The following is a 55,071-nucleotide window of genomic DNA, read 5'->3' as shown; positions in this document are numbered from 1 at the left end:
TCCTTAACTTTATTTCAATCTATGTTATAATAGTAATAACTATAAATAACAAAAGGGAAAAAAATCCTCAACCATATATTGCATTTATTAATGATACTTTTGTGCATTCCATTGCATAAGCTTCTCTGGAAAATTTATAGCAGCCCTAAAAGTTACTTTGATGCAAAGTAATATTTTCAAACAAATACACTTAAACATATTAACATAAGTCACAGACTTTACAAGCCAATTTATTTATTTATTTATTTATTAAAACATGAAATTCCTCCTGGAAGGAATTAAAGATATAGGTAGGTTACAGTAAAGACAAACTTAAGATGAAAATTTATCTGTGCTCAAATCTGATTCTGGATGCACCTTTCTATTTTAGCATTATTTTGGAAATCAAATACATCTTTAAATTTTTGGGAAAACGTTTTATTTTGTTTGGATATTTCATATTGCTATCAATTGTTATGAAAAATGTTGATTGGATCTCACTTTGGTCATCTTTAGATTAGACTAATTGATATCAGTGGGACTTAAAACTATTTCCCATGCTTTATGGGGAGATGCAGTTTGCAGGACTTGGGGTGTTTTATGAGATGATACAAAGGCTAAATTATTCATGCAGATCTGGGCATAATTTATTCATTTTTTTCTGGCAGAACAGTCAAGGATAGCTAGGTACACAACCTACATTGCAAAAGGCTACATATTTATTACATCTTGCTCTATTTTTTAGTGCAACATAATGAGCATTTGATTTCAGTAAGATCCAAAATCCTTGGCATAACCAGTTCCTTACAATATGCAATCTAAGTTTGAGTTTGGTACAAGTGAGGTCAAGCCTCTCTCACCCCCTAGACAAAATGGGCAGCATATAAATCGAATAATAAAAATTATAATTAAAAAAAACTCTTTCTACTCTAGCCAATGCAACTTTCATTGTCTTCTATCCAAGTACTAAAAACTATGCTCCTGATCCAGAGTTTCTTGAACATTCTCCGGGGATGTTTAGAAGGGTGATCTTCTAATATGCCTAATTAAAGTATTGTTTGAGATGCAATTTCTGCATTGGCTTGATTCCAATCCCCACCCACTTTATAGTAACAGTATGGGGCAAGGCAAGAAGTGGGAAGAACCTGGTAACTTGCACCAAAGTCTGCAAAAAATTCTGGACGACAAAACACTTTTCACATTTTTTTAAAATTTTCTCTTAATCTTTGATTTCAGGACTCCCAAATTAAATGGATGCTTTTTTCCACGGGGCAGGTTAGGATGAACGAGGAATCCTATTGAAACCTGGAACCATTACTCGACAACCTTCTGTTCTCTGTCGGACCTAACACCGCGATGCTCTCTCTTTTGACAGACGGCTAGGTCCCGCCCTCCCCTGGCCACACCATTGGCTGCTTCGGACGCCTCCGGCGCCTTTATTGGCTGGCGAAATTAATCCGGACGGCTCGCGGGCGCGCAGGTGGAGGGGCGGGGGGAAGGAGTCGGACGTCGGCCGGCCGGGAAACACTCGGTAACTATGGAAACGCGGCCTAGTGGGTGCCCCCGGGCCTTGGCTCCCCGAACCGGAGGGCGTTTTTGTTCCTCCAGACCCTGTTTTTTCAGCTAGGGAGGTCTCGAGCGGGGACCTTTCTTCGGTCCCGCCTGGTCGGTGTGCGGACGCTGCACGAAAGGGCGAGGCGCCGAGGAAGGAGCGACTCAGATGATGGACGGGGGCCCTCTCTGGCCGGGTGGGCTTTCAGCTACGCGGAGCCCCGGCTTTGGCCGAGCTGGTGGCGATTAGTGGAACCCAAGTTCAGCTAAATTCTGGAGGCCTCCGGGTCGGGCAAAGGTGCTTTGTTTTTCTCAGGAGGGGCAAAAAAAAGGGCAACAGCAATGGATAAAAACGCGAAGGGAGATTATTATTGTATATTGTTTTATATAATATTGACAGCTTTCTGTATGTAGATAGCGTAAAATATAATATGTTATGTTAAATAGCATGTATATTTGTGTATTTATAGTAATATGCACTTTATAATTTAATTCGTATAATTTGGTATGTCTGCCTGCTCCAGAAGACTTTGGACATAAAAACCACAAAAATGGTAAAACTGAATTTACATGTTCTCCCTTTTTTCATCTCCTTCTGTATCTATCTATCCATCTTTATCTATCTATATCTATCTATCTATCTATCTATCTATCTATCTATCTATCTATCTATCTATCTATCTATCTATCTATCTATCTATCTATCTATCTATCTATCTATCTATCTATCTATCTATCTATCTATCTATCTATCTATCTATCTATCTATCTATCTATCTATCTATCCATCCATCCATCCATATACATATGTATAAAATCACACACATACATGTATATAGTATTGTGTGTGTGTGTAAATATTGTCTAAACTATACATAGTATGTCTATAGAATGTATAACTATATGTAATATATATGTAGCATCATATAGCATAAGATGCAATATATTGTAATATGCACATCAGCATTTACGTATACTTTTTCTCCTTGCTTGCCTGCCCTGTCCTTTGGACCGAAGGAAGGCCGTTGTGGTTTTGCTAGAAATTCATTGCAGTCGGCTTGCCTGAAGCGCTTCCTCACAGCGAATCCTTGGAATTGCAGAATTGGATGAGGATGCTTCTCTAAAGACTGTAAAATCCACAGGATAATTGGGAGTCGGGAGGTGCGTTGGGCAGAATTCTAGCTCTTCCCATCAACCCCTTTCCGAGGCTGGAGGGAAAGTGACAGAAGACCTCCTTCGGGATGTGTCTGTGTGTGTGTGAGAGAGACACACACACACACCTTTTCTCTGATTGCCCTGCAGGGTTGTGGCCATGCCTCCTGGGAAGACGGGGGAAAAAGAGACTTTGGTCCTGCAGTGTGAATGGGAAATCTGCAGCTTTGTGGCCTCGAAGATGGAAGAATTTTGCGAACACGTCTCAAAGCACCTGCAGCAGCATCTCCAGGGAAAGGAGGAGGACAACGAGATGGATTCTCTTGGTGAGAAGCATGACGGGCAGGTTTGGTTCTCAGTTTAGCAGAATCTTCTAGGAGGGTTTGCAGGACATCGAGCTGTGATGCAGACAAAAGGGCGTTGGGGCTTTGATCGCCTGGTTGGGGCTATCGCCCTGACTTTTTTTGGGACCTCCTTGGACATCACAGTGACTCTTATTTGCTTTTAATATGAGCTGTGTGGCATTCCTCTTTGAAAATTGGCACAATGCTTCTCTGCATTCCCTTCCTCCTCTTGTTAAAAGAATGGATTGATTTCATTAGAAACCCTTATACTCCTCTAAATTACCTTTCTGGTTCAATGCCAGGCAGCAGCCAGCCTATTGGTCTTTCTTATTGCAGATAGTCCTGCTAGCCATGGGGGTTTGCCCAAAGCTCCCACTGGAATTGCAAGGGAGAAATGGCAGCTCCTTCGCTACTATAGTTAACTTATGTCAGTGCAAAATTGAAGCAGGCCAATTGCTGTAGGCAAGGGACATGTAGAGAAGGCAGGATTAAGCTAAACTGGGTTTGAAAAGGTAGTGAGAGCGTGAATCGGCGAAAGAAAGAAGTAAAGAAAAGAAAGGAAAGGAAAAAGAGAAAGAAAGGAAAGAAAGAAAGAGGGAGTTAGTTGAGAAAAGTTGAGAAAGTTACTTTCTCTGGCTTCTTTTTTAATTGCAAGCTTCAGTGTTAAATCAGAATTGTTTCTGTTTTATAAACCACATCCAGAAATGGGAGGGTGATCAAGACCAATTATTAAGTGGAAATGTGTGATGTAAGTCTGTCTTTTGCAGGTATGAGCTTCCTGCTTGCTCTATAAACTCTTCTCTTTTCCCTCCCCAGAAGAATACTCTTGCCTCTGGCAGGAATGTGGCTTCTGTTCTCCCGAGAGCCCTGCAGAGCTCGTCCGCCATGTTTACTTCCACTGTTACCACACCAAGCTGAAGCAATGGGGACTGCATGCCTTACAGAGCCAGTCTGACTTGACTCCCTGCCAGCTGGATTTTCAGAGCCGGAACATCATCCCTGAGATCCAAGAGAACTTCCTCTGCCTTTGGGAATACTGTGAGGTGAGAGATGGGATGGGAAAACGGGCGGTCTTTCCCAGTGACATTGTCATACCTGCCCCAACTTGGATCCTTAAGAAAGAAAGACTCACGACTCCATTTGTGTGAACAGTATTACTTTTACTAAAAACCGAGTGGTTACAGTACACAAAGCCAGAGCTAAACTTTGTGCAGAAAGAATTCCTAGTTAACCTTCCCTTTCACCATTCCTCCCCCTTGTTATCAGTCTGTTGTCCAATTACATTCAAACGATTTATTTTGGTAACTGTCCCTGCTCTGATAGGCTAGATCAGTGGTCGCCAACCAGTGGGCTGGGGACCGCTAGTGGTCCGTGAGAAAATTTTGGTGATCCACAGGGAAATGTCCCCCCCCCCAAAGCACTCCCCCAAAAGCAATTAATCCAGGCTGTGCAGGAACACAAGGCTGCACCGCCCACATGGCCTGCCCACCCACTGGCCCCCACCCTTTGGCCGAGTACAAACCTTACCTTGAGTAGAGCCACGTGAGCTGGAACTGGGAGGTAAGACCAACGGTGGGGGAGGGAAATTCGCCCCGGGGTGGCTTGCTGACGTCGGTGGGAAAGTTGGTCCCATATTCCAGAGCTGCAGGAGTTACAAGACTGGCCCTTTGGTCATCCCGGAGCAGCTCCTCCAGTCCATGGCAGACCGGTGCACCCAGGCGGAGGAGCAGCTGCTCCAAGATGACCAAAGGGCCAGTCCTGGGACTCCTGCAGCTCTGGAATATGGGACCGTCATTCCCACCGACGTCAGCAAGCCACCGTCAGTCAAAATTCATTTCAGTGGTCTGCAGGATTTAAAATTACGAATTTGGTGGCCCCTGAGGTCCAAAAGGTTGGCGACCCCTGGGCTAGATGATAAGCTGTGATATTTCCCCTCCCAGACCTCTGGCCTTGGCGCGATGAGCTGATGTCTCAGGATGGCACGATGAGTAATTTTGGTTTCCTCCTTTCCCTGGAATTCCACCAATTCTTTCCCCTCCATAGTTTATGGCAGGGTTGGCATCTAGCAAAGCGAGATTGAAGCCGATGCTCAAGGTGGCAGTTCTGCCACAGGTATTGTGTTGAGTGTGTCCACTGCACAGTGAAAGGATGCACGTCCAACTTCTGAGCTTCAGACAGATTCTTGGCGCGCTGCGATGACTGCGGGATGGATCTAAGTACATTGCTTTATCAGACCAACACGAATTGCATAAATTATTGAAGAGATTATGCAAACATGTCCACTTCTCCCTCCAATCATCCTGCAAACAATGCAGGGATGTTTTCAGAGCCCTCCACACCCAGTTTAAATTTGAACTTACAGAAGCATCATTCTGGATGTATAAAATAGTTTGCCCGTGGAAGATACTTGGAATATTTTTTGCTATTTAATAAACTATATCCCTAGGGCTAATCTCTGGAAATCCCATAGCATGTATGTATGACATTCCTGAACTTAGGTTCCCTTTATACAGCCGGTCCTCAACTTAAGACTACAATTGAGCCCAATTGCTAAGCGAGACAGTTATTAAGTGAGCTTTGCCCCATTTTGCGACCTTAAGTGAACCACTGCAGCTGTTAAGTAAGTAACAAGGTTGTTAAGCGAATCTGGCTTCTCTATGGACTTCGCTGGTCAAAAGGGCGCAAAAGGGAATCACGTGACACCCACGGGACACTGCAACCATCATCATGTGACTCAGCTGCCAAGCATCTGAATTTTGTTCACGTAACCACGGGGGTGCTGCAACAGTCATAAGTGTGAAAAACTCTCATAAGTCATTTTTTTCTCCGTACCGTTGTAACTTCTGCCACTAAATGAACTGTTGTAAGTCAAGGACAACCTGTATTCACTTTGGAAACTGACCTCTGAAATTATAGCCACCGCCCTTTTCCTCCTGTTCTGGGTCTCTGGTTGAAGCCTCCAGGGAAGTGTAAAATTGTGTACCAGCAGGAAAATGCTTGGATGCCTTGACATGATCTCACAAGAAATTTAGTGAACGGAGCCATGTTAAGGATGACACAGATTATTATTAGCCAGTTTTTAAAGATTAAGCCTCCCCCAGGGTGAAGTGAATAGAATGGAATGGGAATAGGGAGTTGGAAGGGACCTTGAAGGTCTTCTAGTCCAACCCCTGCTTAGGCAAGAAACCCTACATCATTTCAGACAAATGGTTATCCCATCTCTTCTTAAAAACGTGTCCAGTGTTGGCAAGTTGTTCCACTGATTGTTTTTAACTGTCAGGAAATTCCTCCTTAGTTCTCGGTTGCTTCTCTCCTTGGTTAGTTTCCATCCGTTGCTTCTTATCCTGTCCTCTGGTGCTTTGGAGAATAGCTTGACTCCCTCTTCTTTGGGGCAGCCCCTGAGACAAAGAAGAAGGAGTGGGGTGTGTGTGTGTAAATGTCCACGTGTATGCAGAGCTGCTGAATGACTCCTGGACGGGCTTTATTAAGCTTTCAGAAAGTGTAATATTGATTTATGGGAATAACATCCTTTAATGGGTCTACTTATTTGCTGGTAGACTCGGTGCATGCTCAGAATATATCCTTCCTTTTCTTGTCTTCCCCACCAGCGAGCTTTTGATAACCCTGAGTGGTTCTACAGGCACGTGGAGGATCACAGTTTCTGCGCAGAGTACAAGGCGATTGGAAAAGAGAACCACATGGTCTTCTGTGGGTGGAAAGGTAAGGATTGATTCTGAAATGTCAAACCTTGGCTGGCTTATTTCTTTTGTTAACTGCTCAATCTTTTCCTGTTGTTTTGAGGCAAAATTAAAGAAGAAAAATGCTCTTATATAGGACACTATAGAATAATACCCCAAGTAGCCCTCAACACTATTATTTAATGTCCATTTGAAGATACAACAGCATTGAAAAGTTACTTAACAACTGGTCCTCACACTTACGGCCGTTGTACTGTCCTCGCAGTAACCTGATCAAGCACCTTCCTTAGCAACGGAAATTCTCTTCCCAATAGTGGCCATAAGTTGAGGACTGCCTGTATACATAGACAACATTGCATTGGAAAAGCACTGTGCATTTTTTTTTAATACCATCTATAAATACTGTTTCTATGATTCACACATTTTATCATCCCTGTTTGTTTTTCCCCAGTGAAATGTTACTTACCTCAGTGCAAATAAATAAATACACTCAAACATTTCATCTTGTGACTGTTAGGCCATTTATGAGAGGAGAATCCTCCCCCTACTTTTCATGCAGATAAAAAACATTGAACAGTTCCTCAAAATCCATAATAATAATAATAAAAAAACCCTCGTGTAGAATCCCAGAGTTTCTAAGGGAATCATCCTTGCCAAACCAAAACGTGCCGGACAAGTTCTGGCTGGCACCACCTTGGAATGCGCAAGCATTGTCCTCTTTTGTTCCAGAGTGTGATTGCACCTTCAAAGGCCGATGTAAGTTGCGGGAACATCTGCGCAGCCACACCCAGGAGAAGGTGGTGGCATGTCCCACTTGTGGTGGCATGTTCTCCAACAACACCAAGTTCTTTGATCACATCCGCCGTCAGACGGCTTTAGAACGTGAGTACCTAAAGCTCCATCGTCACGTTTAGCCTGGTACAAGGGGTCAGGCTTGCTAACCAACATGAGTTTAGGACTGGTTAAGGTTTGAGCTATAAGCTCTAGAAGGGAGTAGACATCTGGAAGAGAGGACATTGTGGGCTCCTCGGTGCTCACTGACCTTGGCTGTTTTCTTGCAGACATTTCATTACCCAACAAGGTTACATCATCAGTGCTAAAAGGGAGGCGGCTTTGCTCTCTGTTTATTTACAAGTTGCTTGTCCTGTCAGTGTTGGTGGGAGTGTTGTTCTCTTCTTGGTAGTTCCTTGTTTGGCCCGTTGTTTCCTGCTTGATTGTTGGCCTGGTATTAATCTTGATATTCATCTCTGCTCACCTGAGTGTTAACTGCTGGTGAGGAAGTATTTTAAGTCTGTCTGTTTCCTTTTTTAGATTTTTTTTTTTATTATCTCTCTTAAATGGGACGTGAAGTTGTTTATCTCTGTGTGCCTGTTGATGGCTAATTCGTCTGAGTTCCTGGCTTCCAGGAATTCTCCAGCATTTTTGGACTCGGCTTGGTCTAGGATGCTGGTTCCTAGTTAAAACGATGAGGAAGTCTGTCCATGTGTTGTAGAATCAAGGAGAAATGGTTCCTTCTCTCCAAACGAGACGTGTCCTTTAGTTTCTGCCTCTGCTTTTCACAGAACAGCGATTCCAATGTTCTCACTGCTCCAAAAGGTTTGCCACAGAGAGACTGTTGAGAGATCATATGAGGAACCATGGTAAGATATGATGAGAAAGCTTTCCCCCCTCCCTTCCTTTCCTCTCCTCTTGGTGAGCTTTCCCTTCGGGAATGACCTCTTTTACATGGGCATGTTTCCGTTTTTCCTGAGCAGTCAACCACTACAAGTGCCCCCTCTGTGACATGACGTGTCCTCTGCCCTCCTCCCTACGCAACCACATCCGTTTCAGGCATAGCGAGGAGCGGCCTTACAAGTGCAACTATTGTGACCACAGGTAAGCCCCGAGGCCAGGTGGGACGTGGCACCGGGCTGGGAAGGAGAGCGTTCTCCACAGCCAAATCCTTCGGCTGATTCTCCGCCACTGAAATGGGTGGCTTAAGCAGCTGCCTTAAGAGTTTACAAATTGTGGCGACTTGATTGTAGCCGGTGCCTAGCTCCCAATTACAAAAGTAATTTTGTAGATTTAGAAATTTAGAAAGCCTCTCTCCTGCTGGCCAAGGAAATGTGGAATTATTGGGCAAACCACCAGTTTAGTTCAAAGGATGTTTGGGTTAAATAGCTACCGTTTCTAGCACTTTGGGGTTTTTTTTAGACCCAATGTGGCCTTTTTATCAAGGCCTTGCTCAGGGTGACATATATTACAGCGGTGAAATCAATAGGTCAGCACTCCAGCGGCTACCCCCCATGAATCTTGAGCCAGACTTCCAAAACTTCAAAAGGATTTATTGGGAGTTAACATGTCCGGCACTACCTGGGTGTAGCCAACTCTGAGACACGTAATTCATTGTCATCCTTGATCCTCGTTTCCCACCCCACCGCCTGGGTGTATCCTAAGTCATATTCTCCAACGGGACACCTCCATAGCCAAGAATCATCAGTCATTTTCTCCAGTTAGAATTTTGCCTGGCAGAAACTTCAGTCACCTAGTTAACTATCTTTAAAAACATTTATGGAATGCGGTTTCGGTTTTGCAAGCTGCCGCACTGCTCCCCCTGCCCTCCCTTTCTGTTGGCACCTCTAAAAAGACCGGAGAAATATTTTAGGAGTTGACGCAGTGTATATGAAAGGAAGCACCAGTGTTTCTCAACCGTGGCAACTTTAAGAAGTTCACCTCCCAGAGTTCTCCAACTCCGAATGGTCTACCTGTCGGATCCAGCAGGATAGGTAACATTATGGTGAGGTTGGCTGTTGGGACTCTTGTCCCACTTGGAGGTTCCCCGAGGGTTTGTGGAGGATTTGTCGTGAAGTCAAACGGGGGTCATTGTGATAGGAAGAGACAACTATGGCCTGTTTTGGGTAACAGCCAGAATGTTAGGACGAAGGACGCAAAGAAGGGAGTGTGCATTTTATGACCTCGGATTGCTGCCATCTTACAGGCAGCTGCATCTTCTGGTTTGTGCCAGGATTTAAAATACTTTCCTTGGCATGCTCCGTCCACAGCTGTAAGAATCTGATCGATCTACGGAAGCATTTGGATACCCACAGCAAGGAGCCAGCCTATCGCTGCGAATTTGAAGCCTGCGACTTCAGCGCCCGATCCCTCTGCTCCATCAAACTGCACTACAAAAAGGTTCACGAGGTGAGGAGGAGGCGGGCGGGCATCCCAGGGGCAGGGCGGGGCAGGGCGGGGCGGGGCGTCTTGAGTTGGAGGAGAGAAGCGAGGCAGTTACAGAAGCTTTGCAGAACGACTCTGGAGACCCGGCTTGGACTAGCAGATGAGACTCTGCCAAAGCAGCAAGGAGGAAGCGAAGTGACATCCGCTCGTTTGTCTGAGTCGCCTCCATACAGTGTCAGAGGGTTCCCACAATTTTCCTGCTTCTGGGAGTTCTGAGTTCCTCCAGGACTCAAACTTATTTTTTTTGTCTTTTTCTTCTTCTTCTTCTTCTTCTTCTTCTTCTTCTTCTTCTTCTTCTTCTTCTTCTTCTTCTTCTTCTTCTTCTTCTTCTTCCTCTTCCTCTTCCTCTTCCTCTTCCTCTTCTTCCTCCTCCTCCTCCTCCTCCTCCTCCTCCTCCTCCTCCTCCTCCTCTTCTTCCTCCTCCTCCTCCTCCTCCTCCTCTCCTTCTCCTTCTTCTTCTCCTTCTCCTCCTCCTCCTCCTCCTTCTCCTTCTGCTTCTCCTCTTCATCGTCTTCTCCTCCTCCCCCCGCTGTTATGGTTATGGTTGTACAGTTAGCAAAATGTTTAGACTGGATTTGGCATTTGACCACTTACTTCACAAGAACTTGGGGTAGGCAGATGTTGCTGTTTAATAACACGAAAGGTATGTTATTATTACTATCCTTATTTTCATAGTTAGAAATCCAATTTATTGTTTAGAGGATCTACAGACTTGCTTTACAAACAGAACACCAAAAACTTGATTCCTTCAAGTGCGGGAGTTTCACCCGTGGGTAGAGAAAACGCCTCTCTAACCATTCCTCTCTCTCCTTGCTCCATCCTCCCTCAGGGTGATTCAGAGCCCCGATATAAGTGCCACGTCTGTGACAAGTGTTTCACACGAGGGAACAACCTGACAGTCCACCTCAGGAAGAAGCACCAGTTCAAGTGGCCGTCAGGTCATCCTCGTTTCAGGTAACACCAGGGTCGGGCGGTGCTGACATAGGCTTGATGGTTTTGTGGCCCTGTTGAGAGAGCGTGAACTTCAGTTTACAGCAGGGGTCTCCAACCTTGGCAATTTGAAGACTTGTGGACTTCAACCCCCAGAATTCCTCCGCTCTGCTGGCTGAGGAATTCTGGGAATTGAAGTCCAAACAAGTCTCAAAGTTGCCAAGTTTGGGGACTCTTGGTTTACAGGGAGAAACTGACTTGTTGTTAAGCTGCTAGCAGAAGACTTCTTTGCCCAAAGGGCTTCTGCAGGTCACTTTCACTTTCCCACTTCAGCCCCTCTCCTCAAAAGGAAAAGGAGAGGAGGAGATTTCCTAGTCTTCTCATTACATTCCTCCAAAGAATTGGATTAAACTTCAGGACAGCTGGAAGTTTTAGCTCAAAATCTGACTGGTTTGCAAATGGGTATTTTTGGAGAAGCAGATTGTCTGAACACCCCTGAAGCAAACTGTGCTGTCCTCAAATCAGAAGCGGAGTTAAGAAGGAAAATGTTTGTGGTTGATTAAATCTAGGAGGTTTTGGATAGGCTGGTTAATTCTGGCACGCGTTGGGCATGTACCTTATTATCTCTTGGTGGCTTGTCTGATCTAATGGGGTCAAAAGGAAGCAATTTGTGGCACATTCCCAGCGAGGCCAGTTTGAAACTTTGCAAGCTCTTCCAAGTTATGGCCTAGAAGTGTAGCCTGCAGCAATTGGAAGAAGGGTGAGTAAGAAGATAGCTGGCACCCTTTCTGGAATCCTCTAGAAGCGTCAGATGAGGCTGCTGGCATTATTTCTCTTTCACTAGGGTTGAGCCCTTTTTTTAAAAAAATAAATAAATGCCAGGCAAGGTGGAGAAAACAATGTAGATCCTTCTCACCTTGCTCGAGATTTCTGGACAAATCAAGTATTTGCCAAAGAAGTGGCATAATAGCAGCTTTGAAGTGTGTGTCGCTGTTCACCAGATTTTTGTAATCGATGGTTCTGGGACGCCAAGGACTAGCCCCCCCTGCCTGGCATGGTTCCCTGCTAATCTCAGCCTCTGCCACCCCCAACTAGGTACAAAGAACATGAGGACGGGTACATGCGCCTTCAGCTGGTGCGGTACGAAAGCGTGGAACTAACCGAGCAGCTCCTGAAGGACCGCGAGAAGCAGGGAGAATCTCTGGAGGACGCGGCCCAGTGCGTGGTGCTGGCCGGGTCAGAAGGCGGCTTACAGGGCATCATCCTGGACTCACCGACAGAGGAGCCAGCGGAGACAGACTTGCCCGCTGCCCTGCCAACCGAGAGCTCTGCGCCACCGCGGGCCAGCGAGACTCCGGACTGTGAGCCGAGTGCCCCTCCCAGCCCCATCATCCGGGTGGTGAACAGGACCAACGAGCACGGAGAGAACGAGACGGTTTACTACGTGATGGCAAACGCCCCTCCTGAGAGCCGGGCAGTTGTGCCCAGCGGGCTTGTCCCTGAGCCAGAGGAGAACGTGATGGACAGGCTGCAGAGGACGGCCGAGGAACTGGGCATTCAGATTCTCTGAGGCTGCTCCTGGGGTCTCCCCCGCCCCTCCCCTCCCCTCCCCCTGGTTGGACCTTCCGAATTTGCCGGCGCTTGGCTTGGGCTCCTTGCCAAAATGGACTTTCTCGAATGGAGGTGGGAGCAGGAGGGAAGGATTCCCGCAAGAGAGAAAAATACTACCTTCGTGGGCTCCCTTCAACCAGGGCGGGGTGTGGGGGGGCGGTGTCTGGCTACTACACCTCCCAGTAAAGGGTAGTCTGGGAAGCTGGGAATCCAGCTTGAAGGCAGTTCCTGGAAAAAGGGACCGACTTGCGATGGAAAGGAAGGTTACTTCGAAGCCTCCTGACCTCTCTGCCTCTTCCTGGCCATATTGGAAGAGCTGGCCATTCCAAGTAGCTGGCCGCACACCTTGGAAGTCTCGCTGTCTTGACCTCACCCCTGGTCAGCCTGACTCCGTGCCGGGCGGACTCTGAAAATATACGTCTCTTTCTGTTGGGTTTGCCCGTCGCCCTGTTCTTCGTAGCCCCACAAAGCCCCGGTCGGGGCCACCCCCTCCTCAGTTCCTTTCCAGGGGGGGATTCTGCCCCGGAGCATTTCCCCCCACCCCCAGGGTGGCTCAGGGCCCTTCCCTTGTCACCCCTCTTCCCCGGGGCGTGTCTGTGTGTGATGAGCCCATTTATTCGTACTGTTGCTCCATCGCCCACAAGCTGTTTTGCAGAGATCCTCCTTTTGTTGTCTCCGGGACAGAGAAGTCGTAAGAGTGCCCTTTTTTGCTTCCCGCAGTCGTCCCAAAGCGAGCGGGAGGCTGTGTGGCGATCCCCTCCTTGCATCACGAGGAAGGAGGGCCTGAACAAGGGAGTTGATTTTTTTTGCCGGGGGGCCTCTCCCATATTGGGGTTCCAGCTCCTTGGCTCACAAGGTTTACGTTGTGTTGACGTTCAGAAATAAAGCCACACTGACAAAACCAGTGCTTTTGTGTCCTTGTACGGCTTGCCCTCAACTTACAGCGGTTCATTTAGTGACCGTCTGAAGTTGCAGCAGCACTAAAAGTGACTGACAAGCGTTTTCCACACCCGTGTTTATGATGGTTGTGTTGTCCCACGGTCATGTAATCCAGGGGTGGGATTCAATTTTTTTAACAACCGGTTCTATGAGCATGGCTTAGTTGGTGGGTGTGGCTTGGTCATGTGACTGGCTGGGTGTCACAATATCGTTCACATCGAGGCACGCATCTCCTCGCCTGGCCTCAAGACACGGGATGCTACAAAAGTCATAAGTGTGAAAAGGGGTCATAAGTCACTTTTTTCAGTGCCACTGTAACTTTGAATGGTCCCTCCACACAAGCAAAGTACCAGCAAAGGAGGGGGAAAAAACTCCAGAGAAGTTCCAGAGACAGGAAGTCTAGTCCTGCCAAGAATGTAATAAGGGTTAATGGAGAGGCAGTCTCTGTAAGCAACACCAGAATGTTTCCTTCCTGCCTTCCTTACAGGATTAGCCCAGTAATTTCTTCTAACAACCGGTTCTCCGAACTGCTTAGAATGTTAACAACCGGTTCTAGCGAATAGGTGCGAACCAGTAGAATCCCACCCCTGATGTAATCCCCACGGGGAAGCCGGACCCACTCAACAACCTTGTTACTAACTTCACAAGTTGCAGGGATCCGCTTAACAACCGTGGCAAGACAAGTCGTAGGCCGGGGAGGCCAACTTAACCAAACACCTCGCTTAAACCACAGACAGGTTGGGCCCAATTGAGGTTGTTAAGACGAAGGAGCAGCATCCAAATAGAATTTATTTTGGGGGAAACCGGGGAGGACGGTTTGGACCGACGCTCAGCTTGTGAAGCAGGGATGTTTTTGGAGCTGGCAAAGGGGTCAGTGAACCTGGCTAGTCGAGATGGAAAACAACGTTGGGATACCTGAACTCTGTTGAACTTTGCTTTATTATGCAGGGGTAGTGAGCTTCCTTGTCATGTCGGGGCCAGGTATTTCATAATTCCTGAGCCCTAGTCCGTGCGTCAGCAGTTAAGATCCCTTCCTTCCTAATGTCCTTCAAAATGACCATCGTTCCTGGCAGCTACGCCGATAAAACCTCCCACTTCTCTTGCTTGAGGGTGTTCCCTGAGTTTGGTTGTTTTCTTTGCAGACGTTTCGTGATCCAAAACTAGGTAACCTCGGGATATCGGTGCCAGATAATCTCGTTCCTGAAATTGCTTATGCCAAACTCCTTTCTGGAATCCGAGTGTAGTACCTGTGTTGCCTGAAAAAATGCGGGTTTGTATTGGCTGTGGGTTGTTTGGGCCAAAGCTTATTGCAAAACTCGCAGCTGTTTGGACTTGCACGGATGCCGTTTCCAGAAACTGGGAGCTGCCTTGTGAACTGTGGTCCACTATAACTCAGGGCTTATATTCCCCCCACCTCCCCTTTTCCTTGACATTCTTTTCAAGGGGATGAAGAAATAACTCGTGGTTGCTGAAGAACCAGGATTAGTAGAGTACTCCTCACGTGAACTTGCTCCGAACTTGCTCAATCGTGTGAATATCCGTTATACAGTGTGGATTCCAGGCAGATGTTAGTTTAATTGGGGCCCACACTGTGATGAAAGGACCGTTTGCAACTCCAGGACGTTGCCCTCCGCCCAAAATCTTGGGTTCAAGGTTAGCCCGTTCAAATAGCCTGTGAAGCCATCTTGGGACGGAGCTTGGAGCGTGAGATCCAAGCCAACGCATGGTTTACTACAGTGGGTTCTCAACTGGTGGTCCCCAGGCCCTTGGGGTGGGGCGTCCCGTGATGTCACAGGGGGTCAGCAAAGTCTTGAAGAAACGTTATGTTTTAAATCTCAAGCCTTGGGGAATCTGTCGTGAAGCCGCTGAGAACTACTGGTTTTATTGTATTGCCTCCCTTAACCTAAATCCTGGTTTTTCCAGCAACTGTTAAGAGAATGGGAAACTTTAAATGGGAACTTTAAAAGAATGGGAATAAACAGAAAAGGGGGGTGGGTGGATAAACCAAGCAAAACACAAAAGATGATGAGAGAAATGCATAGATTGTCAAAGAAAAAAAAAAGGGGTGAGAGGGGGGGAAACTATTTAGAAAGTTCTTTTTAAAAAAGGCAAGGTCATAACACAGACTTGAATTGAATTTCAACCAGAACAAACCACCCAGCCCTCCTTCCTTGCCGGCTGAAAGAACCAGATTGGAGTTCCTTGAAAGAGCATTGTTTTAAAAAATGGATCCCACTAAATCCATCCCTTTGGGCCACTAAGTGCTACTCTGGTCTAGGAAATCCCACCAGCGGCCACCAAAGGAAACAGAAAGCCTGTTTGAATGGTCAGAGCAGCTTCCTGGCATGTATTCCTCCTGTTTCCTTCCACCCTTTCTCTCCCTCTTCTTCCTCTCTTCCTCTCTCCCTCCCTCCCTCTCTCTCTTCTTCCTCTCTCTCTCCCTCCCTCCCTCTCTTCTTCCTCTCTCTCTCTTCCTCCCTCTCTCCCTCCCTCCCTCTCTTCTTCCTCTCTCTCTTCTCCCTCTCTCTTCTTACTCTCTCTTCTTCCTCTCTCTCTTCTCCCTCCCCTCTCTTCTTCCTCTCTCTCTTCCTCCCTCTCTCCCTCCCTCCCTCTCTTCTTCCCCTCTCTTCTTCCTCTCTCTTTCTTCCTCCCTCCCTCCCCTCTTCTTCCTCTCTCTCCTCTTCCTCTCTCTCTCTCTCTCTTCTTCCTCTCTCTCTTCTTCCTCTCTCCCTCCCTCCCTCCCTCCCTCTCTCCCTCCCTCTCTTCTTCCTCTCCCTCCCTCCCTCCCTCTCTCTCTCCCTCCCTCCCTTCTTCCTCTCTCTCTCTTCTTCTCTCTCTCTCTCTTTCTCTCTCTCTTTCTCCCCCCTCATCTTGCTGGGTATCTTCCTTTTCCTCCCCCGCCCTCCACCTCCCTGTCCACCAGAACCCGGATTCAAAAGGGCTCCCACTAACAAGCCGAGGGAGCCGCTTTCTCCCCGCCCCCAACTCACCTAGAATCAGGGCTGCCAGCCCCAGTTCGACACAGGTGCCCACAGGTATGGCCCAAAGAATGGAAATGGGGACTGCGAGAGAGCCCCGCTTGTCCTCCGGGTGTCCCAGTTGGGGCTGCTCGGTCCTGGCCTTGACTCTCCTTCACCCCGGCCTCTTCAAGCACACCTCCCCCCGCCCGCCCCCTCATTGGGAAACACCTGGGTTAAAGGCAGGATCCACAGCTTGTTTCCCTGTTGGCCCCGTTTTGCTCGCCTGGGGCAAATTGGCTTTTGTCCTTCTCCCCTACAGGGGGAGCCACCGTCCCGCGGAACCGGCGGCCCAGATTCAAAGCCGAACCTATAATTACAGGGTGCCAAGAGCTGGAGATCGACCCAGGCGCGCGGAACGGGTCTAGTAGGAGCATCCGCACCTTTTTTTGTCAACCGATGACTTCATGATACGGTGACAGCCGGGAGAGAAAGGTAGGCACGACACTCCGCCCCCCAACCCTTCTCCCGGGGAAAAGGGCGGGGGGCTTGAGGGAATTCACGACCCCTCCCCGACCCTAGAAGTCCCCCCCAAACGGCCCCTTGAGCTCGGATACCCGATACCCAAGCTCTGCAAGCAGAAGCAAACCTTCTCCAGGACTAGGACTTTGCTGGCCTTTTTTTGGGTGGGGGTCGTTGTCTCGGTGGGTTTCCTCCTCCTTCCTCCGGCAGGGTCTCTTTCCTGGCAGGCAGCACCCCTCCCCCCTCCATCCCCTCCCTCGAGAGCAGCAACGGATCTAGGACCTTTGCGCCTCGCTTGAGCCCCCGGAGGAAGGAACCGGCTGCAGAGCCCGGGCAGGGGCGTCCGCTAGCAGGGAGGGCTGGGCAGGGTTGCTCTGCAAGGCGGCGGGCGGGCTCTCTTCGCCCTTCCCCCTCCACCCCCCCTTCCCTCCCCACCTGCTCCAGCCCGGCGCCTGCAAGGATGGGGACCGAGAAGGAGGCGGCGGCGGCGGGCGCTGAATCCACCTCGTGCGCCCGGCTCGGGGGTCCCTGCAGGAGGAGAGCCGCTGCTTAGCCTCGCCCGCTCTCAGACCCCCCCCCCCCACCCCAGTGCTGGTGCCGATGCCGGCGGAGAGGAGCTAGAGGTCGGCTGCAGGGAGAGCGGCGGCAAGGCGCCCCCAGCCCCGCCACCCCCCACCCCCAGGCCGGCGGCCGAGCAGCAGGGAAGGCGCCGACGTCCCAGAGGTGAGCTCGCCCCGGCAGCAAGGAGGGACCCGGCTCTCCAGGGCCGGAGGGACGCCCCGAGAAGCCCCCCTCCTCCTCCTCCTTGGAATGGGGGGGGCAGGGAAGGGAGGGGAAGGCGCCCCGCGCGGGGAGGGGTCCGCAAACTTTTGGGGCATCCTTCCTGACCCTCCCAGGTGGGCCTTGGGGGTGGGGGAAGGAAGGGGCGTCTGCGCCATTTGCGGACAGGGCTTTTTCCCGCGGAGGCAGCCGGGTCTCTCAGCCCATCGGGGTGGGTTGGTGCAAAGAAAGGGGCTTGGGGAGATCTTGGGGGGTGGGGCACGCCAAGTTGTTTCCGACGGCGCCCCCAGTTTGCTAGAGGTCCGGGCATGGCAGGAGGCAGAAAGGCCCCGAGGGTTTCCCTCCCCCACCCCAATCTTAGACTAATTGGGGCAGGTTTGATACCTTCAGAAATTCCTCTGCTTTGTTTTCAAGGAAGCCATCTTTTGAATCTATCTATCTATCTATCTATCTATCTATCTATCTATCTATCTATCTATCTATCTATCTATCGCCTCTTTATCTATCCCTTTATCCCTCTCCCCGCCCTCTCATCTATCTATCCATCGGTCATCCTCTCCTTCCTTCCTTCCCTCCGTCTCCCTCTCTCATCTAGTCTTGCCCTTCTGGTACCTTTGAGGCAGGTGGGGGGGATTTCAATTGCTCCCCCCCCAAGAGGTCCAGGGGGTCTCTTGTCAAGTTTGGGTATGCTGAAACTCCTCCCACCCTCTCCCACCCCCTTGGCATAGCTGGGGTCTTACCCTTGAGATCCCAAAGGGTATTAAGGCTGCAAATACTCTTAAGGGGGAGGGGAGTTGGGTTGGGGAGGGGGCAGAATAGAAGATAGCTGTTCCCAGAGGGGCAGTTGACTTCGGCTCCAGCTTGAGAGAAGGAGGGAAGGAGGGAGGGAAGGAGGGAGAGAGAAAGAGAGGAAGAAGATTCGTAAATGACACCAAGATCCAGATTCCTGGGAAAATCTGCTTGCAAACTAGCCTGGCCTTTCACTGTGGCCTTCGTTGGCTAGCCGGGAATGAAAGCCCTTCCGAAAGGAGGAGGTCACGTGTGCTTTGGAGACGGGGTGGGGAGGGGGCTTCCAGAGATGCCTTCCAGCCAGGGGACCCCCCCCCCTTCTCCCTTGGCTAAGTGGAGGTGCCTCATTGTGTTAGATGGGGGGGTGGGAGGGAGAGAAAGGCCCTCTCTTGGAAAGGCACATCCGGGGGGCTGGTGGAGGGAGATCCGGGGATGGGATAAAGCGGCCCGGAATTGGCATTTCGGCTCATGGAAGGCAACCGTCTGCTGCGCCTGACAGCAGCCCCAGAAGCTGCAGCTAGTCAGGCTTAGCAAGGGAGGGAAGGAGGAGGAGAGCCTGCGCAGAAGGGCATTTCCTGCGCTTTCCTCTCCCCTCCTTTGGGCCGGCTCTGGGTCAGAAATCCATCAGCCAGCTTCCCTCCTTTCCTTCCTTCCTTCCTTCCTTCCCTCCTTTCCTTCCTTCCTCCTTCCTCTCTTGACTTTCCTTCCTCACCTACCTATGTCTTTTCCTTCCTTCCCTCTTTTCCTTCCCTTCCTTCCCTCTTTTCCTTCTTCCCTCCCTCCTCTCTTGTCCTTCCTTCCTCACCTACCTATGTCTTTTCCTTCCTTCCCTCCTTTCCTTCCTTACTTCCCTCCCTTCCTTCCTTCCCTCCCTCCCTCCTCTCTTTTCCTTCCTTCCTTCCTTCCTTCCTTCCTTCCTTCCTTCCTTCCCTCCCTCCCTCCCTCCTCCCTCTCTTTTCCTTCCTCCTTCCCTTCCCTCCCTCCCTCCCTCCCTCTCTCCCTCCCTCTCTCCCTCCCTCCCTTCCCTCCCTCCCTCCTCTCTTTTCCTTCCTTCCTTCCTTCCTTCCTTCCTTCCTTCCTTCCTTCCTTCCTTCCTTCCTTCCTTCCTTCCTTCCCTCTTTTCCTTCCTTCCTTCCTTCCTTCCTCCCTCCCTCCTCCCTCTCTTTTCCTTCCTCCCTTTCCTCCCTTCCCTTCCCTTCCCTCCCTCCCTCCCTCTCTCCCTCCCTCTCTCCCTCCCTTCCTTCCTTCCTTTCCTCCTTCCTTCCCTCCCTCTTTCCTCCCTCCCTCCCTCCCTCCCTCCCTCCCTCCCCTCCTCTCTTTACCTTCCTTCTTCTACTAGTCTGGGACCCTTGGACTACCATATCCATCACCCCCCACCCCCAAACCTGGAGACACTGGTTTGATGGCCATTGTAATCCAACTGTCAGCTTCAAGGTTGACACCAACAATCGGGAGACAGAAGGTGTCCTGATAATGGACTCCTTGGGAGAGAGAGAGTCCCTCCATTCCACCCACGGGGGGGTGAGGGGGGGGCAGATGGGGGGGAAACCAGCAGCGAGGAGGGGGGTGTCTACCAGTGTGATTCCCCTGCACACCTTTGGCAGTTCAAATTCTCCTCCTTTGCTGGTGCCCTGCAGCTTAAAATAGGGCAGGATGGAAGCTGATTTCTCTCCGAGCTGTATGGGGGATTAGCGCCCCTCCCCCCCAAAAATATGCATGCTCTCCCCTCATCTTCCTCCCCTCCAGTCTCTCTCACCAGTCTCTAATCCCTTTGCAGGACATTGTCCCTCTAGCACCCCCCCCAACTCCATTCCCTCCTCCCTTTTCTGGCATTTGCAACCATTCGTGTTTTTTTTGCCTTGGGTTTAATCCTCCATCCAGGTTTGGCTAGCATCCCTATTTAAACAATTGTTTTGAAACATTTTCCTTCTCTCTGTTTCTTTCTTTCTTTCTTTCTTTTTTAATATCCTAGTATTAGAAAAAGGCAAAGGGCTGGAGTCAGAAAAGGACACGCATCTCTTCCTTGTTGGTGGTTAGGTTGTACAATTAGGGTGGCACACATTTTTGTGGGACCCGAATAGCTAAAACAATCTATACTTCACTAGACATGTATTCCGAAAGCCATTAATTAAAATTTGGGCTGATATTAGAAGAAATTATTATACCAAAATGCCGAGGTGGTTTTCAACGATGGAGGCAGTGTTCCGCTAAAATATGATGGATAGCAGAAAAAAACTGAAATACCACCAAATATTAGATGAAAAGGGAAAAATTAAAACGATACAGGAACTAGAAGCACAAGGGATAGTCGTTGATAATTGGTCATATTTCCAAGTCAAATTGTGATATAATAAAGACGTAGAGGAATATGGAATTTAAGTAAAAGATACACATTTAGACAAAATGCTCTCAAGTCCTGAGAAAAAGTTGATCTCTAAACTATATAATTATTTATTAGAACATGAAATGGCTGAGAGAATTGTGAAAGGACGTATGCTAGCTTGGGGGGAAAAAAACGGTTATAGTATAGAGCTGGATGACTGGGAAGAAATCTGGCAAAAAAAATCCTATATTAACTAAATCAGTAGCACATAAGGAGAATCTGTATAAAATGATGTACAGATGGCATCTGGCACCCTCCAAATTGGCCAACGTATTTCCAACAACAAACCCATGCTGTTGGAAGTGTAAAGGGAAATTTGGTACCTATTTTCATTTATGGTGGACTTCTCCTGAGATAAAGAAATATTGGTTAAAATAAAGGAGTGGGTAGAAGAAATCATAGAGTGTGGACTGGAGTGGAAAGTGGAACTGTCCCTGTTGGGAATGATTAAAGGGGATTATACCCCTGAAGTAAGATATCTGACCATCCACTTATTAACAGCGGCACGGATCTCATTAGCACAATATTGGAAGAATCCAAACGTACCACCGATACATGTTGCTATTCAAAAAATGTACGAGTGTGCCCAATTGGAGAGGCTCGCACTCAAAATTAATGGGAAGGAGGACACATATTATTATAGGATATGGGATAAATGGTACAGCTGGGTAGATTGTAAAGGAAAAACACATAAATGAACCCAAGAAACAAATTATATTCAGCTGCCTATATGAAATGTATAAGAATAACAAATGTGTGAAATCTTCTTTTCTCCTATATTATTATTGTCATTATATATTCACTATATCTTTTTATTTAAAAAATTATGAACGTAATATTCATTAATAAATAGTTATAAACCAAGGAGAAGATTAGTAGAGTATTGTGAGTTATTTAGTGATTAAAATGTGATAGTAAACGGAAATGTGAAAAGTATCAGTAATGACTGTTAGGACGTATCAAATTCGATATCAAATGTAAAGAGGAATGTGTTATGTTTACACTATTGGTTTTGAAATTTTTTAAATTTCTATGTTTTTAATTCTTGTAAATAAAGTGTAAAAAAAGAAAAGAAAAGAAAAAGGCAAAGGGCTGGAGGCAGAAAAGGACATGTATCTCTTCCTTGTTGGCGGTTAGGTTGTTTTGCAATCTGGACCTCCCCAAACAGTATTGTATAAAGAAAGAGGATGCGGGGAACCATCCAATCCGCTTCCTGGTTTGGCTACCCTTGCAACTTTTAATGCCACGTTGGCATACCTGGGAGCTGCTGTGACAATTTTGTCCAGTCCCTCTCAGATGAAAAGAGGAAGGTGGTCCTTCTGATATCCCAGCTCTAAAAGTGTTGGGTTAGCTTGGAATTGATGAGAACGTTGGCCATTAGGACAAGTGAGAACAATCGACCAATGGAACAGTTTGCCTGCAGAAGTTGTGGGAACTTCATCACTGGAAACACGGCTAGTCTAGCGAAGAGAAGGACCAGGGGAGACATGAGGGCAATGTTCTAATATTTGAGGGGCTGCCCCAGAGAGGAGGAAGGGGGTCAAGCTATTTTCCAAGACACCCAAAGGCCAGATAAGGAATAATGGGTGGAAACAAGGAGAGATCCCGCGGAGAACTAAAGATAAATTTTCTGACAGTGAGAGCAATCCACTGATGGTAGAAAAGTTGCTTTTGGAAGTTGTGGGAGCTTCATCACTGGAGGCTTTCAAGAAGAGACTGGACTCCCATCGGTCAGAAATGGTGTAGGGTCTCCTGCTTGGGTGGAGGGTTGGGCTGGATGGCCTACAAGGTTAGGTTAATCCAACTCTGTTAATCTGTTAAATTAAACCAGTGTGGAATTTTTTTTACAAAGGACAGTATAAGAAATTACTGTCCTTTCTGGCTGTTTCCTTTCCTGCCAACCAGTCTAGATCCTCTCCTCCAGCCATGCCCACTGTGGACTTTAACTCCCAGAATTCCCCAGCCATTCCCCAACTGTCTACAAGCCTTAAAAGTTGCCAAGGTTGGACACCCCTGGCTTAAATGACAGTGCTTTCTCCTTCCATCTTCAAAATGAGCAAGTGGAAGGAAGATGGTGAGCATAACCTTTCCACAAGGCCTCCTTGCTGTTATATATCAGTTCTGATTCTTGTCATGCAACCCTTTTTAAAATAGAAGCAATTGGGGTACTTTATTGGTGATTGATGGGGTGTGAATCACTTCTCAGAACAAGATGTGATGTAGTACAATAAATTGGAGCATATGCAATTATCCAGAAGAACAGATAAGCCTCTTCTGAAATCAAGAACTGTTTGTCTTATTTAGTCTCCCTTTTCCATACTCTTTGAAATCTAGATTAAAGCTATTTAAACAATTAAAGCTATTTCTTGCACAAAAAAAGAGAGGGATTTGACTGCAATCTACCGACAAAGAAAATGTATGTTAGTATAGCTAGTGTCCAGTAAGCAGGTGCCTTTCCCTTGCTAAGACATAAGATGTTATTTGCAATTTATTTATCTATTAAAACTTCGATGTGCTACATTCACCTAAACAAGGATTTAAACCAACTATGGTTCCAATGTCCATATGTTGGAAGCCATATTCCACACTGCCACATAGCCTGGGAGAGTGGAAGGAGTGTGTGATTTCAATTAAGTAGCGCTAGTAGACAAAATAAAATTATTTTGTTAGTCCAAGGTCATTTAGTATGGTGCAGGAGAAAATAAAGATCTTACTTTTGGATGGATCATGATTGGCCCATGTGATGTGATGACAGCCAAGGGGGGATGGATTTCTGGTTTGAAAAATTGTGGAAAGCTGGAAAAAAAATTTAGATTCGGGTTTCCACAGATGTGCCAGGTGCTATGCTGGAACGCTGACACCATACTTGCATGACTATACATACATAGAAACTCCCTTTTTACATCCTTATCATCCCTATTTGGAGTAGAGTCAGGGTGACTGGATGGAGCTGAGCATTTCCTGGCCAGATGCCCTTCCTGACACCAGAGGGAGTTCACAGTATATATTTGTTTCTTTGTGTACTAGGAGATAAACATCTACCGCTAGCTAAGATTGAACTCTCAACCTTCTGAATGGGAGGCGAGCGTCTTCACCATTAGGCCACCCCACTAGCCATGATCACACATACATAATTTCTACCAAATTGAGATGGGGGCCCACCTGCTGTGGTGAGTGGAGTTGGCCATCCGCAACCTTGGAAAGCATCTGAAGAGCCGAACATTAATCTCCGTTTCCTTTGCCTTCTCAACAGAGGAGCAGCTATGGCAGAGAAGACCCTTGACCCCACCTGTGTCTCCATTGCCCTGGAGGACTCGGTCTGCAACGCTAGCTCACAGGATGGCTCCTTCCTGACCACCCACCTGAAGAAGGTGGAGAACCACATCACGGATGCTCAGAGGTTCTCCCATTTGCCCAAGCGGTCAGCTGTGGACCTTGAGTTCACTGACCTGTCGTATTCGGTCCGGGAAGGCTCCTGGTGGCGGAAAAGAGGTAGGATGGCGGTCCCTTGGAGGCGGTTGTTGATCCTTGCAGGTGCCAATCGAAGTTGAAGGACGTTTTTTTCCCCGTGGGCTTTGATGTCTGTAGGCATCTCTGCATGGGTTACAGGAAGCAGAGAGGTAGTTCTCAACTTATGACCATAATTGAACCCATAATTCCATCCGTAAGTTGTGACCATCATAAAGTGGGTCATCATGGAACCGCACTTTATTTTGCAACCTTCTTGAGATGGCCATTAAGTGAGGCCAGTGTTCACTATGGGATGGTTTTTGCCAGAACCTGGAAGCATACGCCAATTTCCAGCAAAAACATTGTGAATCCTGTTCCCAGGACCTCAGGGTCACTGCAAACAGCCACAAATTCAGACTGGTTGTGTAATGGTGTAGAGAAATGGTGTAGGGTCTCCTGCTTGGGCAGGGGATTGCACTAGATGACCTACAAGGTCCCTTCCAACTCTGATTATCTGTTATCTGGTTGCCAAGCACCCAAAAGGGCGGCCATATGGCCTTAGGATAGTGGGGTAGTCAGCAGGACATTGGAAGTTTGAAACGGAGTTGTAAGTCCCATGTTGAGTATCCGTTGTAACTTCAAATGGTTGCTAAGCGGCCCGTCCTAAGTTGAAGGCTACTTATATCCCTGCTGGGACAGCCTTGCTTCTTTGAAGTGGCCTTTTTTGAAGTTCTGCCCCAGCATCCTTAAGCGAGTTCTGATTTTGGTCCACCTAGGCATCTAACCCAGTTAAGGCTGATCATCCCCCAACGTGACCTGGCATCCCAAGACTGCAACTTCTAGTATCCCGAAGGCCAGGGAGGTTTCCATCCATGGAAAGGCTGGTGGAACCCAGAGAGATGACCACAGGCCAAGATATCTGGGGTCCCTTTATTTATTTGTTTATTTACTTCATTTATTTTGTCAAGCATGCACTTGATAATATATATAAGTATAAACATGATTATTAATACATGGAATAGATACGGATAAAAGGGAACATTAAGACAGGAATGGTAGGCACTTATACATGCCCCTTAAAGTCCTCTCAGGAATGGGGCTGAGGTCAACAGTAGACAGTCTGAGGTTAAAAGTTTTGGGGGTTTGGGGAAGAAACCACAAAGTCAAGTATTTCCTGCAATTGAGTTTTGCGTGGTTTACCCTGAGTTTGTATCTATTGTGTGTGTGTGTGTGTGTGTGTGTGTGTGTGATGAACTCTCTACTGCTTGTCATGGAGGCCATACACTCCTGATCCTGATCCTTGACCTTCCTAAGCCGCCTCCTAAAGCCCCCAGATTAAAGCCCCATCCCTTGAGGAAATTAGCGGAGGTAGGTAAGATGCTTCCGGACCCTTAGATGGACAATAACTCAGAGAATTCCCACCTTCTCCTTGCAACTCAACCTCCATCCAACATTCCTCCCAGCAGGGACACTGGAAGCAACAGAGTTGTCACGGAACATGGTCACCACACCTTCTTGTGGTCTGTAGCATCACTGCTGCTGCAATTCCTGAATTCATGTAAGATCTCGGCACAGGAACCGGTAGCAAAAATGGCTACTGATAATCAGCTGAGAAGATAAAGAAGAGGAAAGTGCAGGATCTGCCCTCCCACCCACTGCTGTGCTTCTTTCTTCTTTATCCTCTCAGCTGATAGGTGCTGCAGGCCTCAGCGGGTGTGTGGGAAGCTGCGTGGGCGCACACACAGGCGTGATTACCGAACCGATAGTGGAACACATAGGATCCCACCAGGGATGGGATTCCAATTTTTTAACAACTGGTTCTGTGGGTGTGGCTTAGTTGGTGGGCTTGGTGGTCATGATATTGGCTGGGTGTGGCCAACGAGGAATGTATCTCCTCGCCTGGCCTCTCATGACTGTGGGGATGCTGCAATAGTCATAAGTGTGAAAAACGGTCATAAGTCACTCTTTTCAGTGCCATTGTAACTTTGAATGGTCCCTCCACACAAGCAAAGTACCAGCAAAGGAGGGGAAAAGAAACTCCAGTGAAATTCCAGAGACAGGAAGTCTATTCCTGCCAAGAATGTAATAAGGGTTAACGGAGAGGCAGTTTCTGTAAGCAACACCAGAATGTTTCCTTCCTGCCTTCCTTACGGGATTAGCCCAGTAATTTCTTCTAACAACCAGTTCTCCGAACTGCTTAGAATGTTAACAACCGGTTCTAGTGAATAGGTGCGAACCGGTAGAATCCCACCCCTGGATCTCACTGCTGTCCAGGACTCCTGTCCTATTTCCCTTACTGAACATAGCTGCAATCTCTCTCACATCCTCATAACCCCTGAGGCTGACCTGGCACTATATCCACTCACTAACCCTTGAGGGGCAGCTGCAGGGCCCATGCTCCACAGCCGGCTTTCCTTGCACTCACTGAACCCAAGATCCACCCATAGCAATCGAAACCGCCCAATCTCCCTTCTGTTTTCTCTATTGCCAGCCCACGCAGGCTCTCCCTCCAGGACCAAGCCTCTCCCACTGTGCCTTCAGCCTACAGGGAGGATCCAGGGGAATTCCCAAGGAAGGTGATATCAGTTTTGCACCTTTGCTTCCCAAAGTGTCCCGCTTAATTATGAGCAATAGAGAACAGACCTGGTAGTTGATAACCGAGCTATGCGATTAGAGCAGGTTAGGAAATCAACTTGCCGGATAGGCGAAAAGCACTGTTGTTGAGATTGGCTGTAACAACAGAATTGTGTAAGTCTATGCCTGGGTCCCCTTACATCAGTGGTGAAATGCTACCAGTTCGACCGAACTGCTAGATAAAAAAGCTCCGACGATCAGCTGGGAGGAGAAAGAAGAGAAAAACGCAGGATCAGCCTTCCCACCATCCCCTGTGCTTCTCTGTCCTTTATCCTCTCCACTGATTGGCACGACAGCGCCTCAACTGGTGTTTGGAAAGCGGCACATGTGTGCGTGTTAGTGCGCGATCCCTGAAGTGGTAGGGAAACTGGTGTAATCCCACCACGGCCTTACATGCCAGTAATTCAGGAGGCTTCCTGTCTGGACTACCTTACAAGGCTGACAGATGTTGGTATTATTATTGTCCTGGAGTTCAGCAATCTTGAACCCCCAAAACTGGAGGATCCAATTGGGTCCAGTTTGATTCCTGCAACATTATCCTGGGACACATCTATTTGCTTTCATTCATCACAAAATCTGGGCTTAGAGAAGATGAGATGTTTTGTCAGAAAAGCGATGAAGAGCTGGGATGGGACTCACTGAATTAAGTCACTTAAAAAGTTGGTCCCTAAAGAAAGCTGGGGATCTTGAGATCCCAGGGCTGGGCAGGAGGACAACGGTGGCCTGAATTGCTTTTCATTCCGTTTAGGATTTGAAATGCTTTTCAAAAGACGCGGAGCCCAAACGTCTTTGCGGGAATTCAGCTTGAAACTTGCTGCATGCAGAATACGTGTGCTTCTAAGCCAGGATCTCATTCCTGGTTTGATTGAACATGGGTTCCACTGGCCTCCAAGCCAATGCTAGCAGCTGTGTGATTGAAGATTGATTGATTGATTGATTTCAATGGCTGATACAGTTGCCCAACTCAGAACAGTGACTGGGTGTTGCACAAGATCAAAACAATCAATCATCTCAACCACAAACGCCTGAAGTCAAAACATCAAAACCAACACCTAAGAACACAAACACCAGAACTCGACTAATCTCCTGGCTCAAACATCTGGAAGCACAGTCAACTCTTGTGAGAGATGAACAGATCATCCTGACTTCTGCAAGGCAGGGCTGGATCAGAAAGGCACAACTTCTGGGGTCCGTCAAGAAGGCACCCTTGGGAGGGAGAACGCTGGAGCATGTTAGATCTAGTTGGACAAGCAAGGGGAGACAGGCATTCCCCAAATCCTTTGGCTGTTTCCAACACAGATCCCAGACCTGGATCTAATTCAGATTTCAGGATCCACCCTGGATTGATCACCAGGACCAGAGGTTTAGATATGCAAATTTTGGGCTTTGTGCTGGACTTCTCTCCCACCAGAACGTGTGCACCGGACTGAAATATTTACGTGGTGCCTGGTGGTGTGTGGCTTTTAGTTGTTAATTGGCACATTGATGGCCACGATTAAGTCACACAACATTATCTTGGGACACGGGTTCAGATTCTTTGTCCAAACCCATGCAGCTTCTCAGGGTATGGGTCAAAGAGGGATCTTTCCCAGATGTCTGGACCATTCTTGTGAGCAGAACAAGAGGTTCTTCTCCGGCCCTGTGGTCAGGCCCCTATACCTGAATCCAGGAACTGAAATTCTGAATCGAGAGGTGTGGAAAGTTCTTCCAAAGTCAGCTTGGCACATGCAAAAGACGTATCCTTTGCCCCGTTCCCTGGGAAGAACCCAAGCCTACAACACTTCAGATTCTGAAGAGCAGCAGATGCTGAGAAGAAGATAAATCAAGCTGGCTTCCACCCCCCACCCTCCTCTCTCTCTGAGCTCCCTGGGGATCCTTTTCCTGCGTGGGTGAGAAGCAGAATGGTTCTTCGTATATGAATCGGTGGGCAGAATGCAAGGCAGTTGTGGGAAGTGGCTGCTTTAATTAGTCTCTTTTCAAAGGTGCCAGGTATTAGTGCCCAGAAATAAAAGGAAGAATTGGGACTGCTGGGGGCTTAAGTACTGTTTTGTGAACAATGTGCAAACAATGCACAATGAACAATGTGGAGATCAGCCTTTGCTTCGATTAATGACAGTTATAGTTGTCCCGGTGATTGTGTGATCACATTTTCTGAACAAGTCACCCAGAAAGCCAGATATCCCTTCACAACCAGGTTACTGACTTCCCAGTTGCAATGGTTCAGTTAAAAACCGTGACTGGAAAGCTTGCAAACCAGAGCAAAAGCCACGGAACAAGTGTCTCACTTAAGAATAGAAATGTTGGGCTCCGTTGTTGTCGTACGTTGAGGACTATCCGCACAAATGAAGGAGGAAGAAGTCCTGTGTGTTGTGGCTTTGCCCCGGGGAAAACCCCATCTTGATGAAGTGTGCTAAGTGTGACTCAGAGCTCCCACACAACCATTTTAATCATCAGTTGTTTTATGGCACCTCTACGGTGTTCTCCTTTGGCAGCCAGCAGAAGTTCAGCTCATCTCTGAGCTGGCCATGAGCGGAGTCTTCCCAGAACCTGCTGCGGGGCCACCATTCTTAGCAGTGGTGGCAGGGGTGGGATTCAACCGGTGTTACTTCCAGTTGGGTGACTACGTTTTGCGCGCGCATGTAAAAAACCTTAAGCTGTGCCGCCATGACTGCTGAAAAGCACTGCACGTTGGGTGCGCAGCATTTGAAAAACCACTTTTTTTCCTGCTTTTTCAAGCTCAGCTGCGCCGCGCAAAGCAGCTGAGGTTGAAAAAGCAGGAAATTAAGGACAGGTAAGAGCCCAGGCAGGCAGGTGGGCCAAACAGCAGCAAACACAGAACTGGTTCAGGGTCTGCTGCTCTTCAGAGCTACCGGTTCTATAGAACCAGGCAGAACCGGTAGCATCCCACCCCTGGGTGTTGGGATGCTACTGGTTCGGCCTGGTTCAGCCGAACCAGTAGTAAAAAAATGTCTCCTACAATCAGCTGAGAGGATAAAAGAACAAAAAGCAGATGGAAGGGTCGCTCCTAGCGTTTCGTTTCTTCATCCTCTCAGCTGATTGGCTTCTTAGGGCGGCGCACGTTCAGGGCGCGCAAGCATTCACCATCACCCATCGAACCGGTAGCGACTAAGGTCGGATCCCACTACTGATTCTTAGACTGTCTTTGAGGGCCTGGTCAGGAGGTGGGGTATCCAGTTGTGCAGAAGAGAGGAGGCTGTGAAGGGCTACATTTCTATCTTCTGCCCCCAGGGACATCCCGTTTTTTTTCCTATTTGGTTTGGATGTTCACATATGTGCAGGGGTGGGATTCAATTTTTTAAACAACCGGTTCTGTGGGTGTGGTTTAGTTGGTGGGCGTGGCTTGGTGGTCATGTTGTTGGCTGGGCATGGCCAACTCAACATCACTCACATCGAGGCACGCTTCTCCTCGCCTGGCCTCTCGTGACTGTGGGGATGCTGAAAACAGTCATAAGTGTGAAAAACGGTCATAAGTCACTTTTTTCAGTGCCATTGTAACTTTGAATGGTCCCTCCACACAAGCAAAGTACCAGCAAAGGAGGGGGAAAAAACTCCAGTGAAGTTCCTGAGACAGGAAGTCTAGTCCTGCCAAGAATGTAATAAGGGTTAATGGAGAGGCAGTTTCTGTAAGCAACACCAGAATGTTTCCTTCCTGCCTTCCTTACAGGATTAGGCCAGTAATTTCTTTCAACAACTGGTTCTCCGAACTGCTTAGAAGGTTAACAACCGGTTCTAGCGAATAGGTGCGAACCTGAAGAATCCCACCCCTGCATATATGCACATAATGCACATGTACTTATATATTTGTCATCACTTCGATAAAGGACACCCAGTTCTTATAAAGTTAGTAGCATATCCAGTCCAGAAGGCAATAACCCAGAGCAAGGGTCTTCAAATTTGGCAAGTTTAAGACTTGTAGACTTCAACTCAACCCAGAATTCCTGAACTAACATGACTGGAGGAGGAATTCTGGGAGTTGAAGTCCACAAGTTTTAAAGCTGTCAAGTTTGAAGACCTCTGACCCAAAGACCCATAAGCCCAACCAACACTAGTAAAGTCACTTCAGAAGACCCATCTACTTCTAATCTGGCTTTAATGCCTATTGAAAAGACAAGTCATGCCTCTAGGGATGATGTGACTTCATAGGGCAGGAACAGGAATGGGGAAGATACCTTGTCTGGTCTCATCAGAGGACAGTATTTTTAGAAGGAGCACACCTACAATAGAAGAATAACAGAATCACAGAGTTGGAAGGCACTTTGGAGGTCTTCTAGTCCAACCCCTGCTCAGGCAGGAGACCCTACTAGACCATTTCAGACAAATGGCTGTCCAATCTTTTCTTGAAGATCTCCGGTGATGGAGAATCTACAACATCTGAAGGAAGTCGCTCCACTAATTAATTGTTCTAACTGTCAGGAAATTTCTCCTTAGTTCTAGGTTGGTTGTCTCCTTGATTAGTTTACATCCACTGTTTTGCCTTCAGGTGCTTTGGAGAATACGTTGACCCCCACGCACACCTCTTCTTTGTAGTAGCCCCCCTAGCTATTGGAACACTGCTACACATCCCCTAGTCCTTCTTTTCGTCAAACTAGACGTTCCCCAATAATATCTATAGTTCAGGGCTGTACTATGGTATCCTTGGTGCTCTCTGGGCTTGTTTTCTTGTAGACATTTCATTACTCAACGGATAACATCATCGGAGTATTGAGGGTGTTATCTAGTTGTATAATGAAACCCTTGCAAGAAAACAAACAAGCTCAGAGAACACCAAGTTCTCCACAATTAAATCAGTCATTGATTCTGTTGCAAGGTGTCAACGCAATCACAACACTGAAGAAGCATTTAGCTGAGAGGTGGGGCATTGGAGAGGCCAATCCTGTAGCTTCACCCTAAATATGGCGCCTTGTCCCCTTTCCCCTGATTAATGGGCTCCAAGATGATGTCATCAGGAAAGGCAATTGCCAATTGCTCCAATTCTGGAAAATGTAATGCCAGATGTGAGTCATCGCATCTCAAAAGTCCTCAGAAGGCAAGGCAGACTTTTAGGAGATGATCTGATTGATGACCACCTCTGATGTCACCATCCCGGAACCATGACATTTTTTTTCTGACCCCTTTCCCCCCAAGTTCCCTTTTTATCTGTGTCAATTCATCCCTGTGCGCATACATTTTTAGGGAACCAAACCATGACGCCAGCCAAAGGATGGATAGTGATGCCTAGTCATCACTGTAGCTCTTCTACCGCAGGGGTGTCAAACTTGATTGCATTGAGGGCAGGATCAGGGTTGTGTTTGTACTTGGGGGCAGGGCATGGCCAGCTCGACATCACTCGTGTCGGGGTGCTTGTGGTGGCCAGAGCGCTCTGCCAGTGAAACTGGGCTCCCGAGCTCCATTTTTGGCTGCGATGGCCTCCTGCAATCCTCTGCCAGTGAAAATGTTGTTTGGGAGGGCTATGTGCAGCTCCCAAGGCTCCATTTTCAGCCATGACAGGACCCCTGAGCTCTGTTTTCCCTGGCAGAGGCACCATGGGCTGATCCTTTGCTGTTTCCAGGGTGATCCCATGGGCCAGACTGATACCCCTGTTCTACCAGGAGCAGCAGCTCCTTGCTAAAGCTGATTCCTCCCAAGCTAAACATGGTCAGACCTGGTTGGTTCTTTGATGGAGAGACCACTGTGAAATCACTGGAGCATGGCTGGCTGGGAAATTCTGAGAGTTGAAGTCCACAGGTCTTCAAGTTGCCAAGATTGGACATCCTTGCTCTACAGCCAAGGGTAAACATGGTGTGATAAACCCAGGGCATGGCACAAAAATAACAAAGTCACCAAAGTAGATAGATTCCCTTTAATGCCTCCAACTTGGCCCACAATGTCCAATTATCCTCCGCAGGAGATCAAATTCTTCCAAAAACAGTCTACAAAGGGAAGCAATGCAGTCAGAATCCAAAATACAAACAAAGTAGAAATAAAAAAGCCAACTCAAACTATGCTGAAGTAATTAACATGACAGACCAGGATAATAACTTGCAGACTTCCAAAAGATAATGACGCACACACAGTTGGGAGGACGGCAAAACCCAGATAAGCCTCGACAAAGATAATGCACGCTTTGCTTCCAGCAACTTTGCCATGCGCAGTTTGCCCTTTTAAACAGTCTTCCCAGCTGCAGCCCATGAAGGGGATCAGGGCCCTTTCCTCCCCGTAAACCATGTTGCTCCGTTATCCATTCCTCCCTTCGTGCCCTAGGATGAAGAGGGCCTGGGTCTTCCTCTGAATGCCCAGCCAGCCTGTGCCCTTCCCCAGTTTCCTGCACAGGCACCGGAGCCACACTCCCACTCCCTGTCAGCTGTTCCGCCTCTCCCTCGGAATCAGATTCCAACTGGGGCATGACACATGGAAATGGGAGATAACTTTCAGCAGAATGTTTTCTATCTTAAGAAAAGCTCAAGAAAGAAAACCCAGGGATGTGTCCAGAAGTCAACCTCTACTCAGAGGAGTCCCATTTTTTTTTCTTTTTTTTGCACAATCATCATTTCACTGGATGCACATACCATGGCGCACCCAAACCACACAACCCCCTTATGGCGTCATCCAACCTCAGAGTTGGTCTGGCTTTCTCAGGTTCCAGGAACTGTAAGTCGGGAAGAATGAAAAGTTGGTCAAAAATAAACAGGTGAGAAGCCCGTCACGGTTCCTTAATTTGAAGGAGTGTCTATTAACCCTTCAGCACTCTGAGCTCTGCCTACTGCCTTGAAGGTGAGCTGGATCAGGTATCCCAAAGGTGCTTTACACCCCCCGAAGGTAATGGACTTTCTTGGGTTTTCTTCCATTGAAAACATTTCCGTTTTCCTCCGTTCTGTGGATTCCAACGGCTTCCAGACTGAACTGAAGAACTGAAGGGAACTGAAAGAAGCTTCTTGGATGAGAAGCCAAATGTTTTCAAAAACAAGTGTGGAGGCAGAAACCAAGAAAATCCATTTGCCTTTGGAAAAAAGCACAACCATGACCTGGATCAATCAATCAATCAATCAATCAATCAATCAATCAATAACGCAATCAATTACTCAACCAACCAACCAACCCATCAACAAGAATAGAGCTGGAAGGTCTTCTAATCTAACCCTCTGCTAGAGCATGAGTCCTTCTTCCATCTCGGGCAAGTGGCTGTCCAGTCTCTTCCTCAAAACTTCCAGTGATGGAACACCTGCAACTTCTGAAGGCAACTTCTGTCTCACTGGTTCATTGTCCTCCCCGTACGGAAGTTTCTCCTGGATTCCAGGTTGCGTCTCTCTTTGATTAGCGTCCATCCGTCGTTTCTTCTTTCGCCTGATACGGATGATGGAGAATCTCCAAGGACACCTGGATCAGGTGAACCACAGGGAAGCTGTAGTCTGGCTGCAGGATGGGAGTTATAGGATGGGATGATAGTGGTGCCCAAATAGTCTGGATGCAGAGCGGGAGCTGTCGTTTAGATGCAGAATGTCAGGTTTGCCAAGGCTGCCCTGGGGCTGGAGAGCAGGCAAGAGGGAGCTGGCAAAGGGAGACGCGTGTAGACAAGTGTGTGTGTGTGTGTGTGTGTGTGTTTTGCATACGTGTGAAGCACATTTTCCTTTCTGGGTTCTCAGCTCCTTGACGGAGAATTCCTAAGTGTCGCTTGGCAGATCCTCCTGGCCTCTTCTCTGCTGACATGCGCAGCAGTGGGCGAACATCTCGTGCGCTAACCCAGGCAGGTCAGGAAAGAGGCGGAGGGTGGGGGGGAGAGAGACCCCTGACTTAAGGGTCTGTCCAAGTCCCGTGGGAACCTGGCTTGGAATGTCCCAGCCCTCGGGGGAATCTGGCCCCACGCCTCTCTTTAGCAGGAGCCCATTCCTTCTTCACATCAGGAGCTGAGAACCAAGGGCCTTTGAGCAGCGCTCTGGCCCGGGCTCAAAAAATAAAAACGAAATCCAATTCTGCAGGAAAAGGCTCTGCGCTGAGCAGGATTTGCAGCTGGCACGCAGGAGCCAGCCAGCGAGACAAGGTTACTGCCAGTCAATGAACCCGAGTAGCCTCCTCCCTCCCTCAGCTGACTGGCAGATGCTGCGGCAGCCTTGCGGGGTGGGGGCGTGATCGCCCAGGAAGGGAGTGTGCACAAGGTGTGTGTGTGAGTGTGTGTGTGGTGGGGGAAGGCGGGGTCTCTAAGCATCCTCCACACTGACTGCAGAACAGGCTGAGTGCTTTGCAAAAACCCACTGCGGCTGCTGTCCTAGAACCCCGAAGGAGGCGTTTGTTGCATGCTGCATGCATGCTGCAAGCTTAGCATGGACGAGGCTTAAGCTCCAGCGGGTTCAACCCCCCCCCTTCCCTCCACCACTCGTTTTCGGCACCTCTGCCCTAGTCTAGAATGTTCTCTAGCCTGCCGGAGGTGGGAAGGGGGCTGCTTCTGAACATGGCGTAAGAAGCAGAACGCATAAGTGACCGGGTGCTATTTTTCCACGCAAAATATGTATTTTATGTTCCACATTTAAGAACCGTCCCCCTCGCTGAGAGGCTCTGGGTGGTTTCCGATAAAATATTAAAAGCATAAAAAACAGCATACAAAATTTAGAAGTTCCTTACTGGAACTGCATTCTTAATTTATGCTTTCTTTCTTAAATATAGCGTGATTCGTCTAGCTCAGCGTTTTATCCTTCTGAAGCCCCTAAAAGCAAGCTCTTTTTTCTTACGCTGCTGTTTTTATCTCTTTAGTGAATTTTGGTACCAGAAAAGGAGAGAAGCAGAAAATAGCTTTTGATTTACTCTCTCTCTCTCTCTCTCTCTCTCTCTCTTTCTCTCTCTTTCTTTCTTTCTCTTTCTTTTTCTCTCTCTCTCTTTCATCTCTCTCTAAATCTTTTTCTTTCGTTCTCTCTCTCCCTTTCTTTCTCTCTCACTTTCTCTCAATATTTCATCTCTAAATCTTTCTTTCTTTCTTTCTCTCTCTCCAAATTTCATCTCTTTCTCTCTCAAAATCCCCCCTCTTATTTCTCTCTCTCTCTCCCCCTCTCCATCTCCCTCCATCCCCTCTTCTGAAAGGGGAATGAAGCAATTAAAAGGCAATTAATAAATCCTGATTGTATTGATTGCCCTGACTGGAAAAGGCAAAACGGGGACAGAAACTTTATAGGTCTTTATAAGAAATCTCTTAGATATGTATGAAACCTGAAGACTTCAGGAGTTAGAGCAGTGATGCATAGAATTAAAGCCTCGATAATGGAGTCTGATGCATTTGTAAGAGGGTAGTTAGCTTGCTGGAGGCTAGTTATATAAGTGAAATAATCCCTTTTGGCACCCACGTCATAGACATCAAGTTGAACCTGAGACGTTCCAGCTCCTGTATTTAGAGCAGTATTTCTCAACCTCAACAATTTTAAGATGGGGTGGACTTCAACTCCCAGAATTCCTCAGCCAGCCAGCCAGCCAGGTGCCGAATTCCCCAACCAAACCATCACAATTCTGGTCTGTGACCACAATAAAAGATGGTAGAACTTCATCCTTTTGGTCCAGGTCTTCTCCTGAACCAGCAAAGGGAATGTTGATGCTTTGGTTCCCTCTAGTGGTAAAGGTTTCCCCTCGCACATACATGCTAGTTGTTTCCGGCTCTAGGGGGCGGTGCTCATCTCCGTTACAAAGCCAAAGAAGAAGAAGAGCCGGCACTGTCCGAAGACGTCTCTGTGGTCATGTGGCCGGCAGGACTAAATGCTGAAGGCGCACGGAACGCTGTTCCCTTCCCACCAAAGGGGTCCCTATTGTCTACTTGCATTTTTTTACATGCTTTCAAATGGTTAGGTTGGCAGAAGCTAGGGCGAGTAACGGAAGCTCACTTCATTACGCGGCGCTGGGGATTTGAACCGCCGAACAGCCGGCCTTTCTGATCGACAAGCTCAGCGTCTTAGCCAGTGAGCCACCAAGCCACCTCGTCCCTACCTTCTAGTGGTGGTACCCTAGAATTGCTTCAGATGGCCAATGTGATAATTTATTCAAGACTAGATTGATTTCTGCAGGTTCCCATGCTCCAATCCTTGAGTGACAACAGACACAAACCTACCCGTTTTGAGTCCATGGAAGCCAGCCTTCCTTTAGCTTGAAGTGGCTGGATTCCCACCATTCTTCATGTGGGAGGAGACCACCCTGGTAGCTCGTGACAACTTGAGAACGGATCACGGATGAAGAGGACATCCAACAATGGTTGGAAACTAATCAAGGAGAGAAGCAACCTGGAATTAAAGAGAAATTTCCTATAGCGAGGACAATTAACCAGCGGAACTGTTTGCCTCCAGAAGTTGTGGCCGCTCCATCTCTGGAGGCTTTTAAGAAGAGACTGGACAGTCAGCTCTCTGATATTGGTATAGGTTCTCCTGCTTGAGCAGGGGCTGGACTAGACGATCTCCAGAGTCCCTTCCAAATCTATTCTATTCTGAATTCAGTTGAAGGAGAGAAGAAACACTAGGACCCAAAGTGTTTCTCGTTTCCTTTCCAGCACTTCTGGTGCAGCAAAGCCCATTAACCAAACCCAAGCAGCAAGAAAAAAATATGGATTTTCCATTTCTGATTTCATGCAGTTAGTTTCCGCAAATGCTCCTTTTGGCGTGTAGAATAGCGATATCGATTTACCGAGCACTCAGTTGTGTGCGGTGTGAGCATCCTGTGGTCTTCAGTGAATGTTTTGGATCACGTCTGCCTTCTATTGCCCCCCACTCCCCCAAGTCACTCGCGATGATTCTCAGTAGCTATGACGATAAAGTTATCTCTTCAGTCGTGTCTAATTCTTGGTGATTTTATGGGCTGGGTCTCTCCAGAGAAATAAACTCCAATACAAACCCCTCTAAAAACCCAACCCTTTGGTGACAATAATCAGAGCCGCCACTTGATGGGTTCTTCATCATTCTGGGTTCCCCAGTTCCACGGGCAAAATCATGTCTTTAGGACCTTTTGAAAGAGCATCAAAGTGGGTCCCATCTTATTCCCCTAGGGAGGATGTTCAACAGGGATGGAGCCACCATGGAGAAGGTCCTTCTTCATCCCACCAGATGGCTTTTCTTAAGAGAGGAAACTTATAACATCTTAGTTCCAATCTTATTCTGACAGGGATGATGTTCTACAGCAAGGATCTTCAAACTTGACAAGTTTTAAGACTTGTGGTCTTCAACTCCCAGAATTCCTGAGCTAACATGACTGGAGGAGGAATTCTGGGAGTTGAAGTCCACAAGACTTAAAGCTGTCAAGTTTGAAGACCCCTGGTCTATCTTATATGCAACTCTATCATTCCCCTCTATTGGAGTGGTTTCCTGTATCACATTGCCCCTCCAGGTTTCAACTCTATTGTTCCTGTGATGCATTTCCTGTTCTTGTATTACTCTAACACAAGGATCTTCAACCTTGGCCAGTTTAAGACTTGTGGACTTCAACTCCCAGAATTCCTGAGCTAACATGACTGGAGGAGGAGGAATTCTGGGAGTTGAAGTCCACAAGTCCCAAAGCTGTCAAGCTTGAAGACTCCTGTTCTATCTTATATGCAGCTCTATCATTCCCCTCTATTGTAGTGGTTTCCTGTATCACATTGCCCCTCCAGGTTTCATTTCTATTGTTCCTGTGATGCATTTCCTGTTCTTGTATTACTCTAACACAAGGGCCTTCCAACTTGGCAAGTTTAAGACTTGTGGACTTCAACTCCCATAATTCTTGAGCTAACATGACTGGAGGAGGAGGAATTCTGGGAGTTGAAGTCCACAAGTCTTAAAGCTGTCAAGTTTGAAGACCGCTGTTCTACAGGGATGGAGCCACTACAGAGAAGGTCCTTCTTCGTCCCACCTTTTGGACCTCCTTAAGAAGGGAGACCTATAATGTTTTATTTCCAATCTTATTCCCACAGGGATGATGTTCCACAGGGAGAAGATCCTTCTTCTGGGTCCCACCAGCTGGGTGAAAGATATGATCAATGAATTGAAAAGCCCACCCCCTTTGCTCACCAAGAACACTCGATCTCTTTCCAGGATACAAGACCCTGCTGAAATGTCTCTCTGGGAAATTTTGCCCCCGGGAACTGATTGGTATTATGGGACCTTCTGGAGCTGGGAAATCCACCTTGATGAACCTCTTGGCTGGATACCGGTGAGAAAAATTCTTCCTTTGCATAAAACAGCTTGATTTTTAATGGGAAGATTTGGTCCCGTATCCTGACAAATGCCCACCAGATAATCTTCTTCAACATCTTCAGGTTGATTTAGTACAATCCTTGGATGCCCCATTGCCCAGAATAATGGCGATATAAATTGGAGAACCTCAAATTCTGAGTTTATTGATTTGATTTGATTTGATTTGTCAATCGCTTACAAGATAACAGGTATAACGATAAACATGAGTATGAATACAGAAAATAGGTACAAATAAATGGGGACAATAGGACAGGTACGGTAAGCACAATTGTGCACTTACGCACACCTCTTACAGACCTCTCAGGAATGGGGTGAGGTGAATAGGGGATAGTTTAAGAATAGAATTAGAATAGAATAGAATAGAATAGAATAGAATAGAATAGAATAGAATAGAATAGAATAGAATAGAATTCTTTATTGGCCAAGTGTGATTGGACACACAAGGAATTTGTCTTGGTGCAAATGCTCTCAGTGTACCTAAAAGAAAAGAGACATTCATCAAGAGTCAAGAATCATAAGATACAACACTTAATGATAGTCATAGGGTACAATAAGCAATCAAATCATACTAGGAAACAGTCCATAAAAATCATAAGGATACAAGTGACAAAGTTACAGTCATGCAGTCACAAGTGCGAGGGGATGGGTGATAAGAAGTGATGAGAAGATTAATAGTAATAGTAATGCAGACTTTGTAAATAGCTGGCCAGTGCTGAGGGAATTATTTGTTTAGCAGAGTGATGGTGTTTGGGAAAAAACTGTCCTTGTGTCTAGTTGTTCTGGTTTGCAGTGCTGTTAAGGTTAAAGTTTTGGGGGTTTGAGGCTATAACAACAAGTAGTACATTCCGGGCATTAACCACTCTGTTGCCAAAGTCATCCTTTTTGTACTTCCTGTTTAAACCTTCCAGAAGTTAGTGGAAGGGGAGACACCTCATCTTCCTGCTCAGTATCCTCTCTCTGCTGTCCCCCAAACCCAACAATAAATTCTAGCCAATGAATGAAGAAATGAGCAAAATGTTTACGCTCTTCTAAAACCAGTGTTCAATCCCAGAATTCTCAGTAATGGCGGTGCCGGTTGTGGAAATCTGGGAGTTGAAGTCCATATAGCTGGAAATTGCCAAAGTCAGGAAATCCGGATCCAAGGCAATTAAGTTTTAAGAACCTTCTAAGGCAGAGGTGTCCAACCTCGGCAACATTAAGACTTGTGGATTTCAGCTTCCAGGACTGGCTGCCCTAGGGAATTCTGGGAGTTGAAGTCCACAAACCTTAACGTTGCCAAGGCTGCACACCCCAGTTCTAAGGAGCATTAGATCTTCAACCGGCAACCTTCTGTGTTTCTTTACTCTCAGGGAAACGGGCATGAAAGGCCAAATTTTGGTGAACGGACATCCAAGGGAACTGCGCACTTTCCGTAAGATGTCGTGCTACATTATGCAGGACGACATGTTGATGCCCCATCTCACCGTGAGGGAGGCCATGATGGTGAGTGGAGGAAAGGTTGCAGCCCCGGGAAGGGAATTCAATAGGGACCTTCAACGGATGGGATGAAGAGACTGAGTGCCCCACCATTAGAAGGCTGCTCACCTCCAGAAAAAAGGATGATGATCCCAGGGCTTTCAAAACCAGTTGTCCCAGTAAGTCTAGAAGCAAAGAATGAGAATCTTTCTTTTTCTCCACTCAGGGTTCAGCCAACTTGAAACTGAATGAGAAGCAAGAAGTGAAGAAGGAGCTGGTAAGTTGGCATTTTTGGTTGTCTTTGAAAACTCAAGAAGCAGAGGTGGGACATTCAACCATGCAACGAAGCCCTTTCTGGCTGGTTTCCCAGCAAATGGACAGATGGATGTTCTCCCATCTCTTCAGCTTCCTCATCTGAGAAGGGCTCGATTTGCAGCCAATGCATTGCTAAGTTAAGCTAAGTTAAGACCATCATTGGCAAGGTGGGCTGTTCCCAAAGTAGTAAATGTAACATCTGCTGAGGAGGTCTGGGCTGAATCAGGGGTCCTCATGGCTTTCCATCTAAGAGATGGAATAAGGACAGGTGAGAAGCTGAAATTATATCACTCAGTAGATGTCCCACTGGACTGGAGTTTGACTTGAATTGATCTACTTTTGTTGAGATGTACTTCGTGACACTGTATTCGTCAAATTTAGTAAATTCAGGATGAGTGGACATCAACTCTCAGAAGTCAACAAATCCAATGGACCAGTGTCTTTAAGATGGGTGGGTTTCAACTCCAGAAATCCACAGATCCAGTGAGTCAATAGCTTCCTCTTGCTGGCTGAGGAATTCTGGGAGTTGAAGTCCACAGTTCTTAAAGTTACTAAGAAACGTTGGCCTAAAGCAAGGCTCTTCAAACTTGACAAGTTTTAAGACTTGTGGACTTCAACTCCCAGAATTCCTGAGCTAACATGACTGGAGGAGGAATTCTGGAATTGAAGTCCACAAGTCTTAAAGCTGTCAAGTTTGAGGACCCCTGGCCTAAAGGAAGGATCATGGCCCATTTCTCATGGGAATTCTTTTCTGGCGATCAGGTGAATGAGATCTTGACTGCCTTGGGACTCCTGGAATGTGCCCATACTCGCTCCTCCGCTCTCTCTGGAGGACAACGCAAGCGACTTGCCATCGCCCTTGAGTTGGTCAACAATCCTCCAGTCATGTTTTTTGACGAGCCCACCAGGTAAGCGACAGACCCTACCTCTGGTTCCTGCCTATATCTAGGGGAGGACTGAGACCCTTTCCTCTTGTCTCTGGGCCTTGTTTGATCTTGCAGAACATTGGTGGGAATCCTCCAAGAAATTGGTGGGATGTTGAAGCAGGACCAGACCAATGGGTAGAGAAGAACTTGTAGAAGAAATCAAGAATGCTTGGAGTCCACTGTCAGAGTCAAACGCTTTTTTAAAAACCCAACTTTCCCAAGACAAGGGAAAAAGAATGATTGTTATAGAAATGCACAGTGGAAACACAAAGGTTGCAAATGTCCCTTGTTCTCTCTTTCTCTGCCTCTCCAGTGGACTGGATAGCACGTCCTGCTTCCAGGTGGTCTCCCTCCTGAAATCCTTGGCCCAAGGGGGCCGCACCATCATCTGCACCATCCACCAGCCCAGCGCTAAGCTCTTTGAAAAGTTTGACAAGGTGAGGCTGCCTGCGAGACTCGCAGGAACCAACTCTCTTAATCGAGCAAGATGGTGCCCAAATGGCAGAAGGATGCCTGTAGGGCTCAGAATATCTGGGGCAGGAGTTCACCATTTTAGCAACTCTTTGATTTGAGCATCCCGTGTGACACATCTCTTATTGCACTCAGGATTCGCACTTTCTCCCCCCTTCTTCTTTCTTTCCAGCTCTACATCCTCAGCCAAGGTCAATGTATCTTCAAGGGAGCTGTCTCCAACCTCATCCCGTATCTAAAGGGGCTTGGCCTGCATTGTCCCACCTACCATAACCCAGCTGATTTCAGTAAGTCATGTTGGCTATAGATGGTTTTTGCATCTACCAGAGTTAAGCAATGCGTGGCATGGTCCTTTCTTAGGAGCCCGTAGTAGTAGCCCAAGCCCTTGCTCCATTTGATCCAGATCTCTGTAGGGTTTCACGCAGAGGTTTGCCAACCCTATCTGGACATGCTGAGTACTTTATTTGAGGATCTCCTGAACATCTGGCCCAAGGGTCTTCCAACTTGGCAGGTTTAAGACTTCTGGCCTTCAACTGCCAGAATTCCTGAGCTAACATGACTGAAGGAGGAATTCTTGGAGTTGAAGTCCACAAGTCTTAAAGCTGTCAAGTTTGAAGACCCCTGGAATAGATAGATAGATAAAGAGAGGTAGAATAGATAGAGAGAAAGACAGAGAAATAGATTAGATAGAATAGATCAGGGTCTTCCAACTTGGCAAGTTTAAGACTTGTGGACTTCCAACTCCCAGAATTCCTGAGCTAACATGACTGGAGGAGGAATTCTGGGAGTTGAAGTCCACAAGTCTTAAAGCTGTCAAGTTGGAAGACCCCTGGAATAGATAGATAGATAAAGAGAGGTAGAATAGATAGAGAGAAAGACAGAGAAATAGAATAGATAGAATAGATCAAGGGTCTTCCAACTTGGCAAGTTTAAGACTTGTGGACTTCCAACTCCCAGAATTCCTGAGCTAACATGACTGGAGGAGGAATTCTGGGAGTTGAAGTCCACAAGTATTAAAGCTGCCGAGTTTGAAGACCCCTGATCTGGCCCCTTAGTGATGGCTTGATCTGAAGTCATCAACCAGATGGGAATTGAGGACCAGAGCTCTGGATCTAAGAATGACTTTCAGGAACTTCTTTGTGGGTTCCCTATTAGGACACCGGAGTGATTCTGAATAGAAAACATGTTACAATGTTGGACTGGGAAGCCCTTTTGTTCCAACCCATCGAAGTCCCTCTTTTGCATGTTGAGGAACCCTGGTTCTGATTATCTGGGTCAGCTTGGATTCTCACACTTTTCCTCAACACTTAGGTCAGAAGGAGCATTCTGGGGATTAGTCCACTTCTGGAAAGCCACCAGAGAAGGCTAAAATGTACATCCCTTTCTTCTTGTTTTCTTTTCAATAAATTTTTTATTTTTATCTTTTAAAAAACATCTCTTTACGTGAACAGTGTAGTTCTAGGTTTTTACATTTCAAATACAAACATGACCATGATTACATATTCAGCTTTCCTATCCAATTTCATATCATATTATTACTTATTTCATTGTTCTTTAAATATCCTCATGCCTTATTTTACAATATTATCTATATTCTTATTCAATTTCTATATTCCTTACGCGCATTTGCAAGTTTTATCACACGCTATTATTCCATTCGTTGTTCAATAAAATTCATCTTAATTCTTATTATCCAAAATTTATCCCCTTTCATTGTCAATTCAAGCTTGCCACCCCCCCTTTACCTTATACATTTCCCCAATTTTACTCTCCTTAACCCATTATAAAAATTTATAACAATATAGCCCTTTCTTAGGACCTTCCATTCGATGATGTCTTGCAATGGGGAATCAAACCTCCATATGGGGAAATAGGTCAACAGCTCAGAAGCTCAGGGTTCAAAATTTCTCCTTGGCCACCCCCACTTTAAATTGTTTCTGATGATCCCCAAGCGTTACGTTTTCACGTATATGTGAAAGAAAAGCTTACCTTAAATTGCAGTTGCGTTGTTCGCTAGGATCCTGAAGTGGAATGCTAAACCTTCTCGCTGATTCATGAAAACAATAAAACTATGATTCTTGGGTCATGGGAAAGGTGAGTAGAGCTGAGTGTCTCTTGGTAGAAGCGTGACCCCCAGGTGCCTCCGTCTGTCTTCTCCTCTGCAGTCATTGAGGTGGCCTCAGGGGAATACGGCGATCTCAACCCACTCCTCTTCCAAGCCGTCCAGAATGGGCTCTGCACCATGGAGGAGAAGAAGGGCAGCCCAGAGAAGATGGATTCCTTGGTGCCGGGACCTTGTGTGGCGGTGAGTGGTCTACGGGGAGTGGGGGGCAGGTTCTTTGAGAGCTGGAGCCCCCAAGACGCCAGGAGTCCAGACCACGTCAGGCTAGGTGAGGGCAGCTTTGCTGGTTCTGAGGTTGTCCCGTTTGCATTCAGCCTCTCATTTTTTAAAAAAAAAAATCAGTTGAAGTGCACCCCCTTGTGTGTCGCTCGGGAAAGGGGTCATAGAGCAGGGGTCCCCAACCTTGGCACCGGTTTGTCCCGTGGCTTGCCAAAAACCAGGCCATGCAAACAAGCAGAGGCCCATCCGTGGGGTGGAGGCAGCACACGAAACCGTGACCCTTCCAGAAAAACGCTTTCCAGCGAACAGGTCCCTGGTGCCCCAGAGGTTGGGAGCCCCTGTCATAAGGTCTTCCTTGGAGGTCGCTAGGATTGATGGGAGATTTTATTAACCTCCAATTTCTCTCTCCCTCTCCCTCCCTCCCTCTCTCCCTCGCTTTTCTCTTCTTTCTCTTTCTCTCTCTCTCTTTCTTTCTCTTTTTCTCTTTCTTTCTTTCTTTCTTTCTTTCTTTCTTTCTTTCTTTCTTTCTTTCTTTCTTTCTTTCTCTCTCTCTTTCTTTCTTTCTTTCTTTCTTTCTTTCTCTTTCTTTCTCTTTCTCTTTCTCTCTTTCTCTTTCTCCTTTTCTTTCTCTTCCTGGCTCAACCCCAGGATTTGGATCATATCGAGAGCCATACCTTTGCAACTAGTACCCTGACTCAATTTTGCATCCTTTTCAAGAGGAGCTATATTTCCATCCTAAGAGACACGGTAAGGGTCAGGGAGGAAGAAATGAGGTGGAGGATGGAGACAGGGGGAGGGAGGGAGGAAGATAGGAAGGAAGGAAGGAAGGAAGGAAGGAAGGAAGGAAGGAAGGAAGGAAGGAAGGAAGGAAGGAAGGAAGGAAGGAAGGAAGGAAGGAAAATAGATAGTAGAAGGAAGGCGGAGAAGAGAGGGAGGGAAGGAAGGAAGGAAGGAAGGAAGGAAGGAAGGAAGGAAGCAAGGAAGGAAGGAAAGGAAGGAAGGAAGGAAGGAAGGAAGGAAGGAAAGAAGAGAGATAGTAGAAGGAAGGTGGAGAAGAGAGGGAGGGAGGGAGGAAGGAAGGAAGAAAGGAAGGAAGAGAGATAGTAGAAGGAAGGCGGAGAAGAGAGGGAGGGAAGGGAGGGTGGAAGGAAGGAAGGAAGGAAGGAAGGAAGGAAGGAAGGAAAGGAGAGAGATAGTAGAAGGCAGAGAAGAGAGGGAAGGAAGGAAGGAAGGAAGGAAGGAAGGAAGGAAGGAAGGAAGGAAGGAAGGAAGGAAGGAAGGAAAGGAGAGAGATAGTAGAAGGAAGGCAGTTGGAGAAGGGAGGGAGGAAGAAGGAAGGGAGGGAGGGAGGAGAGATAAGGAGAAGGAAGAAAGACATGTCTCTGTTTTTCGCATCACTGATGCTTTCAGTTGCTGTGACAACATCTGGAATATCTTTGGAGCCTTTAGGATGCGGAGCTAGGCGGATCTCCAGGAGGGTCAAAAAAAGTCAGGCTGGTAGCCATAGAAACCAAAAACCCCACCCATTGTTTATATGTGTTGTGGCCACCAACTTGACTTTTGTTAACACACACACACACACACACACACACACACACACACACACACACACACATACTCCCATGAACCCTTTTAAGATAAAGCTGCTATTTGGGTCTCCAACCAGGCAGCTGATCCTCAGAGAGACTCAAGATCCAGGACTTGATAATCATTGTGTTTTTTATTCCTTCCCAGCCTATTTATTGATCTGTTTTTAACAGTCACAACATTTACTCCTGGTCCAGCCCCAAGATTCTGGCTGGCTTTCACTTTAGATGAATATTTGATAGGCTTGCATTTACCAAGTAATAATAATAATAATGAATATTTTGTGCTGTGTGGGGTTCAGAGAGGTTTGGTTCATGCAGCACAAGTCGTCTTTATTCTTCATTTGTTCAGAGATTTTATGAGCTCTTTTGGCAACCCCGGGCAGCTTCCCAAAATGCGATTTCCTTGCCAGGATCAAGAGCAGGAAAATTAAAAAGAAAAAAAAAATTGCATCCATCAGCTTCTGAAAATACAAGAAGAGCCCAGAGGTTAGGGTGTTTCTCAGCCATCTCCCCACTGGGATAAAGAAGAGTTTCCTTCAACACCAGTGGTCAACTGGCTTTCAACCCAACCTGTTGTGGGAAGTCAGCCATTGTAGCTTGCCTGATCAGTTCCGTTGTGGCCCGTAAGCGGCTAGAGGAGCTGGTGGCAGACTCGGACAAGGTTGGGGATGAATACGGGCCAGTCCTGGAGTCTGGGGAAGGCTCTGACGAGGGCTCTGTCTCATAGGCAGAAATGGGGCTAGGGCCATCCAGCAGTTATCTGCTGCCTTTGGAATCGGACATCAGTGAGGCAGAAGAACAGCTGGAGCCTGTTCCCAGTGTGCATATGCGCAGAGCTGCCAGGAGAAGGGAACAATTAAGGAACAAGGGTCAACTCAGGAGTAAAGGCACAGGTGGACGGTGAATGCCCCCCCCCCCCATAGGGAATAAAAAGGAGCAAAAGGGGAGTGGGATTTGCAGGAGACCATTAGTTCATTTGGGTGAAGACTTGACTCCTTGCCAAGTATTTTCTGCTACAGCATTGCGCTTGGAAGCTATCGGCCTGGCAACTCTCCAAGCTTAATAAGGTCTGTGATTGTAGATTGCTCTTGAAAGACTGTTTGCCGGGACTTTGCTGATGTGAATGATAGGAATTTACATTTAGCTTAAATAAAAGGGGTTTTGTCAGAACAAGGAGTCCGCTTCGTGAGTTTGGGAAGCCTCGGTCAGAACAGGTTCTGTGGCTTTTTCTCAAGATGTTCCAACGCTTTGCCAAAGAAGATGAAAGTATCTTTGGGGGTGAAAAAATCCTTTCCCCAGATGACTTAGGGCTCTTCTTGTTTCTGCACAGCTCCTCACCCACCTGAGGTTCATGTCTCACATCTGCACGGGGGTGTTGATCGGCCTCCTCTACCTACACATCGGCAACGATGCCACCAAGGTCTTCAACAACACCGGCTTCCTGTTCGTCTCCATGCTCTTCCTCATGTTTGCTGCTCTGATGCCCACCATTCTGACCTGTGAGTTGGGGGCCCCTTGGTAGAACAGCCTGGCACCTTTAGGACTCTTCTGTGCGAGACCTCTGGGTGACCCCCAGGGAGAAGGAAAATGTTGACTTGAAGCCCTAGAGAGGCTTAGAGAGGATAGGGGAACTTCTTAGAAGAAGAGTTAGGTCTTTGGGACTTCATTTATTTTCGGGAGGACGTGATGTTTTCTGGTTGGGGTGGGGACATTTTTTAAAGTCTATTTTTGGGCCTCCACGCCTTGCTGGTGGGAGAGTGATATCATTGCAGAGAGGGAGGGCTAGGGGACTGGAGTTCTTGATCAACGAGAGGAATTGGAGGACTGATAAATCCAGGGGCATCCTGTTAATCCAACTTTCTTTTTTCCTTGCAAATCAATCAAGTGAATGCACTGATAAGGTGACCAACCGTCCTCCTTTAGGGAGGACAGTCCTCCGTTTGTAAGTTCTGTCCTCTCTCGAAAAGTGTCCTCCTGCGTGTCCTCCTTTTGGATATTTGAAGACTAATCTGTAAATCTCCGTATTTGATCGATGCCGATCCGATCCGTTGTGTGTGATGTGACGTATTTGTATTCGGCACGATGATTCGTCAAGGCTCGGTACCGTGTGGTGAGATGCGATTATGAGACGCCTGCGCTCCACACAGGATAATTGTTTTGAGAGAGTGCGCCGCGCGCAAGTGGCTTTGCTTTTTTTTTCTTTCTTCCATTTATTTGTGTCCTCCTTCTCATTGTAAAAAAAATTGGTCACCTTAGCACTAAGCTACTGAAAAGCTTAACACATCAACAAATATTGGATTGCTGAACAGGGGAGTGGAGGAACAGCTGGGAACTGTATCACTGCAAATGAAGGCAGCAGGGTGGATTGGGATTATGAACTATGCAGGCTGGAGAAGAGACACATCTGCAGTCTTCTTTTGTTGAGCAGCCTGGGTGGGTTTGTATCTTCTCCACTCTTTTCTTTTCTGTGGCATGACAAGGAGAGATTTGTGATCTTTTTATGGCTGTGGGATAGATCCCAGGTTGCACAAATGACCAAAGGGATGCGAAATAGCAGTCTGGAACACAGCAGGGGGATCTTCGCTCAAGTCAAAGTTTTGCCTCAAAATAGATGTTCTCTAGGAGTTGGGCACCAAAACCTTTTGAGACCCAGACTGCCAGCAATTTGGTCACCAAACAAATGACCCATTTGGGATCCCCATATCAAAACAACCTACCTTACATGCGTCCAGAATCTGAAAAATAACATTTAACACAGCACAGGACTTAAGCAAAGTGGTTCGGTTGAGATCGGCGTATACAGGATTGATTGGGGTAGATTGCAGGGGTAGATACCGAAATATGATTTTATCATATTTTTATCTCTATCTTGAATTATTGTATTTTATTCCAATTTCATTTTAGACTGCCTTTTATTGCGAATTTCATTTTAAATCATATTTTATTCCAATTCCATTTCAAACTGCTTTTATCAAATGTTAATAATAATTTGTTTCCGGAACTCTGCACTTTGATATGGCCCAAGCTGTCAACTCATAAAACATTTTGTATACACGTTTTATAGTTGACAACAGAAAGAAGGGGGGAGTTTCAAACTGCAGGTGGCAGTGTGGAATCGAAAGTACATTCCATTCATATTTTCTTCGAAGACTGATTAGATGACTGAAGCTTTTGCCGAGCAAAAATCTAATTGGAGAGCATGATTGATGACTCTTGGCTATGGATGTGTTTCGTTGGATGATACACCCAGAGGCGGGAGGGGCCGGGGGAAAGCAGGATCAAGGGTGGTGACAGTGAATTACGTATCTCAGAGTTGGCTATGCCCAGGTTAGTGCCAGTCGTAGAATGGTAGCTTCAAATAAATCCTCTTTAGTTTTGGGAGTGTGGCTCAAGGCTCACGATTTAACTGGAGTAACTGCCGGAATCCTGACACCTGGGCTAATCAATAAAGACTGAACTGCCAGCATTTGAGCTCCCTCCAATACAAATGCACCAATTCTTCCTCCTCCTCCCTGCCTGGATATAAAAACCCACCCTCTCTCTTTCTCCCTCTCCTTCCCACCCTCCTTCTCTCTGTCCCTCTCTCTGTGTCTTTTTACAGTCCCTCTGGAGATGTCCGTCTTTCTGCGAGAACATCTCAACTACTGGTACAGTCTAAAGGCCTACTTTCTGGCTAAAACTGTAGCAGATGTTCCTTTTCAGGTGAGGAATTCATCCTGACACACACACACACCCCATTTCTGCCACTGGGAGGGGGTCCACTCCTTTTTTCTTTTTTTTACAGTTTGATAGTAGACTGAGGTTCAACAGGTGCAGCTGAACATAGAGGCAATCCTTGACTTACAAACCCAACTGGGACCGGTCCTTCCGTCACTGAATGATGCGTTTGTTAAATCAGCCATGCCTGATTTTATGACCACCTTCTTTGACATGGTCATTAAGCAAATCTGGCTTTCTCTCTCCCCACTCCCTTTGCTTTGCTCAGAAGACCCCCTGGGAAGGACAACAATGGCCATCGCAAGACCCCGGGATGATACAACTTCATAAATACAGGCAGGGGTGGGCTTCAAAAATTTTAGCAAGGGGTTCTCTGCCCGGTTGCTGGGTGGGCTGGCCATGGTGGGCGTGGCCTAGCCGGCCTCCTACACCACAGTGGGGAGGTGTTTTTGGCCTCCCCGGGCTCTGGAGGCTCTTTGGAAGCTGGAAACGGGCCCATTTCCGGCCTTCCCGAACTTCCGGGAGGCCCGTTTTTCACCCTCCCTGAGCTTCCACGTGCACCTGCACTTACCTGAATCCGAAACGGGCCACGTGGGGACTCCTGGATGGACGGGCCAGGGTGGGAGGGGCCAGCCAGGAGTGGGGATTTGGGTTTTTTTCCAAACTGCACAGAATCTTAGCTAGAGACTCACCCGAACCCCTGCGAACCCCCAGCAGAGCAGCCCTGAACACATGCCAAATATCTGAATTTTGACCACATGACCGCAGGACACTCTGATGGTGCTGAGAGGATTGGCCCAAAGTCCTTTTTTCTTCTGGGCCATCCCAACTTTGGCTATTAAACAAATGGTCTTATGTGGAGGACTATGTGAGGTGGTAGAGTCAAGGGTTGATTGCTTCCCTTGGTGGAGGAGGTTGGCCTCCCCTTAACGGAGAGCCACTTCAACCAATAACTACTTTACTCTGAGGTATAAGGTCCTGGTTGATTGGTTCCCCTGCTTCTTCTATAGATCATCTGTCCCATCACCTACTGTAGCATTGTCTACTGGATGACCGGGCAGCCCCCCGAAGCGATCCGCTTCCTGCTATTCTCAGCCTTGGCCACCTTCACGACCTTGGTGGCCCAATCGGTGGGTCTCTTCATCGGAGCAGCATCCAGCTCACCACAAGTGAGTCTACGGCAAGGTCCAAGGTGGTTTAGGAGCAGTGGTGGGATTCAAAATTGTTTTACTACCAGTTCTGTGGGCGTGGTAGGGGAAGGTTACTGCGAAATCCCCATTCCTTCCCCACCCCACTAACCTGCTTTCCAGATCCATTCTCCTGTGCAGGGCAACCAAAGAAGACCCAGCCGATCAGTTGGGACTCAATGGGAGGCAGAGAAGAGACGGGGTTGGCAGGGCCAGTCAGAGGTGATATTTGCTGGTTCTCCAAACTACTCAAAATTTCTGCTACCTGTGGTTCTCCAGAACCTGTCAGAACCTGCTGAATACCCACCTCTGTTCAGGACCTCAAGTTGTCACCCCAGAGTCTAACGTGATCCCACCCGAAAAGGAATTAAGGATCAAAAAAGAGAGAGCTACACTGTAAGATCTAATCAAGGTCCTTCTTTAAAAAAATATTTTTAAAGCAAGTGGTTTCACACAGACACACACACACACACACACCAACAACACACTCTTTTGAGGTAGAAGACCATGCCAAGGAGTCTTCTCACTTCTTGAAAGGCATTTGGGTCATTTTAGTCACTTGAGAAAGGCCCAAATCTGAACATTTGTGGAGGAGAGGAATAAATACGAACACGCAAACAGATTCCAAAATTGCTATGGTTGGTCTTGGAAACAAAAAATTATCTCTTTTCACTATTAGTTCCTCAACGTTCCTCCAGAATCCTTCCAAGATCATCTCTGTGGGTTGATGAAAAATAACCCAGCTCCAAAACCAGGGTCTTCACAAGATGCATTTTTTTTAAAAAAAAATATATATCTTGAAACATCCTAAGAGTTCAAAGGGGAAGAAGCAACATCATTGTTCAAATGATGTCATCTTACATCAATTAGACAAATCGCAGTCCTGGACCTCAGAACTAAGGAAATAAGTCAGAGGCATCTACTCTGACCTGCTTTCCTCACCTGACCTCTTGGGACAAACAGGACCATGACACCTAACTGGCTTAGGATTGATCCCAACCTGTGGAAGGCTGGTTTATATATCCAGATTTGAAATCCTGAGTTTTCAGCCTCCATCTTGGTCTTCTTCCAACCATCTTACATGGCTCTTCTCTCTCACCATGTTCCTCCCAGGTGGCTACTTTTGTTGGTCCCGTTTCAGCGATTCCAGTCCTTCTCCTTTCTGGCTTCTTTGTCAGTTTCAAGACAATCCCAACCTACCTTCGGTGGAGCACCTACGTCTCCTACGTGAGGTAAGGAGCTTCGGCAAAGAGGCACCTATCTCTGGAGGCTCCTGGAATGGGCTCCCTTCAGCTCAGGTGGAGGTCCAGAGAGCTTCGGACTCTGGTCATAGATCTCCAACAGAATCCATGATGATGACGATGAAAACACATCATTGTCTCATGATCATGGAAATAACATGGCTTTTGTAATTTGGAGACTACAGCTGTTCTTCAGCCCATCATGGAAAGGAAAACAGAATTTCTCTCTGCTGTCAGCAAATGCTGCCTGTCTTTCTCTCTCTCTCTCTCTCTCTCTTTCTCCTATCTTTCTTTCTTTCTTTCTTTCTTTCTTTCTTTCTTTCTTTCTTTCTTTCTTTCTTTCTCTTTTTCTTCTTTCTTTCTTTCTTTCTTTCTTTCTTTCTTTCTTTCTTTCTTTCTTTCTTTCTTTCTTTCTTTCTTTCCTGGTATTTACCAATCTGTTGATCCATCCATCCATCCATCCATCCATCCACCCATCCATCTATCTTTCTATCTATCATCTACTGGTATCTACCAATCCCTTGATCCATCCATCCATCCATCCATTCATGTCTGTCTGTCTGTCTGTGTCCGTCCGTCCGTCCATCCACCCACCCATCCATCCATCCATCCATCATCTACCAGTATCTACCAATTCATCCATTCATGTCTGTCTGTCTGTCTGTCTGTGTCCGTCCATCCATCCATCCATCCATCATCTACCAGTATCTACCAATCCATCCATCCATTCATGTCTGTCTGTCTGTCTGTCTGTGTCCATCCATCCATCCATCCATCCATCATCTACCAGTATCTACCAATCCATTCATCCATCCATCCATCCATCCATGTCTGTCTGCCCGTCTGTCTCTCCCTCCCTCCCTCCCCCCACCCCTCCGGTCATACTGAATTATGCCTGATGTTCCAGTCAACCGTTTGAAGGACTGTTCCGTTTACTCTGTCACTCCAATGGCACCGTCTCCTTTGCTCTGTCTCAGGTACGGCTTTGAAGGCGTCATCCTCACCATCTACTCCATGGACCGTGGAAATCTGGACTGCAAAGACACTGACTGCCCATTCCAGGACCCAGCCAAGATCCTGAAGGAGTTGGATGTGGAAGAAGCCAAACTGTACCTCGACTTTGCCATCTTAGGGGTTTTCTTTTTCATCATCCGCCTTCTGGCTTACCTCACCCTCAAGTACAAGGTGAAGGCGGAAAGATAAGAAGGGACACGGACCCAGTTCCTGCTGCTGAGGGACAGGCACAGTCAGCCAGGCAATGCCCTTCCTATCACTGCCCACATGCCCCAAAGAGAACCTCTGCCGGCTGCCGGTCAAAGAGGGAGACGTTGGAGAGCTGGGGACCCCTTCAGCTTGGCCAAGGACTAATGAAGGGTCTCAGAACTGTTTTAACCTAACTTCTTCATGACAAATGAGGCTTCCTCCCTCCCTTTCTTCCTCTCATCTCGCCTTCCTTCCTTCCTTCTTTCCTCCCTCCCTCCCTCCCTCTCCTCTGTTTCCTTCCCATTTTTCTTCCTTCCTTCCTATTAGCTTCCTTTTCCTCCTCCCTGTCCTTCCCATTTTCCTTCCTTTTTTCTTCCTGTCCTGTCCTGTCCTCTCCTGTCCTGTCCTGTCCTGTCTTCCTTCCTTCCTTCCTTCCTTCCTTCCTTCCTTCCTTCCTTCCTTCCTTCCTTCCTTCCTTCCTTCCTTCCTTCCTTCCTTCCTTCCTTCCTTCCTTCCTATTACCTTCCTTCCTCTCCTCTGTCTCCTCCCCATTTTCCTTCCTTCCTATTACTTTCCTCCCGCCCTCCCTGACCTTCCTTCCTCCCCCCTTTCTTCTTTCCTCTTCTCCCTCTCCTTCCCATTTTCCTCCCTTTCTTCCTTCCTCCCTCCCTCCCTTCCCTCATATCTCTTCCTCTTTCCCTCCCTCTCTTTTATACATGTCTGGATCATGTCCAAACTCTCTTCCCAAAGCTGCATATCCACCCAAGGAAACTTTCTTTGCCATACGACGAGTGGAGATGAGGTGGAGAAAGAGCCCCAGACTTGGGGGGGGGGGAGCCAAAGGGGGCGGGGGGGCGGGAGAGATGCTAGAACCGGTTTGGGCAGGGCCCAGGGAGGCTCTAGCTGGGGGGAAGCTGTTCAGGGAGCGGGAGGGAGGGGGTTTTCTTTGACAAGCACACTCCGTAGCGCCATTGTTTTATAGCCTCGTGTTTTTTTGCAGGGGGGGGCGGGGTTGACTTGCTTCGCTTGCAGGAACTGTCGCATGTGGATGCGGAAGACTTAAGATGAGGTGTGGGCTGTCCACCCTCACTCTACATGTAGCAATGGGGTGGTTTTCATCTCTTGTTCTGACCCAACCGGGTTCCCAAAGAGCCAACACAGACAAGGGAAGCAGCCCCCACCTTTTAAGTTTTAATAACGAATTCTGTTCTGAAGGCTGCTTTCCACTAATTCGCTCCGTCAGGAAAAGAGCCTTGCCAAGTTGTTCGTCAAGGCTGCCAAAAACCCAGAGATAAGAACTAATTTACAAGATTCTCCAAACACGAACTAAGATGTCCACAAGCTGAGCTTCAGAGCTTCTTTGCTGTCTGCAAAGAACACTTTTCCAAAGCTGGTTTTTATCCTCTTGAGGGAGGGGCCATTAACTTGCAGCCTTACTCCCGAGTCGCCCGTGCTGCTGTAATTGTTCTTTCCTCTGAGCAATTCTTCGTGCACGCGCACTTGGCA

General features: G+C 47.3%; 2 protein-coding genes across 10 annotated transcripts; both read left to right on the top strand.

Moving 5' to 3' along the window:
- Window positions 1-1,416: 1,416 nt before the first annotated feature.
- On the top strand, window positions 1,417-13,385 carry HINFP (histone H4 transcription factor). Of its 7 annotated transcripts, none has more exons than XM_026709153.2 (11): window positions 1,417-1,510; window positions 2,548-2,691; window positions 2,833-3,008; window positions 3,843-4,069; window positions 6,635-6,746; window positions 7,454-7,606; window positions 8,287-8,364; window positions 8,479-8,599; window positions 9,766-9,904; window positions 10,770-10,894; window positions 11,966-13,385. In XM_026709153.2, exons 3-11 carry the CDS (start codon window positions 2,843-2,845, stop codon window positions 12,438-12,440), a joined length of 1,596 nt encoding a protein of 531 aa, XP_026564938.1. In that variant the 5' UTR covers window positions 1,417-1,510; window positions 2,548-2,691; window positions 2,833-2,842; the 3' UTR covers window positions 12,441-13,385. The 7 variants fall into 7 exon arrangements, with proteins under 7 accessions (XP_026564938.1, XP_087795324.1, XP_087795329.1 ...); XM_087939199.1 differs by having other exon boundaries at window positions 1,510-1,828; XM_087939198.1 differs by having other exon boundaries at window positions 2,548-3,008.
- A 2,979-nt stretch (window positions 13,386-16,364) lies between these two features.
- On the top strand, window positions 16,365-53,882 carry ABCG4 (ATP binding cassette subfamily G member 4). 3 transcript variants are annotated; one of them, XM_087939196.1, is made up of 16 exons: window positions 16,365-16,455; window positions 16,700-16,872; window positions 24,107-24,343; window positions 38,959-39,076; window positions 40,470-40,602; window positions 40,802-40,852; window positions 41,653-41,798; window positions 42,130-42,253; window positions 42,460-42,574; window positions 44,453-44,592; window positions 45,277-45,375; window positions 47,548-47,716; window positions 49,819-49,919; window positions 50,945-51,103; window positions 52,235-52,353; window positions 53,340-53,882. In XM_087939196.1, the coding sequence occupies exons 3-16, from the start codon at window positions 24,115-24,117 to the stop codon at window positions 53,563-53,565; spliced, it is 1,929 nt and encodes a 642-aa protein (XP_087795322.1). In that variant the 5' UTR covers window positions 16,365-16,455; window positions 16,700-16,872; window positions 24,107-24,114; the 3' UTR covers window positions 53,566-53,882. The 3 variants fall into 3 exon arrangements, with proteins under 3 accessions (XP_087795322.1, XP_087795321.1, XP_087795323.1); XM_087939195.1 differs by lacking the exons at window positions 16,365-16,455; window positions 16,700-16,872 and adding an exon at window positions 17,221-17,622 and having other exon boundaries at window positions 24,105-24,343; XM_087939197.1 differs by lacking the exons at window positions 16,365-16,455; window positions 16,700-16,872 and adding an exon at window positions 23,898-24,021 and having other exon boundaries at window positions 24,105-24,343.
- The last annotated feature ends 1,189 nt before the right edge of the window (window positions 53,883-55,071 follow it).

Source organism: Pseudonaja textilis, chromosome 9 (genome assembly GCF_049901715.1).
Source record: "Pseudonaja textilis isolate UNSWEBS1 chromosome 9, rPseTex1.2, whole genome shotgun sequence".
Taxonomy (NCBI): Eukaryota; Metazoa; Chordata; class Lepidosauria; order Squamata; family Elapidae; genus Pseudonaja; species Pseudonaja textilis.
The sequence above is the reverse complement of the archived record's forward strand: the minus strand, read 5'-3'. Positions and strand labels throughout refer to the sequence as shown.

Bases quoted from the DNA above. Each gene is read 5' to 3' on its own strand.
- HINFP (XM_026709153.2), top strand. From the start codon at position 2,843: ATGCCTCCTGGGAAGACGGGGGAAAAAGAGACTTTGGTCCTGCAGTGT. The intron at 6,747-7,453 runs GTAAGGATTGAT...CTTTTGTTCCAG, and splicing joins GGTCTTCTGTGGGTGGAAAG to AGTGTGATTGCACCTTCAAA. The intron at 10,895-11,965 runs GTAACACCAGGG...ACCCCCAACTAG, and splicing joins TCAGGTCATCCTCGTTTCAG to GTACAAAGAACATGAGGACG.
- ABCG4 (XM_087939196.1), top strand. From the start codon at position 24,115: ATGGCAGAGAAGACCCTTGACCCCACCTGTGTCTCCATTGCCCTGGAG. The intron at 40,603-40,801 runs GTGAGTGGAGGA...TTCTCCACTCAG, and splicing joins CCGTGAGGGAGGCCATGATG to GGTTCAGCCAACTTGAAACT. The intron at 45,376-47,547 runs GTAAGGGTCAGG...GTTTCTGCACAG, and splicing joins TTTCCATCCTAAGAGACACG to CTCCTCACCCACCTGAGGTT.